The sequence below is a fragment of the Falco biarmicus genome, chromosome 6, assembly GCF_023638135.1.
Source record: "Falco biarmicus isolate bFalBia1 chromosome 6, bFalBia1.pri, whole genome shotgun sequence".
Taxonomy (NCBI): Eukaryota; Metazoa; Chordata; class Aves; order Falconiformes; family Falconidae; genus Falco; species Falco biarmicus.
Genome location: NC_079293.1, coordinates 35,076,838 through 35,148,926, shown reverse-complemented (window position 1 = coordinate 35,148,926; position 72,089 = coordinate 35,076,838). Strand labels below are relative to the sequence as shown.

Genomic DNA, 72,089 nt, shown 5'->3' with positions numbered 1-72,089 from the left:
AGAATCTCTTGCAATTTCTTGCAAGTGGTAGATTAAGTCATGGTTGGATGAAAAGGTACTTGCTTTCCTTGGCAGCTACAGACCACTACAGTAACATCTCTACTCCTTAACCTCTTTCCTAATTTGAAACTGCCCTAGGATCAGTTGTGAGATGGTAACACTGCACAACCAGAAAAAGGGCTATGGAAAAATGGCTCTGCAGTTTTCCTTCTCGAGCAGCACAGATACCTCTTGCTTTAATATTGAGCTGTATTTCTAACTCCATCAGGAGTTTTAAACCATCGTCATGATCACCAATTCTGTTGCACTGAGCACTGCAGAATACATTTAGCATATGCAAGGCTAATTAAAACAACATTCTAATTAGTACCTTTCTGGTTTTGAATCCATACAGCATCATATATTGAAAATTAATTAAAAAATATAACTAATTATGCATTGGTATTTGTCTTGGGTTATCATCAGAAAATCTGTGTAAAATATGATATCTGGTTAAAGATAGGTCACTTATTAATTAAGAACATTGTGACCAAACTAATGGACAGAGGTCTTAGTAATTCATAATAATGGCATTAATGGGAGCCATGACTTGCATTTAAAAGATATTAATGTGTACTTTGAAGAAATAATGGTAGCAGAGCAGATCCATTTACTCTCATCAAGCCCAAGCCTTGTCATAAACACAGGTCATTCTCTTTTGAAGACAACACATTATCAGCTACATTATCTTCTTGATGCATGAAGATCTACACGGTCAACCTGGCACCTTCTGAGGCAAGACCATGCTCTATTTTGTTTCTCAGGGTCTATTAATTATGTTTGTTTGTAAAAGACGGGACAAAAGTATTTAAAAAGCAGTGAGTGCACTCCTGTCCACATTCTTCAGTGTTGAGAATGATGTCAATGTAATAGCTTTCCTAATTATGTCCTTGAAATGAGAGAAGTTTGCAAATCACTTAGATGTTAAAAACAGAAGAAAAAGAGGCAAGAGGTCATTTGAAATAAGAATCTGTTCCTTAGAAAGAAGCCCTATTTTACAGAAGGTCTGGATTACTGTTGCTTTACCAAGACCTTGCTGAAACACAGAAATGATTTCTCTGTGCCATGACCTTGATAAAGCTACTCCCTTGTGCCAGGAGAAAATTGAAAAGGAATAGCTGGCAATGACACATTAGCACTGAAACTCAAATCTGTGTATTCAGATTCCTGTCATTTTTTATTTGTTCTGTTGTTCTGGAGCAGGAAGAAAATGTTTCTTGAATTTCATTCTCTTAAGATTCAAACCTCTCAGGTACAGAGTAGTGATGGAAGATGCTGAGTACAATGAATTTTTCCCACCATCACCACTACCATCCCCTTTGGGACGTGAAGAAGCACTGCCCCAGCTTCCTGCAGGATCACATTTAGTAATTAGTTACTTGATCCAGCTCTCTATGAAGTCAATGGGAATCTTTGTCTTGATTTCAGTGGAACTGTACTGAGCTCGCAGTGTGAGTTTCCTCTGCATAAAGACTGCGGGGTTTGCCATTAGATTAATTGCTATCTTTTGAGGGGCCAGATTTTGCAAATTGAAGAATTCTCTCAGCTCTTGCTGAAATCAATGGGATTCACAGGAGGTGCTAAGCTGTAAGTTCAACACCCCATCTGTACCCTGCCTTTTGCAGCAGTCATAAAATTATGCTAGGAGACTGGATTATGACAGTCTTGTGCAAGCAGATATGATTAATGACTCTTTTAGCTAATCTGCACAATTGCCTCAGTACATAGGACATGGTTCTTAAAAATACTTGCCAGTGCACACAGCAAATGCTTTAGAAGTTAAAAATCTCTAATTAAATACATGAAACAGGGCTTTGGGGGAAACAAAAAGCCCAGCATACAATTAACATCCTCTAAAAGTCTGAGGTAGAGCAAGATCATCATATTCTGCCCCAAGGTAGCTCACATATTTCTACCATTTTACACATTTCATATTAATAGGCCAACTGAGTGAGAAATAGAGTAACTAGCCAAATCACAGATAAAACTCCAGGAGAATTTCTGACAGATTGCAATATAATTCCACCCTTTTCATTTATTTGTTTGTTTGTATTTCAGTTGCCAGACACTTTCACAGAACCATTTTTAATGCAGAAATTTATTATTTGTTCCTTTAATGGTTTCATAAAATATTTACCATGGTCTGTTTAAATAAAGGAATGACATCATGCATAAAAAATGAAAAATAATGTGTCTGTAATAAGCTGGAGGTTACATTTAATGAAACAATGCCCATAAATGAAATTTCATTGAGAGCGCTGATGATGCTCATTTCAGATGAATGCACTTTGTATTTATTAGTTTTAAGCGTGTTCATCCTCAGCTTCTGTAATCAGAATTACAATATCCACTCAGATGAGAAAAGTAATTAAATCATTAAGACATGCTTTCTTAGGGCTGGGTGATTCTATGGATACGCAACAGTTGGCTGGCTTCTGCCCTAAGCCCCTAGTGCAATAGATTAATTGTTTTCTCATTATTTTCCAAGGGGTACCTATCCTCAAAACAATATGCATGTGCAGTCTAACCTCATTCACACTCCAGCAACATGTATATATCTTTGGGCTACTGGCACAAAAGGCAGCAGTTTCCTTGTATGAATAGCTATGGAGAATTCCTTGAGGCAAGACTCAGGAATGGCACAGGGATGGCTATTGGACATACGGGGCTGGAAACTGTTTTCCTGCCCCACAGAATATTTCCACATTTCTAAATATTCCAACTCCATATGAGGACAAGATAAAATTATGTGAGAAAGACAGAGAAGGAAAGGACAAGTAGACATCCACTCAAGCAAGACAGTAAGACCAATGATTAGGCCTTTACCTTAAATGAACTGCTCCCATCCACATCAGTAGCTTGAAACCAAGCACGGCGAAAGCTTGAAAGTGCATATTCTTCAGTTAACCAGGTGTCCTGGTTTCAGCTGGGACACAATTTTCTTCCTAGTAGCTGGTGCAGTGCCATGTTGGATTTACTATGAGAATAATGCTGATAGCACACTTATGTTTGTAGTTGTTGCTAAGTAATATTTACACAAAGTCAAGGACTTCTCAGATTCTCACACCCTGCCAGCGAGAAGGTTAGAAGAGCACTAGAAGTTGGGAGGGGATACAGCCAGGACAGCTGACCCAAACCCGGCAAAGGAATATTCCTTACCATAGAATGTCATGCTGAGTATATAGACTGGGGGGAGCTGGCTGGGAGGGGCCAGTCACTGCTTGGAGACTGGCTGGGCGTCGGTCTACAGGTGGTGAGCAACTTTACTGTGCATCACCTGGGTTGGTTATTTTTTTAGTTTTGTTTTTCTGTCTTTGCTATCGCCCTTTTCATTACAATTATTATTGTTACTGTTAGTACTACATTCTACTTTATGTCAATTATTAATTGTTCTTAGCTCAACCCATGGGTTTTACCTTCTTCAAATTCTCCTTCCCATCCCACCGGAGGGGGCTCAGAGTGAGTGAGCGGCCGCGTGGTACTTAGTTGCCAGATGGGGTTAAACCACAACACCAGGGTATTGGCTATTCTGTGCAGTCAGGCTCTCCTTTTGATGACAGAGTCCCTTCTGAGCCTAAAAAAACATTTTCCAATAAAATATTAATCAAAATTTTATTTTAATCCCACAACAGCTCTACTTGCTACATTTTACAACCTAAAGCAGTAATAATCTACGTACACCACTAGAAAAAAAACCCACGGAAGTTAGAACAGTTATTAGAAACTTTCTTTTGCATTGTATTTTGACATTTCAGTGATGAGGAACTTAAAAGTTAATAGCAGCAGATTACCAAGTATTTTGTTCCTCTGTAAGAAAAAGAAAGGAGAGGGGGAAAAGCCCTTGCATAATAAGTTGATTTTAAAATGTTCCAGTTAGACTTTGAAGTTCTTCATTCACTGAGTTGAATGTTAGTAAATTTACATTTTCTGTGAGCTTTTTGTTAAGCTAGGCAAGTAAAAAATACTTTTTCAATCATGTATGACTCTCTCTATTTTTCCCTCAAACTAAGAAAGGCACTGATTCCTTATATACAGGGATCTACATGTGCAGATCTGAGTTTCAAGCTTCAAACATTTTGCTGCAGTTCTGTTCCAAATAAAAAAAAAAAAAAGTAGTTGTATTTATTTTTAAACAATAGAAAAAGTGTTCCTTCAACACAAACCTGTAACTCAAAAATAGCTGAAGGAATTGTATCTCAACAATTGTATCAACTTCTCAAGTATACTATTTTCTCAGATACAGACAAGCATGAAAAATGTCAAGCTCCTAAATGAGTGTTTCAGAAAGACATTCAGTTTGTTAGGTCCTCAGTTACTACATATATGACCAGTGCCAGCTATTAAAGAGGAAAAGTAAGCTGTTGGACAAAATAATTGCATTATAGAATACACCATACTCTTAGTCATCATTGACAGATACAAGGCATTGATTTGACAGTGAAACTATAAATTCAGACCATTAGAACTTCATTTCTGACATTAAAACAAGAAACTCACATTCTTATGAGGACAGAATAAGCAAAATAAAGTGATCAATATGCACCTGAAAGATGTTCTTCCAGAGATGAAAAATAATTTAAAAGGAATTTTGCTACGATAAGTGTATGATAACTTTGTCTTTATTAACTGGCATTTAAATCTCTTCATATGGAGATTAATGTTAAGCATTTTGTAACTTGCAAGCAGTTTGCCTCTGAGTTTTTAAAAACTGCTAACTAAACAGTATCACCTTTTGTGAGGCATAGATAACTGACTTTTTTGATAATTTTTAAATTTGACAAGAATATTTTTTACATTTTGGGAGAGTATTAATATCTTATATTGTGTGGAAAACCAGTTTTAAGATTCGCTACTATTTTAAATGCTATGAAATTCTTCATAATTCATGACACTGAAAATTCTTCATGAACTTTTGCAATATTTTTCAGCTGCTGTGGTGAAGCTGTTACCCTTGCAAGGTAAGAAGAGCTGCAGCAGGAAAAAGGAACATACAGAAATTGAAATGTATACAATTTATATAATTGTAAATAATAAGAACTTAATACAGAAAAAAAATCAAATTGTTATTAGGAAAACAAACCCACACCCATCCTTTAGCATAACAGAGGAATTCTGAGAGTGGACAGCAGTGACTGCAAGAATAATAAATAAAGCAGGTTTGGAACTTGTAATTGGAAAAATTGTAACACTTTTCCTTTAGGAAAAATCAAAATGACGGCTCCCCAGATGCTGCTCTGGAAGGTTCCCATCCATTTCCCTTTCTCCCAACTGACAAACTGTTTCCATGGCCATAGCTGGAAAACTGAAAAATTCCACTGCAGTCTTCTCCAATGGCATTTTCCATCAATTCTTAACCACAAAAATTTTGGGGACTTGCCTTCTCATCTTAATTAAGGGTTATTTTTTAACAATTTTTTCAAAGGAAATAATTTCCATTTTCTCATCAGTCTTACTAATAAACATCCTGTCGCTTAACATTTCTCATTAATTTCTACAACATGAAAGTGAGCTTTTTCAATAATTCTTGGCTCTTTCTACTAATATGAGTCCAGACAGAAACAGGGGAAAACTGAAAATACTGAGACATTAAGTGAAGAATAAACTGCTGTGTTCAGTGTGAAAATACCATTTTACATAATAGTGGTAGGAGTTTCTCCAGGGTTTGTGGGAATTGTTTTCTGACAGTCCTGTATAAGGCTATACTTTATAGAGCTATGCCAAGATTCCAATTACAGGTAATCTGAATTACATCCAGATATACATGACAGGCAACACAACACTTACATTTCTTTTTAATTTTTAAAGAGAAACATCACATTCATGTTGAAGTAGTATTAATTGAAATAATTGCCCAACGATTTATTAATTCAATAATTTTGCATGTATGCTTACTTATGAAGTGGTCAGAAAGATTACAGATTACTTTATTCATACTTACCCAATACAACAGCTAAATGAGACCAAGCTCTAATAACTCTATTTTAATTATTTTATTTATAATTCCATAACATTTTGGTACAGGAAAAATGGAAAGTGTTCTCCAGAATTTAAGAAGTCATTTACCTGAAAATTTAGAGAAATCACTTCCAAAAGGTGTTTGAGCTTTATCTATTTGCAATTGTTGGCTACATCAGATCAAAATCTAAGACTTCACTACTGCAGCTTCATGAATAGTTATCCAAATCATGCAATAAATAGCATTACTGTTTCCTGACTATGTGACCTAATTGTGCTAAACCACTTTCCACATTGGCACAAATACAGCATTGATTAAATAAACCTTTTGTGAAGGTTTACAATTCACCAGCTCCAAAGAAAGTTTTACTTGTACAAATGTTCACATACAATAATGGGAGAACATGCTGAACTGAAATCTATTTGGACAATTTTTCAGCAGCAGATTTCCATACTACCCAGTCATCCCTGTCAGTTTGTGGCGCACAGTGTCTGACAACTGAAAAATATGTAAATTGCTCTATACTTGTTATGAACACTCCTCCAGATTTTGTTCAAAAGCTGTAACAGACTGGGCTGCTCAGCATAATTTTTTGAAGCATTTGCAAAGCTGGTACCAGATCCTGCCCTCTTTCCATATGTATACCCCTCATTTGATTTCCATGGCAGAAACGCCCATTTAGCTACATGAAGAAAGTCATTTAACCTCAACTCCATTTCCCTCAACTCTATTTTCCTCCCATTATACACACACACTACACAGAAATTTTCAGTCTTGGTTATTATTTATGGAGAGCTTTCAGGATTACCTTTTACAGCTGATTTATAAAAGTAATCACCTGCCTCGGACCAAAATGTAGCACTTGAACCTAAAATGCTGCTTCTGATTTGAAAGATGTCATCTGCTTGAATAAAATCCTTCGTCTGAAGCGCAGAGAATCTTTTTGTGATAGAAAAAAAATTCCCATATTAATTTAGAATTCAGAATAATCTTTTAACTGAAACCACTTGAATATGTATGCAGCATGCATTGGATAAATATTGTATTTTTAATTAATTGTATAATGAGATGTGTGCATTGTGAAAACATATATGCACATATTATTTCATTAACAGCCATCTCAACCAGTAATACTCAGGGTTCAAAGCAGATTCTGTTCTTTATGTGCATCCTTATGAGAAGCCTAGATACCATTTTAAAGAGAAACATTACACTAAACAAAATTAATTCAAGCAATGTCAAAAACACTCTCAAAATCTGTCAGATATACAGGACAGCTTTCATGTCTTGCACAGAGTTCTGCTCTAATGCTCTCTGCTCTATACAAGACCCTCTACAGCCCCCATCAGCAGTATAAACTGCCTGTTAGAAGGCAGAAAGAACTCCTGGTAGAGGGAATAAAAAATGCCACCTCTGAAACAGGCAACTTTTGATGTTCACTCCCAGCTTTTCAGTTGGTACCTTGACCCGCTAAAACCTCTGGGAATGTTCCAGTGGCCACACTGTAACTTTTACTTGATTGCTGTCCAGTGCTCCGGGATCTGAAGAACTATCCAAATGGTAGAATAGATCCTTTTGTCTTAAATTAAATATCCAGTTCAACTGTATGAATTTTACATGTGGTTGATTTTTCTTCTCTATAGAAAAGCCTACGTTTATTATATAACAGAAGGTGGCATTCCAGATTGTTTGCATGATGTAGACACAAGGGTTTCATTTTTAGCACAGTTCGTAAAGTACTTTGCATAGACAGATGAAGATGCACAACACACTGTAAGCAAAAGCAACATTTCATGCCTTCATTTCATAATTAGGCTTAGCTCTTAACAAGTCACATTCTAATTCCCACCAAGCAAGTATAAAGAGGGCATCTGATCTCAAATACCTTATTCATGCAAAGAATAGGTTCAGCTAAAGTGCAACAATGAATAAAATATGGGAAACGTATTTCTGAAAGGTTATTTTACTGTGTCACCAAGTTAATTCTGGCACAAGATGACTCAAACCATCTGCAGCTTGAACAAGAAGAATTAAACATTTTGACAGGCCTGAAACCTCATACTTTGATTTTCCATTTTTTAAAATCCCAGTTTAGTTCCACCTCACTCCTCCCTTTTTCTAATGCACTCCTTGCCATTATCTCTCCATTAAATCTAAGTACTGAAAACCCCCCACTGTTTGACACTCTTAACCATAGGTTGCTAAGGTTGAAATGAAGTACATGTTAGTTGTTCGAAAACAGTCACCTTGCTCAGAATGCAGACTCCAGAACTTTTTGCAAGGCTGACTTAGAGCAACCTTAACATCTTACCCACAGTTTGTGTGGGTTTGAAATGCAAATGTTTACTTTCTACTGTAACATAAACATGATTTGTTATGCAGGGCACTGACACTTCTTATCATACCTCTAAGAAATGGTATAACTGTCACTCTTAAACACATTTCTTAACACCAGGATGCTTGAAATTTATACTTTGGATAACAACAATGTATAACAGTGAATGCATAAACCAACATACACTGACCCTCATTTGAAAATATAGGCTCTAATTCAGGAAAAAATCTGTGGCATATTCTTCTGTTTAAGAAAGCATTCAAATATTTTTCTCTATGAGGATGGAATGCTTAATGTACTTATAATGTTAGAGAGTATCCCTACATCCCATCCTTGTGTATTTTTTTGTTCCGCTGTCCCTTTTCCTTGCCATCTGCCTTTCAGTGTTAATTACATTTATCTGTCTAAAATTTTGCCACATGCCGCATTTTTTATTGTGCCAAATTATACAGTGCACATGCATTTTACTGGCGAATTTTATGGCTAGAGGGCCCTCTTTTTTCTGTCCTTTATGGAGAAGAACAGTTCTAGTTTTAATGCTTTGGCACATAAGCTTTAATAGCATCCATGCATCTGCTCCTAAGATCCTCACTTAAGCTCCCTGTGTGTCATCCAAGAAGGAAGCGATAATGCAGAGAGAACATTTCTCATCACTCCTTCTTCACACTTGCTTCTCAATACTTTTTATTACTGCTGAGCATCTAGGCCTAAAACCTAAAAGATAAGCTAAGATACACAAAAGAAGACTTCTCCCTCAATAAAAAGCCTCAAGCTTTCAAACAATGAGATGAAGCTAGGCCCACAGAGACTGTCACACCCAAACTTCTTGACTGCTTTAGGAGTCTTAGCCTTTCCTACTGCTGAGTTTCTGGACTTTGCATGTGTGAAACAATTTCTTTCTGCTGCTCAACTTCCAAATTTTAAATGGCAAAATTATACATATGAAGGCAAAATAGGAATAGTCTCAGCCAAACAATTATGGGCAAATAATTTCGATTTTCCATTAAAATCTGAATTACATTCTTCTAGGATGTATTTTGGGTTTTAGTATTTTTGCAATTGTTGCTTAATTTGTAGTTGATAGATCCAAAATGCTTTTCTAGATTGGACACAATTTCTACACTAAATAAAAGGCAGTCCACAGTTTTAAGAACATTCCTTAAACGTATAATTTTTAAGGAATAAAGCCATTAACATTTTGTAACGTCAACCAATTTTTTTTTGTAAACACATTATACACTTCTGTTTGAATTCAATCACTCACTAAGCAGCTAAATAATTATTTCAAGCTAATGAGAATTAGTTTTGAAGTTGTTAGTATTAATGAGAAATCACCATATCCATATTAGTGTTGCATAGTACTAAATAATTGATACCTTAGTTCACATTACTGCTTGGAGGATACTAGCAGCAAACAAAATTATTAGTTTCATTTTGTCAGATAATGCACAATTTTTTTATGGTTTCTAAAAGCATGTATTTTGAAATGAAAATAAAACTATACTTCATTACGACAAAAAAAACCCCAAAAATAAACAAACCAAACAACCAGCCTCCATATTTAGAAGCATAATGTTGTACACTTGTTTTAAAGATATAAGAGAAAGGACAGCGTCATAAGATTCAGTGAGAATCCAGAGCACTCAACACTTCCTAGGAGATTTTCAGCTCCTTTTAGTAATAAGCCCTAGAGAAACAGTTTGTTTCTTTCTCTACTGGTTTTGACCAGGATAGAGTTAATTTTCTTTTTAGTAGCTAGTATGGGGCTGTTTTGGATTTCTGCTGGAAACAGTGTGGATAATACAGAAATGGTTTTGGTATTACCACGCAGTGCTTACACAAAGTCAAGGTCTTTTCTGCTTCTCACCCCACCCCACCAGCAAGTAGGTTGGGGGTGCATGAGAAACTGGGAAGGGACACAGCTGGCACAGGTGACCCCAAATGACCAAAGGGACATTCCATGCCATATGACATCATGCTCAGCATATAAAGGTGTGGGAAGAAGAAGGAAGGGGAGTGGGACATTCAGAGTGATGGCGCTTCTCCACCCAAGTAACCATGACACACGATGGAGCCCAGCTTTCCTGGAGGTGGCTGAACACCAGCCTGCCCATGGGAAGTGATGAATTAGTTTCTCGTTTTGCTTTGCCTGTGTGCACGGCTTTTGCTTTACTTAACAAACTGTCTCAGCCCACGAGTTTTCTCACTTTTATTCTTCCAGTTCTCTTCTCCACCCTGATGCAGGGGAAGTGAGTGAGTGGTTGTGTGGGGCTTGGATGGTGGCTGGGGTTAAACCACTTCCATTCAAAATCTGCCCTATTCTCTTCCAATGAAAGCAATGCATGTTTTGCACCTCTCAATATTGGGCTTATTGTTCCCTATTCATTGGAATTTTAAATCGGTTTCTATTTTGTTGCTTTTGTGAAGTATTCTATGTGGTCAAACAGCTTTTCAATTAAGCTAACAGGAGTGATAGATGGCACTTCCCATGCTGCCAACTATTTCACAATCCATAGTATCTTAAAATTCAGGAAAACATGAGTATGAGTGTTTCCAGTCCAAACAGTGTTACAAGGACAGCATAGGAACACAAACAGCAAGCTAAGTTCTCCTCTGTTTATAAATCACCAGAATTCTCACTGCAAAAGAAATCTGCTGATTTACACCAGATAAGAATGTCTATAGAAGGAATATAATTATCTACTGATAATATACTATCATTTTTTCTTTTAATGTTCTATGACTTAATAATGAATACACTCTCATCTCTTAATCTGTCTAAGCAATCTACAGTAGTTTATTCCTCAATATTAAATGTCTCTCTATACACAACCTAATGATACTCATAATTTTTCACCTTGTGATCCGGACAACCAACATACTTGTGAGTGCTACTCCTCTACATTTTATAACTTTCTGAGTTTCAGCTTATTCACCTCTACATTTCTCACATCTTACTAAGAATGTACCATACTTACTATCTCTGGCATTTCTACACAAGATTCTAAGGGCAGAATTTTTCAGGCAGTATAGATTCTAGCCCTTTTTTCAGTTTAGTAGTTGTTGTGGGCTAACCCTGGCCAGCAGCTAAACACCACACTGCTGCTCCCTCACTCCCCCACAGTGGGATGGGGGAGAGATACAGTAAAAGTGAGAAAAACTGTGGGTTGAGATGAAGACAGTTTAATAAGAAAAGGGGAGGGGAAAAGGCAAAAAGCAGCAAAGAAAAACAAAACCAAGAAAAACAAGTGCTGCAAAGCAATCGCTCACCACCAGCAGACAGATGCCCAGCCATTTCCCAAGCAATGGCAGCCCTGACAAATTCACCCCTCTCTGGTTTTGTTGCTGAGCACAATGTCATATGATAAGGAATATCCCTTTGGTCAGCTGGGGTCAGCTGTCCTGGGTGTGTGCCCTCCCAGCTTCTTGTAGCACCTCCAACATACCTGCTGGAGGAGCACAGTGAGAAGCAGAAAACGCCGTGTAAGTACTGTTCGCTATACCTAAAACAACCCTGTGTTATCAGCACTGTTTTCATCAGAAATCGAAAATGCGGCATCATACGAGCTACCATGAAGAAAATTAACTCAATCCCAGCCAAAATCAGTAAGTTGTACAATCTGTAGTTGGCATAGTTTTCTCCACTTTGCCTAAAAAACTATTTCATGGTCTATTAAAACACCTTGTAAGGAAGACTTTCTTTACTGTATTTTCCCTTTAGTAATTCTATTGCCTTTGGAAAAAAGTTTATTCTTTAAAATTCTTGATGTCTTTCTATCCATGGGTCTACCACTCCTACTCCCACATAACCAAAACTTTACATGGTTGGCACTGCTGTCTGCAATCACATGTCCTGCAGCTCCAGAACTATTTTGTTCTTTTGACAGAAATGCTTTCTACTCTGATATTCTTGGCAAACGAGCTCCTCAGTCTACCTGACCTGGTCATGTTTTCTACACCACCCTTAGCTACCCAGTCATTTTACACCTATTTGTTTCTATGGGTAGGCACGTAATGATTTATCTGAGAATCTCCGTCTTCTAGCTTTCTAGCACAGGATACTATGGCTCTTTCTGAATTAATGAACTAACCCATGACAATCCTCTCCATGCCTACACTAGAAACCCCTCTTACTCTCCAGCCCAAGGGCCACATTTAAACTGACAATGAGGAATGCTCCCTGGCACAAATTTACTCCTGGACCATGCCTAGGAAAAGCCTGGAAGAGCACTAGTTAGCTCAGGTCAGAGGCATGCCAAGAATCCGTTTAACCATACAATGGTACAGACACTCAAGTTACAATACCTGGGCCCTTGACAATGGTGTGTTCAAGTACTTGGATAGATTTACCATAAATCCCACAGCCTCAAATAATTTCTTCAGAGTTAAAAGGTCTCTCCTCTTTTCTACTTTCAGGGTTCTCAAAAATTACAGGCTTTCACAAAGAAAAAAATACATTAGGAAATGTTTATTCACACTAGATGTACCTGAACAAGAAATACTGATCATGGGAATCAGAGTTAGCAGGTATTGGTTTTCTTCACGTAAAATTAGAGAGGAGCACATACAGAATCATAGCACTAGATTAGAGCCTGGAAACAATGTTTTTTAGAAAATATTTGCAACACAATGTGACACTAAACTCCCAAAATCCTGAATCACCTGTCTTCCTCAGACCATGGTGAATTTATTACTTCTATGCTTAAAAAGGTCTTTCAGAAACACTCAGTTGTGATCATAAGAGTTGCTGAATTAGATGAAGGAAATAGTCCCTGTGGTTCAATAACCACATGCCAGAACTTAATAGCTTTAAAAATATATAAGAAAAAACAAAAGAAGGCAATCATGATATACTTTCTCTTTTGAAATAGTGTAACCATCTTGGGCTATGCTTTGAAATGCATCTTCTAGTTCACCGTAATCACTGGTGTATTGAATGCTCTCATTACCCATTTCCACGTCCAGCCTGTGTCGGAATCAAAAAAAAATAAATAAAATTGAGAGTTTTCTATTACTAAATAAAGATAATTACAGGCTGTCAAAAAAATCTCAGTGAAAAACATGTTTCTTTAGAAACATTTTTCAATAGTAAATTTTCAGTTCTTTCAAAATATTGTTTTTTAAACAAAACTAAAATGCTTCCTTTATTTTGAACAGTAATATTTCATTCTGTCCTTTTAATCATTTCTGCTTTTTTATTTCTCATTCAGTCTTTTTATAATAAAAATATATATTAAGAAAAATTTTGGTGGAGATTTTGAAAAAAGAAGTGATTTATTGCTATCTGATAAAAGAAGTGGAAAATTTTCAATTCCTATCTCTTCATGCCTTCCTTTATCATTAGGTTTCTTAACCATTATTTGAGATGTGTCTGGCTGGTAAAATTTTTAGAGACCATGTAGAGTATTGACACAATGTTATTTCTTTTATGGGAATGGATTGCTGTTTAGGGAAAAGACATGCCTGTGAGAGCAGGGAGCCTTCATAGATGAAGAAATATTACAGGGAATTAAAATTTCAGCACAGTTCTGTGAAGAGTTTTGCCTGATTAAAGCTTTCATGTTTCAACCAATTTTTAACAGGAACACAGGACTGGAAGGGATCACCTGTGCTACTGAAGATAGCTTCTGCAATGGGGCACTAGATGAAAGGTCCACTGCACATTTACTGGAGTTGTCCCCACACAAAGGGTCACCAGTGCCTTTCCTACAACCTAAAATAACCTCATGACTTGCAGCAGAAACCTGAAGGCTACAGTTACAGCATATTCCTCTGAAGGGAATTTGAAGAGACTGAGGGTGCTACCAATGTCCTACAGCACTATTGTTATTTAGTAATTATTAAATAAAGAATTACTGGGTCTCAAGCTTAATGCCTGCTGTCTACCTGCTCTCATATTAATTCATCTTGCATAAGCACAGATGAACCATATGAATTGAGAAAGCAGACTACATCCTACAATGCAGAAGAGCAGGTCAAAACTAGTACCTGCCAGTCTGAGCTGCAGATTTGGGTTGCGGTCTCTTGAGCAAGTAATGGCTCCAGGAAAACTGACCAGCTATTTCTTCTTTTGCACAGAGGTTAAGGGAAGACAACTCCCCTCACACAATCTCCAGTAGTGTCTATGCATCAGCATGGAAAAATCCATCCTCCCTCCCACAAGCAACCACAAGCTCAGAAATAAGTGATTAATACAGAGTGTGCTTAAGTTACTTACTCTTGTTTCAAAGACATCAAACATCCAAGGAATCCTATCACAAACTTAATTTCCAGCCTCCTTAAATTCCCCTATTTTGATATGCAACCCCTTTCAGTAGTTTACCAAGCATCACCTTAAAATCATTTTGATTCCTTCTCCGGTTGGCTATTTGAAAGACCATTGCAGTAATTCACTCTTTCTTTCTTTTTTCCCCCCTAAACTTGCTGAAGACCGATTTTGATCTCTTCACTTCAGAACTTTTTCTCCTGTTTGATATTTTTTCTCCAAAAGTATTTGCAGAAAGTTATCCCTTTTGACACTCAGTTGGTTAGGTTAAAAAGACAAAATCTTTTAATCTGCCAAATAAGGTTTAACCGATGTCTTTCACAATGGAAAATACCTGAAGCCAAGTCAAGTCCTTGGCAGTTCATAGCCATTTTGCTAAGGCACGATCTCTTTTTTTCTTCCAATTGAGAAATCCTGGATTTATAGAAAAAAAAAAAAAAAATACTGGTTTCTGAGTGCCCAGTATTGTAATTTGAAACTCTCAATTTTCATCTCATACTTTGCATTTCAGTTGTCAGAATCATCTGATCCCCCTCGCCTTCTTTAAATGAATGGTTCCCTCTCCAACCCCCGTTTCGGCATTACATCCCAGCTTTATGCCCAGTTCTGAATCTCAGAATCACATATTTAGTTCTCTACATATGGGTCATTAATGAATACATTAAACAGTATCTGTCACAGATTGATCCCTTAAGGATACTAGCAGTAGCCTTTCTCCATCCCAGTATCCCCTTCTACACACTTCCAGCAGCTGTTCAATCCACCCCACATCCTCTATTAATTGCCATCACCTCCACCTACAGTACCAAATTCCTATGCTGCATTGCAAAAAGTGCTTTTCTGAAATCTAAAGCAATAAATCCACTGTATTACCTTATACAAGAACAAATAAAATAAAATAAAGATTATGAGCTATTCTGACCAGAAAAATTACCTTTGATAAACCTGTCCAGTAATTTATCCAATTTTCCATTTCCCTTCATTCCTTAATTATATTTTCCTTCAATATCTCTCCTAATCTTTGTCTAGTAACAGGGCTGGGTTTAGGTATAGACTTGGGAGGCAGATGCCAAGGGTAGCCACTCTTTTGATGCCTGCTCACCTTGCCCCCACTTTATCTGTGTCTTGATTCTGCTTCCCTGACAACACTGGAAGCAGGAGCCAAGAGAATGGAGAAGAAATATGCATCATCTCCAGCCCTTTCCTTCACCATCTAACCAGCTCCTGCTCTCAGTGCCATTTGAGGGGTGGAGGTAGAGGGAAGACAGGAGAATAGGAAGACTGGGAACAGGGTGAAACCTGTGAGGGTTGCTGGGTGCCTGGTGTGCAGACTGGAGCAGATCCTCCTCCTGCCATGAGGGAAAGATCAAGAAGGTTCTCAGGAACTTCTCAGAAGAAGAGCAGGAGACTGTCCTGTGCTATTAGGGCCTGGAGAATAAGAAGCTGAGCCAGAAGAAGGGCATTATAGAAATAAATCTCACCCTAGGAAAAGGGATACATGAAGGAAGGAAGGGATGCATGAAAGGGTAGAGATACAGGAGTATGATTTTTTATGAATAGGCTCTGTGGAAAAAAAGAAGCAGCTCTGGGGAGCTGAGAAGCTTGGGAACTATACTCCTTACCTCTCACACGCAGCAAGGTAGGCTCTCTATGTCCTGAGCACATGGTCCATGCAGAGCCTGGGCCAGCATCCTTTCCGTGGGGTGAAGGCTCTCTCTGGATGAGACCAGAGATTTAATTGGCAGCGTAGGGACAGAGGGGAAAGCATCTCAGTCCAGTCTCTTCCAGTTGTCCATATTTCATCAGGGCTTTAAAAATTTCTTCAAGCTCCTTATTGCCCACTCCGTCCTCCCAAAATCATTCTCTGCTCCATCACAAAACTGAAATGTCACCTCAGACAATGAAGACAAAATAAATATCCCTGATGCTTACCCATGCAGGGGCAAAACTCAGTTTTCCTCACACAGATAAGGAGTCCTGAGCTGGCCCTGGTGAAAAGTAAGAGAGCAGAACACTGAGGGGGAGGAGGAGGAGGACTAGCTATTTTTTAAAGTATGTTACTGGTTTTGGTATTCTCTAATCATATAATCGTACTGTAACAAAAACGTCTGTTAAAAATCCTTGCTGCTGTACTTGGTATTTCCTGCAATAGTTCCTACAGTAATCTAGAACAGAGATTATCTGGATTTTGTCATGTTTAGCAATCTAAGCTTTGCTTCTTAGAGCTATGTTTTGCTGCTTCTGCTTTGCTTAGAGCTACTGCATGTAGTGCAGTTACAATGACTGATTTATAATTGTGCCAGAGATAGCGTACAATATACAAAATGAAGGGTTAACATGCTAATCTTCTTGCATTCAAACAGAAACACCCCAGCAGAGCCAGTCACTGCGATAATGAAATTATAGCTCAACAGGAAGACCCTGAGAAAGGAGTGTAATGGTTTTCATAAACAAGGGCTGCTGATGTTGGGGAGGGAGGCTTTCTAGAGTCTTAATTAATCAAGACGGCTAGGGAACACCTAAGCAACCACTGTAAATAGTGCAAGTAATTGTTCTTTATGTGAGTACTTTACCAAGCCAGGATGTAACCTCCTAATTTAGCTGTGGAATGATATAGAGAGTGCAGACTGTATACAACATCCATACATTCATAAAATCATAGGTAAGTTTTAAATCATTTAACAGAATTATTACTCTGTTGATTGGCTAGAAAATGCATCTAGGAAAGCAGAGTCTATCATCTAAATTGAGATGTCTGTTGTATCATTTCCCTGTAAGGGACTTTACAGTAAGAAACTGTTATCTGGAGGTAGCATCCAAGGCACTTTGTAATAGCTTGGACAGTGTCTGGTATGGTGTCTTTTCTTTCAAGTTTAATAATATGTGATTGTTATATCCTACAGGAGGAAGGAGTCATTCAGGCGAATACCTGGTTCAGAGCAGCATTTCTTCCATGTAGCCATGCACTCTCCATGAGAAATGCATCACTCTAACAACGCTTTTTATGACATCCCAGCATCAGCGGAACCAGCTGTCGAGGCTAATGGAAGTACACAATCTTCCTGATGATTTCTGGAATAATCCAAAGGAGAAGATGATGACAATTACCTTTGAGACACCTGCCTCTAAAATGGCACATGCTCATTTTAAGCAGCCTGTAATCTCACCTTGAGTGACTGCCAGGCTTCATTTGGATCCTTCATGTTTAATATATTATTTAGATTGCAGGGTTTTAGGCCTGAAAGGAAGCAATTTAGATTGAAATTAGCAATAGAGTGTGGAATTATACTGACAGGCTGTGGAAGTTTAGATAGTTATTTCAAAAATATCACTCTCCACTCTACATGTGCCTCTATGGCACTAAAAATGTTTAGAGAATGTTAAGACATCATAGTTAAATGCTCAGAAATAACAATTCTTAAATTAACGTGTCAGGCTCTGGGTTTGCTTCTTTCTTTGTTTCCCCGTGCATTACCAGCACTGGAATATCCCACACACCTCTGGCTGTTGCCCATGATCAAACTGGGAGAAACGCAAGGAAGGCCTGTAAGGCTGATCAAGGGGAAGGAGAACATGCTTTGTGAGAGGTAAGGGAAGGAGGGCTTGTTGGCTCGTTTGGTCTAGTCAAACGAAACTTCAGTGGGAAGAGAAAGCTGATTAGAAATATATGTTAGAGATGAGACAAAAAAAAAAAGAAAGGAAGAACTGTTTAAATCTAAAGAGTAATGTTGGTATGAGAACAAAATAATATAAATCTGCCACAAATAATTTGAGACTGGAGAATGGAAGAAATGTCCTTGTAGAACAACCTCTTGATGACAGATGTAACAGCAAAAAACTTGCTAAATTTTAACTTTCTAATTGCAGTAGTCTTAACTGTAATGGTGTGAAACACTGACTGGCTTCTCATCTTAGATCACGTGAAGTGCAGCCCTAAGTTGTTTAAACTCTTCTTGATATCAGAAGAGTTGTGATGATTATCTCCTTTTAATTTTTTTTCCTTCAGACAAATGGGTCAGGAAACTTTCAGCCAAACTGGTGAAAGTTTCTGAAAGTAGAAGGTAATATCAGGAGCACTTTGACATCCAGAAATATATCTGCTAATGGTGTTCGCTATGTGTCATGATATATGGAATTGCCATTCATCTTAAACAGCAGGCAGTTATTCAAGGAAACTACAATTTGCAGACACTGACAAGCTCTCATGCATGAGTTCCAGCTTCATTTCTTTTGCTTGCTGGGGACCACATACCAAAACTAGACCCCTATAAATCAGTTACATTAGTCTAATCTTGAGGTGACACTGGCATGGGCATGCGTAGTGAGACTTGTGTAGAAAAGAAGCAGGCAGACTTGCTAGTCAACACTGGTTTTAGCTGCTTGTCTTACTCTAGCAACCTTATGTTTGTTTTATCAAAATGCTGCCAAATGGCATTTATCATTTAACCATCCATCCATGCTTTTTAGAATGGGGCTCACATTATTATCCATGCACCAGTCTTAGTTATACCTCCCATATGTACCTTCATATTGTATAGTTAACCTCTCCATAGATTGGAGAAAAAAATTTCACTGACCAACACCTTTTTTTTTTTTTTTTTTAACATACAGCAGCTTCTACAGCTTTTTCATTTTAGACAATATGTATTTTCTTTTCAATCCAGCCAGCTTTCAGTGGCAGTGTATATTTTTAGGAAGCTGTACAGCCATCTGGAAAGGTTTTGTTTTTTTGTTATGTTTATCCTTTGCACTTTTCAGATTTCTGTCAATGTCCGTGGTAACAGCTGCTATAATACTCTCCATTCTTGTGTGGTTTGAGAGCTGCACAATCCAATGTGGTTTGCAGTCTAGACTATAAGCAGCCAGCAATTTGTAAGACCAATAGTTGGGGGCTTTTTTTGCCTTTGGAGACTATTATATAGTCATTATATAGGTGTCATAGGTGTCATTTCTGTGCCCTTTTTGCTCATGGTTTATTTCAAGGGTAGTTGATCAGAAGATTATGCATTAGTCTTTCATACACATATATGCGTACATTTAATATTTTTTTTAAAATCCTGAAAATGTTGATGCACAGACAAAACATTATTCAGCCCACAGAATAAAAAAAATAAAAAGTGTTGGTATCACCTCCAAATACAGACATGGCAACTGCCCCCAAAGGTAACAGCAGTAAATAAAGCAAAATTTTAAAAACTGCTGAACCTGAGGGAGATGTTTGTGAAGGTGAATTGTATTAATCTAAGCTGAAATTCCAAGATACCTTGACTGTTAAAAGTAACAAGTGCCAAAAATTACCTAAAGATTGCAAAATATTTTGAAACAAGGTCCGTAAACATCTATGGTAATTACTGGAAGGAAAAATATTCTGATAATTTGCTAGGCTAGATTCAGGAGTTTCATGGTATGTGATCTATATTCACAGATGAACTTACTTGCCTAACTTTTCAAAGCCTGCATCCCAGACAGCATCAGTAGCACTGAGAAGGTGTCTGCAGCAGCCAGCAAGCTGAGCAAAGACCTACCTGCATAACCAACAGCAAATACTGAGGTGGGATTTGTGCCTGAAAACATGTCTCCGGGGGCTTAGGTATTTATACCTAAATTTCTCTCATGCATCTTTAGAGGCATGCAAGGCAGATGTCTAGTCTAACCTGGAAGTTAGGCTAGAGAGTACGCAATGGAGAGTATGCTGAGTGATTCACCCTACCCCAGGACCTGAAAAGCATTTAAGAAAACTTCACTGGCAAAAAGATGTATACTTGTGGTATTATACAGAGTTCTTAATCAGACTGTCTACTTGGAATTCAGTGTTTGATTTCGATCTCCTAAAATTCAACTTTTGCACAAAGGTCTGTGGACTGGGACATTAGTCTCAGAGCTCTATCTGTCCAGCAAGGATATCAATATGTCCCTTTCTTTCACACAGCAAGTTTACGAGGAAAAATCTACTTCTGTGAGTTATTCAGATTTTGCAGCAATGGACCATGTATGTACCTAACAGAGATACTTTATACCAAAGACAAATGGAGATTCATACTTTGAACCTGCCTTCCAGCTAACCAGCTCTTCAGTTCAGCAGTGAGTACTATACCCTTCCTTTACACAAACTAAACAGAAAAGCCAAATTGCAGCTAGCACATTTTCATGTCCCTGTTCTACCTCCATATCACAAAATCATGACAGTGCCTCTGAAAAATAGCATGGATCTACTAAGCCAGATCCTCCTTAAAACATGTAACTTTCTGCAAAGTTTGACCAGCCTTAAGGAATAACAGAGGGAGAAAAAAAGCCTGTGAATTGCTACCCAGTACAGTGTGTTGAACTGTAGGCCCAGAAACGTCAGCATATCAAGGAAAACAGCTCTAGGGAACTCTAAACATCATCCAGCAGAGAGAAATTTTGTATACAATGTAAATATTGGACTGCCTGTCTTTCCATATTGTTATTGCTAAGCTCTTTACTGTTTAACCTGTGTGGTACAGTACCTGTCAGTCTCTGTTGTACCTGAAAGTTCCTGTAAACAAACAGCATTATGATAAATCTCTTGAGTTTCCCTGAGGCATTTTTGCTGCTGCTGGAAGCTTGAGGTCACTGTGCAGTCAGTCCTGCAAATATCCCCCTTGACTATCAAGTAAGAGGGCACAAGTCTGGATGCTGTGACGCTGGAATGCTTTAATAAAAAACTCGTAATACAGAGCTTTGGGAATCAGCATCTTTAGCAAATTTGAGAGATCTTTTCATTTCTTCTAAGGATCATGGGAAAAAATCATGTCTGTCAAACTGTCAATGTGCAGAAGGAATTGTCCCTGAGCATATGCTGTTAGTGAGCAGACAGATCTAGCAGTAAGAGCCCTGCTACTTTATCGCGATCCACTGACAATTCACATGAAGGTGCTTGCTTCCTCCAAGGCTCAAGCTACAAGGAAACTAATTACCAGTTTGATTTAAACAGATAAATGAATAAAATTGGACATCATTTTTTCACTGATAGAGGCTGGAGGTCAGACTCAACCAACCTAAGGCATGCTAACACCTAAAAATGAGATGCTTAGATTTAGTGTGATGATTCAGAAAATCTGAGTTAATCATCTTAGGCTCTTGACATAAAGCTACTTCTGAAGAGCAGCCTTTATAGCCTGCACGCTGACTATGGAGCCTTCTAGGGCTGGACAGTGACTAACTAATTGTCCTGTCTAAGAGTTATATGCTAGAGATAAGATACAACTACTGTAACTTTAGACGTCTAAAAGTCAGTTTTCTGTCTCTAGGCTACCTCTGTAGTCTACACAGAAAAGCAGGAGGGTTAAAACACTTTTCAGGAGACCTGCTCCATGAGATGAAGTAATTCCTTAGATATGCCTACTTGTCTTCACTGGCTTAGGCTTACGCAGATAGTATCTGAATGTGCATATTTCAGAGATGAAAGTCATTATAGCTGGCTTACCCCATTTCCCATCAAGTTACATAAGTGCATACATACACGTAGTACTGCGAGAAAGATGTTACTTATTTGCACTGAGTGGACCATTAATAGGTATTACTAGTGTTACCTATATTTATTTACTTATCTGTGTCTGATTATCTTTTTTTTTTTTACATGAACAAAAAAGAAACAACCCGTGGTTTGCTCAGTTGCCAATGAAGTTCTTGTTTCTCAAAGTCACCCTAAGAGAAATCTTGATATTCCTGAGATCACAACTCATGACAGATTTCAGACTTGAGCAGGCAAAAAATAAGTATTTGCTTATGTGAAGCACATGAATTTATCCCAGTGACACATTCAAACCAACGCTTGAATGGCTACGCTGTGTCTCTGTTTCCTTCTTCCTCTCCAAGTCACCCAAATCAAGAACTCTACTGGAAGTCAGAACACTGACTTGAAGCTTAGTTTTCAAAACTATCTTATGTCACAGAATGACTCACTTTTCCTATTTTAAATTTATGGTTATCACAAGTAATATTATGTCATACATCACTACACATATGAAAATGTGGCATGTTCTACTTACAAATCTTAACCATGAAACGTGAAACCACCATTATCCCAGTTTTCACTTCTGAGACAAGCAATAGAGAAAACCTTATTTCATATGGCCTACTTAGACCTGTATGTAAAGAAAATAATACTGTTTTATTTGCAGAAAAAATGTGAAAAGCTCCCAAGAACCTTAAGAAAAATCTTGCTTCTAGTTGCATTACATCTTATGGGAACAGGAAGACTTTGCTTATGCCATTATGAGGACATCTGCAGGATCAGTGTAAAAATGTTCCCATTTCTTTGGATGACTTAAATCAGCCAGAATACAAATTTGATGATAAGGAAGACTCATTCAGACCATGTTTGCAGGCTAGCCTGGCATAGAATGAGATACGGAATCTGCTCTGGAACTTTGAAATCTCCCAGCGTAAATCTGGGAGGATTTGCAATACTCCGTTGTCTGTCTGTCTCTGTGTCCTTGCCCCATCAGTGCAGCCTCCTCAGGCAACCACCTGGGAAGTGATGTAGAGACCTATATAAACCGGTTATATAGCCAATATTTTTTATTATGTCTGCTAATAAAAATTAACACAGACAAAGCCCTTCTCCTGTCCTCACATTTTTCCACACCTGCACGTTGCAGACCATATGGGATGCAGTTAAGCTGAATGCTATCACAAGCTGTATGATATGCGGAAAACCTTGAGATCTGTCCCAAAACATCCACAGTGTCCTTATAAACAGTATACATTTGCAGTCACTCAGGAAGTCCAAATAGGCATCTGAAGATGTCCTAGGTGCTTGCAAGAACCCCTGGCCATCTTTGCAGCCACAAGATGGAACAACCAAAAGTTTTGTAACACACTGTAGCTACCCATGACACAGACATTTGCACAATGCAAGCATCCACCATTGTTCCCCTGCCTGCAACTACATTACCCAATGGCACTTCTATCAACAGCTGACGTGGATGGGCAACTCTTACCACCCCGAAGATGCCTGCCCAGCCAAATAGCATGCAACCAAGCACCTCTCTTCAGCCATGCTCTTTGGGGTGGTCAAGTGTTTTGCATCCTCTAAGGAAGAATGAACTCACATACAAAACACTCCCTGCATGCAGAGATGCTGCTGTTCACATCTCATGCCCTAAAAACAGGTGTATCTTGTTCTTTATGATCCAAGGAGAAAAAAAAAATGCACACAAATGAAGAATATATGTATATCTCCGCAAACATAGATCAGAATATCCCTTATGTGTGAGTCAAGTTTTGCCCTGTGACATAGGAAGTAAGAGCCTTCTCAGAAAATGGTGTCATGCAGATTTCTAATATTTATTATCTCAAGTGAGATGATGAAGTTATTTTTGTTTTCCACAAAGTGGGTGCAGTGAAAATTGTGTGTGAGCTGCCAGCACATTTGTGTTTTGAAGGGTTATTGATGTGAATAGCAGGTGAAGTGTAAAGAAAGGGCTCCAGCTGTTTCTTGTTTTGAATTCTTCCTTGGTGCAAGCACCAAGAGTAAATAGTGGAATGGGAAAAGTTAAACTCGTAAGTGTCCCAGTTACACTCAAAGAGAAAAAAATTAAAACGCTTTTTTGTTAGTGTGCTATGCGGTTCTGCAACATTGATTTTATCCACACATAGTGCACAGCTGTTTATTGAGTCTGACCCTTGAGGGGACACCGAAGAAACACTGGAAATGAAACCAGTCAGAAAAAGACAGTTTTCCTTTCCTGTTTACTTGATAGATGTTTCATATTAAAAAAAAAAAAAAAAATCAGAACAAGAAGGAAGCATTTCTTATATAAGTGACTTGCAAATCACTGTTTGAAATATTAGCATAATTGTTTCAATACTTCTGATGTGTTCCCCATCTTATTCTCCAGAACAGTTGCTTTCACTAAAAATGAAAATAGTGGAAAAGCAACTGTTGTTATTGTTCAGGAGCCTGTAAAATAAAAGTAAGCAATGCTGTCCTTTATTAGAATGATTTAGTAACCAGACCATCTCACTGTTTTATACCGCCTTAAACGCTACTATAACCAGCCTTAAATATGTCATTCCTATTCTGTTTGATTGTTTTGTCAGAATAAGAAATATAAAATACATAATGGATTCAAATAAAGAGAGATTGAAATGCAGTGAGCACATTCAAATCCCTGCAGATCCAATTTTGTGGGTAGGGAGGATGACTGCAAAGTTGTTGCCTGAGTACTTTTAGCTAGACTCCTGCAGAACCTCCCTTACTTAATACAATTCTTCTTGAATTGAGCAGTACCATTATTGGAATATAAAAAATTAAATAAAAATATGAGCCATCATTTTGCAACTGAAACTTTTCTTTAAATTAATAATGCTGAAGACAATAAATGTACAAAAAAAATGATGCCTTCAACCCCCTTTTCTCCTTAGGTGCCTCTAACCTGCCAGTGGCAAGGCCTGCACAGCTGAAAGCAATTTCCACAGCCACCAACTATGTATTCAGCGCTGGGAATTCATCACAACGAGAGAAAGGTAAATTCCAGCAACTTAAAATGGCAGATGTCTATACTTTGAGACTTGGGGGGGGGGGGGGGGCTGTCAGATTTAAGAATTCCTTTTCCTTTAGTTTACTTTAAATTGCTATAGACTCAGTTCTAGTACATATGTCAAAAATCAAAATTCTAAGCCTTTGAGTAAAGAGACATGACTAGGCTAGTGAATGGAAAAAAGACAAATGTTCTGAAGGACAGCATGCTAAAATCATAAACTACTGTGAGGATGCTACCAGCAAAACTGGTGTTTGAACCTCTGGCAGGTTTAAAGAGCCAGGTCAAGAGGACTTGAGAAAACACAGAATCCAAGATACAACCACATACAGAGCTGCCAAGAGCTCTGAAGGCAGTTCTCAGTGTTGCTTCAAGGAAGAGCCAGTGGAAGATCTGAATGATGAAATGACTGACCTATCAAAAAAGCAATTTCTAGATCTTTGGATTAAGAATGAATAAATGCAAAGCATTATTACACTCCAACAGGATGGCCAGTTGGCCATCACAGGAGTGGTATAAGAAACATAGATATAATTGGCACATCCAGTTCAGAGTTAGTGAGAAATGTTTCCCAGTGTGTTAACTTTCAGATTATTGCACCAAGACAAACGGGTACAGGTTTTTCTACCTTCTTTTTAAGCCATCTAGGCTGAAGGTCAAATGTTTGGATAAAAGTAAGTCTATGCAAATCTGCCTTTTGTTGTATGTAGACTATCTTTTCCTATTATATTATTCCTGAGTTTTATGTTAAAGTTATAATGCTCTTAATCTTCTCTTCTGTGATATCTACAGGAGCAAGGACAATGGTGGAAACCTTCAGCCTGAATAGTTCAGCAGCTTAGGCCAGCACATGCATTGATCAAATGCAAATAATGTCCATGACAGTCTATGTTATTCTGATTTATTTCAACAAATCTCAAAAGCTGTATTTTAAAAAATAATCTCAATAAGGGGCTTAATATTTTGCTGCAATTAATGCTCTTTGGCTTAAGCGTACTGTCCAATCATTAAATAAGCTCTAGGAACCTCACTGCCCTTTAAAGAATCTGTTGAAAGTCTTTTACTCTGAAATACACAGAAGAAAATAGTGTAAATTAAAGAAGAAAGGTAAAGAGTAAGCTACCCATTTAAACCTGCAGATTATGTAACAGTCCCCTTTTATAAATCAAATCTCAGTATTGTAGTCAAAACCTCACCCTGACGAACCATGAATTACATCATCATAGAAGGTCTAATGTAGATAAGAGGATGAACCCTACAGATGTGAGCACAAGCTTTCCCCCACTTTGTATTTCACACTAACACCAGCACCAAATGAACCACTTTTCACATACAATAGTATGAGCCACATCAAGCAATTCTGAGATCTTATTTTAAGGGCTAGATTCTCCTCCTCCTAACCATGTTGAACTATGTTTTACTGCACAAGTGGTTCACTGTAAGATATAAGATATGGTCCACTCTAAGATATATAAGAGGTTTAGACTGGATATTAGGAAAAATGCCTTCACCAAAGGGGCTGAGTCACCATCCCTGGAGGTATTTAAAAGACGTGTAGATGTGGCACTTAGAGACATGGTTTAGTGGTGGACTTGGCAGCGCTAGGTTAACAGCTGGACTTGATCTTAAAGGTCTTTTCCAACTTAAGTGATTCTATGATTCTATGATTCCATGAGTGACAAAAAATAATAAAAGCAGGAAAACTTGCCTTTAGAGTGTTACACATCACCCATGTACAAACAGCACTAAAGCACATGGTTTTATCATTAACTATGTAGCTCTGTTTTTATTTCAAAAGTCTTTTGTTATTTTTATAATGATTCATAACTAACCCCTTAGAAAGCCAAATGGCCAAACACCAAAGATCACCAACGGCTGGAAGTTAAAAGAAGAGAGAGATTCATAATAATACTAAAGATGCACAGTTCTAATGACAAATGGTCAATTAGCCATACCGAATGATGTCATGTGATAACTTCAAATTAAGATGGAATACCTTTCCAAAATTCGCTCTGTCTCTTAAGCAAAAATCAGAAGATTGATGTCAGTAATGGAGAAAAAAGTCCTTAGCCCTGTACTGAAAACTGAAAGCCCATCCAGGCATAGCTGGCCTAAGGCACTCCAGTTCTTTTTAAGAGCATGCAACAGATGAACGTGACCTAGCATCATATTTAGATGCAATAGTAACCCCAGAAGAACTCACTGGGTACCTACTAACAGCTTTATAAGTAACTGCAATTTTCATACCAAATCTAGAGCAAATCAAAATCTGTAGCAAATTCCTTAACTGCTCAGCTACCATGCACTAGAAATCTAAGTACTTGTATAAAAGTCATTTGGGATCTCTAAAACTGATTTACTGATGTTTGTTTATTTAACTTTCATTTTCCTTCTTTTGAAACAGTGCCATTTACCATTTTTCTACCTCCCATTCTACAACCCCCTCTCACTGCTACAGACAAAGATTGTGTTTGCCCCCAGGCCCAAAGCAGATTTCACTGGCCCTGGTGTGAGCCTTAACTCCATTTATTCTTTCTTTCAAATGAACGGTTTTAAAATGTGTCTGCTGATGGGATATGCCAGAAGAAGCAATAGGGTTGGCATCCCTTCTTTTGCCCAAAGCCCTTCAAAATGAACATCAGGGAATAAACTAAGCACATTAAAGTGCAGAATACTGCTGCAATCCCCATGAGACGCCCCTGATCCCCATTCCTACCACAGCCTCATTCCTCACCTGCCTGCAGCTTTCATTGCTCTGTCACCCAATACTCTCACATGCACCCTTTTAAACTATGTCTATATGGGTATTTTTTACCTATCCAAGATTACCTCATCCTCATTTTTTCGGTTAAGCTTCTGCACAAACTAAATAATCGGATTGACAGTTTCAGCCTTTCTTTCCCTTCATTCACTTATAACTCTGCACCCACATTTAGCCACTCATCATCCCTTTCCAACTAGTCTGTAACTGAAAAGTGGTATTATTGCTGATCAGAGAGGAATGAGCATGTTTATGTTTCTATCCCATTGCTGAAATCCTGTGGCCAGATCAGTTACAGGGTAATTGGTCCTCACCTGTGTCCTCTTCATTGCATAAAAATGGAAAGACACATGGTGGAGCTCCAATTTAATATTGTCCTCCCTCATATTAATAAATAGCTAGCCTGGAAAACTAATTTCCTCCATAAATTTCCAGATTGTTATAGATGATGCTACCTATTAGTATTTGCATTTAGGGACTTCCACTTACAGAAAAGCATGCAATTATGTCTTTGCTATTAACTATGCTACACAGAGATAAATGTTATTTAAACCTGCTGCAAAATCTAAACGCCAAAGCATTTTTGTAACTAGGTTATTTTTAATGACAATAATTCAAGATTGGTCAATTTCCTGCCACTTAAAAAGAAGAATCAGGCACATAGAACATACTTAACTTTAGCAAATTCCATCATTTCATGATACAATTCAGCATGATGTTGCTAAATCTTACACTGTATGCTTCCCTTTTTTTCAAAGAATTAAGACCTAGCCTCCTCAGATCATCTTGGGAAACTTTTCATTGCAAGAATTATCTACAAGACGACCTGAAAAATAAATGGGATTATTTTATTTTTGTGCAAATGGCTTCTTATGCTGATACCTTCTTTTTTGTCTTTTGTAGCTTCGGTTTAGGAAAAGTTAATGCAAAGTCTCCACCTGGTGGCAAATCCTATTTTGGTGAAATCGAAACATTTTGCTACCTGGTCAACATATTTTAATCTCTCTCCTACTTAGTCAAGCCGTTGCTTCAAATTGGTTGTTATTGTTAATTAGGGAGAGAAATAGGTTGCAGAAACAAGGTTTGTAATTTTGCACATATTAGCACACTATTTCTGTCAGCGTCTGGTTATTCAGTTTTGTTACACACCATCCTCAAGGATCCCAAGCAAGTGGAGAATGTGGGGAAGGGTTTGCCAGGATGGCATGTAATACAAACTGGCAAACTCTACAAATATCTCCAGTCAGAAATGGAAAATTTCATAGTAGATTTGAAAATAAGGAATGGAACGCCCTCTCAGCTAAAAGCAAGCGGGGGGGGGGGGGGGGGGGGGGGGGGGGGGATGTGTGGAGTAATTAGAGGAAGACGACAGTTTGGTGAAGAACAAAGTTCATTGTGGTGGGCTGACACTGTCTGGAAACCAGGTGCCCCCCGAGGCCGCTCTGTCACTGCCCCCCTAAGCCGCCCGGGAGAGAAACAGCGACCGGCCGGTAGAGCGATCGCTCAGCAATGGCTGTCACGGGCAAAACAGACTCGACATGGGGGAATCAATTTCATTTATTACCAATCAAATCACAGTAGCATAACGAGAAATAAAAACTAAACTTTAAAACACTTCCCCCCCCCCTCCCCGGCCGCTGTCCCTGCCGCTCCTGCCCCTCCGGGGGAGGCTCCTCACACCCTGCCCTGCCCCAGCGCGGGGCCCTGCCAGGGCAGGGGGCCCTCCACGGGCTGCCCCAGCCTGGGGCCCTGCCGGGCTGCAGTTCCCCACGCCCGGCCCCGCCGTGGGTCCCCCCGCGGGGCGCAGCCCCTCAGGCCCGGCCGGCCCCGGCGCGGGTCCCCGCGGGGGCACCGGCCCTGCCCGCAGCCCGGCCCCGGCCCGGGCTCCTCTCCCCGCGGGGCCACGGGCCCTGCCCGGAGCTGCTCCAGCGCGGGCTGCCCGCGGGTCACAGCCTCCCTCGGGCACCCCCTGCCCCGGCGTGGGGCCCTGCCGGGCTGCGGGGGGGGAGCTGCCCCCCGGGGGCTCCGTGGGCTGGGGGCACAGCCTGCCCCGCCGGGGGCTGCGCCGCGGGCTGGGGGGAGCCTCTGCCGCGGCGCCGGGAGCCCCCCGGCCCTGTCCTGCCCTGGCCTGGGGGCTGCAGGGCTGCGGCTCTCACATGCTCTTACGCTCCTGTCTTATGACTACTGCTGGTGTTGCAGAGGTTTGGGGGGTTTTCCCCTTCTTAAATGTTACCCAGAGGTGCTACCACTGTTGCTGCTGGGCGGCCTTGGCCAGCAGCGGGTCCATCTTGTAGCCGGCTGGCATTGTCTCTGTTGGACATGGTGGAAGCTTCTAGCAGCTTCTCACAGAAGCCACCTCTGTAGCCCCCCTGCTACCCAAACCTTGCCATGCAAACTCAATACACTCAGAAAATTTGCCTAGCAGTATCACTGGAAGTGGCAAAATTTAATCACAATTCTAAAGAAAGCTGTTTGTGCACTTGCCATGCGCAATGGTTGAATGGTCACTTAGCAGTGTTACAGTGGATGACAATATACCATCTGGTGATGAAGATATTTTTCTATTACAGTATTGAACTTGCATAATTACTGGCCAAAAAAAAAAACCAACCCACAAACCATTCAAAGTAAAAATCTAAAAAAAATAAGAGTAGTTGTTTAAATGTACTATAAACTACAGTTTTCTTGATGTATTGCAACTATATTCTAAGGTTAATGCAAATGCTACATAAATATATTTCAAACAACTTAATTTCCCCTCTCTCTAAATCTTCCTTGAAACATTCTAGTGCATGATCCAGCTCTTCATCATTAATCTGTTTTGAGCATCTCTGGTCAGCTAAGCTCATCACTAGTACAACTGTTTATTGGTTTTGACAGGGACAAAAATAATAGCCTGCCATAATCACCAGGACAGCTTTGGATCTAATGATCCAAAATTAAATAAATGTCTACATTCCCTTTGGCATCAGCTATCAAATCATAACTTGTTGGAGCAGATACTGTGGATTCATATTACAGAATTGTGAATTTATAGGCCATTGGTTCTTTAGTAATTGTGAGAGTTTGCATCCTGATGAATACTTCCAAAAAAATCAAATAGAATACTATAAAGACTTGCAAGATTTTTTGTTTAATACTAAATCCTTTCTAAAGACACTGTAGAAGAAACTGTCTCCTCTCATGGAAGCAAACATTACAGATAAGGAAAGCTCAGTTCATATATGCCTTATGAGTTTATAATGGAGACTAATCTAGGAAAAAAAAAAAAAAGTGTGGAAGTTTCCATGTGCATAGGACGGAGAATCAGAGAATTTCAGTGGAACTGTACAGTGCTGCTCTGTCCAGAATAGCAAGTGAGAAAACCAAACAGCCATCTCAGATACGCAGTCACTAATGTAGATGCAACCCATTCTACACCCTTTTCTTTTGGAGCTATTCCTCTTTGTATGAAGGAGCTATACAGTCACTGAGGCACAGAATAACAAAGTTTCAAGGAATATATCTGGACTTCTACACAGCACTTTCAAAGATAACCTCCAGCTCCCTTGTGTACCCATCAAAACTGTGGCTCAGCCCCAAAACCAGAAAGAAAAATGAAGGCATCTGAGGGGATGCTTCTACCTTTGTCAAGTTATTCCTGATGCTGTACTAAAAAAAGCTATTATTTTTACTCACACTGTGTGATATGCATCAATGCAAAAACCTATAAACTCCTGTTACAGGAAAAAAAAAAAGTTCATTTTAAAAATCACACAGAAGCATTGTAGAAAGAGGAGCACCTACAAAACATTCTCATATAAGAATGAACAACTTTCCCAGATGCACCACATCACAGAACAAAATAATTCAGAAGCAAAAAAAATACCTTTGAGGTCACCTCCTTCAGCCTTACAGGAAACAGCCCAAGTTTGCTCCCTTCAGGCACTTCATCTAATCTAGTTTTAAATAAGCCACATAATGAGGCTTCTACAGCTTCCCCTGGGAACTTATTCTACAGTCTAATAGAACTCATTTTCAGGAAGTTTAAATTATTTTTAATTTCCTCCCATTACTTCTAGTTATATATATCATATTATACTTCATACAGTAAAACTTTTTTGAAATACAGTAAATAGTAATTTTTATTTGTAAAAAAGTAACCCTTACCATCATTAATAAACTTACTAATTTCAACAAGGTTTTCTTGAATAAAGACACAGAAGACATGTAAATCTGAAAGAAATAAACTAGAAAAAGGGCTTTTGCATACTGTAGTATATTGTCTGCCATTGTTAAATCACATAATGATGGTGTCCTGTTATTGCTCGTTCTGGTAAAGAATATTTATTCCTGGAGAGTGGCATGGAGGTAATCAGGTATGCCTTCATCTACGCTATATTACTGTGTATGTATGCGTGTTGCTATAAAGTAGCTAGCCTGAATATTCATATATAACATGAATAACAGTCTGGTAGCAGTCACCTAGCTGGGACCACGCTCTTAAGTTACAGAGAAACCATCTATTTCCAAAGTGAATCATCTAAAACTAGTTCGGGTACCCGTACATAATCCAAGAAAATAACAGTTATCAGAGAGTAACTAAGGTTGGAATGGACCCTTCAAGGCCAGTTGGTCCAACACCTGCTCAAAGTCTAGGGGTAACCTGTGAGGGGCAAACTGTGCTCAAAGCAGGGGTAACAACTTCAAAGCTAGGGCAGGTTGTCAAGGGTCTTGTTCCGTCAAGGCTTGGTATCTCCAAGGAATGGAAAATCCCCAGCCTCTCCAGGCAAACTGCCAGTGCTTAGCTAGTCTTACTGGGATTATTATTTTTGTTCTTGTATCTGACTGGAATTTCCCTTGTTGCAACTTGTGTCCATTAATCTTCTACTTTCTATTGAAACCCCCCCCGAGAAGACTGGCTCTGTTTTCTCTGTACCTCCAGTTTAGGTAGTTGAAGACAATGCTTAAATACAGCCCAATATGTGGGTAGACTTACTCATCACACAGGCATACTGCTCCGTCATGTTCAACCAGCTGTCCATCAGAAGCACAAATGTGGTATCGGATACACACCTTTTTCTGTAGAGCTGCCTTCTAGCCAGCCAGTTCCTGGTTTGTACTGTGGTATGGGGTTGTTCCACTCCAGGTTCCTCCCTCGGACTCGCATGTGTCCAGTTTGCCCAAAAGTGGTCCCTAGCTCAATCTTCCTAACCCATCCTCAAATATGAAAAAGTGTCAAATTTTGGTGGAAACAAAACAAAGCATCAGCAATAAGTTTATTTAAAAAAAAATAAATTAAAATATTTCTGAAGAAAACTAACAGCATGAATTAAAGGGCATGGACTAAATTTAACAAAACTTTACAGCAAACATTAAGCAGAATTATACCATCCAGGTTCAAACTTGTTATTTAAAACAGCTTGTTCAGCAGCTGCAGTGACCTGCAGTTACTAGCTGCCTCCCTGATTTCCTGATTCCCCAGGCACTGGGAACTGTGCTTCCGAGCATGCCTAGAAATACTTCAGTCTCAGCACCTCAGTGCTCATCTCCCACAGATTCCCAGTTGGAATCCAAGTGTGGCCTCTTTTCAATGAACATTCTTTAAGGTCTAAATATCCAAAAAGCAGATGTTCTTACTTTCAAGCCCCTAGGGGTCCCCAATTATGAAAAGGCTACTCTGAGAGACCACTTTATATAAATCACGGGGCAGTGCTCTCAGCCTTTTTTTTTTTTTTTTTTTTTTTAAAGAGTTGCCATAGAAGACAGTAGAAAACACTCTACTAATCAACAGCTTAATGGTTAAATCATTCACCTAGAAAATGAAAGATGGTGTCAGCTTAAGACTGTCCAAAACCATTCCTTCCATCACCAAACTATAATGGCATAAGGAACCTTTTCATTCCCTCCGCTTGAAACTGTTCTACTGTGGACAAAACACTGATGAGTTCACAGAAGCAAGGCTTTAGAACACATTATCTTAATCCCTCTAGTTCCATGACCGAGCAGCTAGGCTACAAAATTGTAATACCCTTTCCTCTTTTGCACAAGGAATCCCAAATGCCTTGCTGCATGGCTTTAGAAAGAAGGGAACCTGTTATTTCTCGAAACACCATACAGTCTGTAGGCACTTTCCCTGGGTTGCGGCTCTGGGTTTAGTGCAAACTTGTTCTTGGAACTCCTAATAGCTGACCAAGTGATGTAAACAGTGCACATTGTATGGAAAATTAGCATTATCTTCTTAAACAGTAGAGGTGTTTTATGAATGACTGCTCACTGCATTGTATGAGCTATTTGTAGACATATAACTCCGGAAAAGACTGCACAGACAAAAGTTCCCTACTTACACTCCACATAAAGCACCTCGTTCTAGAAAGGAGTAAAATTTAGAATATATTTTCAACCTCACGGTTTTCTACATCCAAGATGTGATTTTTAATCCTACATGGAGAAGTCAGACTTTTTCCCCCCACACAGTCTACAGGAAGCCCTGGCATTCCCCAAAGGTTTCTGTGCCTGGGACAGGAAACCCTAAGATTAGATGTTGCCCAAGTCCTTTACTGGATCTTGTGCTGTACACATTTTTTAAGGCATTACTTCTCATTAAGCACAAAATAAGGCATACTAAGTTTCAGTCAACGTTTTAGTCTGGCTATCAGAGCAGACTCCATAGGCCACACCACAGCACAAGGCAGATTTTTCAGGGTATGTTCCAAATAACTCATGAGCCCAAAGGGAGAAATGCCTAAACCAGCCCACCAGAAACACTGAGCGTAGGCACCTGAGATGTCCTCCTCCTTTAGCCAACTTATGCTGCATGTAGGTTCTTCCATCTGCTCACTCACAGCCCTGTAGCTCCTCATAAAATTAGAAGCCTAATTTGTCTCATACTCTTATGTACTTTATCCTTTAAAACACAAGAGGAGGATACACCCTATTATGAAGTAGACTGGTGCATTCAATCCAAGTGAAAAAAATGCAAAGCTAATTACTTCAGATCAAAGTTGTTGGTGTTCTTTTTCCTTTTTTTTTTTTTTTTTTTTTGCATTTCTTCAAGGTGTGTGCCTTAATCCCAGAGCTATTAGTCATTTAATCTCTCTTGCTGAAGGTGTCCTGCTTTGCAGAAAAGGAGCCAAGATTAATCAGGGGAAATAAAGGGTGCAAAATGCAGGGAAGTCCTAGTGCCTGCTCCCAGTTGTTTCATCAATGAGTGTTTCATATAAAAATGCCTAAGAATTCCTTTGAGGAGAAATTGGAGCACAGGTTTCCCCCTGCCCAAGAAATTGTCTAGCTCCTAGACTTGACTCCTGTGGCTACAGAAAAAGAGACATATCACAGCTCTTTAATACTTTTTGTACAGTAAAACAGCTTCAAGGGGGTGAGTAGCAAGCTTATAGCTTGAAGGTGGGAAATGAGAGATGAAGGTTTGAACCCTTGGAGGCAGAAGGGGGAAAACTGGCTTAATGCAAAAGTAAGTGAAATTCCACATTATATGGAATGTCAGATTAGAGGAGATCAATGGCTCCGTGGCTTAAAAGAAAATGAACATAATTAAAGAGCTTGATCATATATTATGTGTTAAGTTCAAACTCCTATGAAATCAGGGTGATTAAACACTAAAGAATTAATCAGAATCAAAGTCTGTCAAATAGTGTTTTCTCTCTTAACACCTTGATATTCCTTTAAAGTACAAAAAAAGAATATTAAACCCATTTAAACCCTACTTTTACTCCATTTCTTTTTATTTGCAGCAAAATAATTTCACAGAAATAGGTCTAGTTACATTTCAGGGTCACCCAGCTGGATCCCTAATGTTTACTGCTCACTAAAAATTATGCTGCAATCACAGTTTTAATTCCTTCATTATGCAGATCTAGACACGGTAGTCCTAGAAATTTTCTTATTAAATCTGCAGGAATCAAGATAGCTGTCCCTAAAGTCAGTTCAGAGCTGAACAAATATATTCATGATTTTGTTTTCACTGTGTTTATTATTATGGGGAAAAAAAAAAGATTATTGAAGAGAAAGAAATAAAAAATGAGATTTTCAAATGTGTCTAAATAATAAAGAAATAGAATGCTACTGGGCATTAATGGGAATGTGCATTTTTAAGTGCTTTTGAATATCCAGTCTGCAAATATAATACCTATGTATCTACAGAAGTCAGGAATTTGCCATCAAACGTTTTCTTACATCAAGCCTTCCCTAAAATAGCATCTCCAACCTTGTCCTCCTGCTCTTTATTCTGAGGTTTCGGCTTTTCTCAGAACAAAAGCAGAGGGAACATCACTTAAAAGGAAATTTAAGAAAGGGGTAAATACCCTGCAAACGCCTGCCAGTGCCATGCCCATATGTAACTCCTTCGGTGCAACTCACACGGGTCATCAGAAAGAGCAGCCTGCTGCACACTTACAGGAGCTCATGCCAGTGTGTCTGGCTACAAACACCTTCTGGATGAATCCTAAGAGGAGTTAAGGTAATATTGTCAACTCCTTTCACTTCAAGTGTCTCCTGCTGCCCCACACATGCTGAATGCTAAAAAGCATTCACAGCTGTAACTGGAGCAGCTTTCCCAGTCTGCTATTCCTGCTCTCAAATCAGACAGTAAGGCTTTTAACAAAGCAGAGCTGTTAATGTTTTGGGAATCCCTGCTCCCCCAGAGTACTCAAAGGGTACTTTGGCTGTGGCAGACAGCATCGGCCTCCACTTACAAACAACTCCTTGACTTCCTGAGAAGTATTTCCTCCCCTCGTCTCGTACATCCATGTATTTCTGCAGCATATACACTCTGCAATGTCTCCATTGAACCTCATATTTTATACCAGCATATAAATTGTAAAACATAGGTGACAGACCTTTAATACCTATAACATGTAGTGCAACATCAGATATAACAGTGATGGATCACATTGGGTGACAAAATATTTAAGATCACTGACCCACAGCAAACTCATTAGTAAGCATTTCTGTAAGAGCCATATAAGCAAGTATCTTAAAAATTCACTAATTACCTTATGTACATAAACTGGGATATTTGCACTCCTCTAATTGAAGTCAAAGTATTTCTTATAGAAAGTCTGCAAGTCTGGGACAATGACTAGGTGAGCATACGTATTCTCAAGAATAATCATCCATTCAGATTTATACAATTAGCCACCATATAAGCACTCTATACTGTTACAAATAGTTGGTGAAAGAGCTAAATACACTGATGAGTCTACAGCAGAGGAACGTATGAAGATGCTTTTAAACGCTTTGGAGAGGGAAGGAGGGGCAGGGAATGGAAGACATGAGACAAAATGAGGCAGTTTAAGCTTCTATTCCCTAAGTCACCCCTCAAGTATCTAAAGGGACATAAACCACCTGGCAGGCTGACAGGCTTTCTGTGTACCTCAAACTGTTAGGGGCACCTCTGTCCTAACTGTCTCTTTCTATAAACACAAGCTATTTTGCAAAGGTGGCTTTTTCCTCCGTGGAAGTTTCCTACCATGGCTGGAGAAAGCCACACAAAACACCTATGTAGTCCTCATTCATTTACCATTTACACTTAAACTGGTAGTGGAGATGGCCTGAATGAAACTGGCTAAACACGTGCTAAAATGAGATTTAGGGACTTTCATGTGCTTCATTCCAGAAGCAAGGCTTTGGAAGCTACTAAGGTATGGAAAGTAGCTGCAGCAGTAACAGGATAATTCAAGTGAAAAGGGACCTCAGAGACAACTTAGTCAACCTCCTGCTTCTGAAAGGAACCTTCTGCAGGGTCAGCTATGCGGTCAGACCAGGTTTGTTGGAACTTTTATCCAGTTGGATGTTGAAAACTACCAAGGATGGAGACTGCACAATCTCTCTGAGCAACCTTCTGCAATGCTTGACCATTCCCACTCTGAAAAGGTTTTACTTTCCAGCCTGAACCTCATTTCAATTTGTGGCTACTTGTCCCTGCCACATTTCATCACACTTCTGCTGACCTGTTCTTCCAGCCTCTCGTCTAGATTGCAGCCCATGGCCCTCAAGGCGTATTAGCTGGTCCTCCCAACTCGGTATAATGTGCAAACTTGATGAGCAATGATCCATTGCCCCTTCCAGGTCATTGATAAAGATGTTTAACAGGACAGGACCCAGGATGACCTCTGCAGTACTCCATTTAACAGCCTCCAGAGAGAGAATGTCCCATTAACCACTACTGAACCAAACTATCCAAACAGCTTTTTACCCATCTGGTTCTTGACGCATCCAGAGAGTTAACATCCTACCCCAGATACAAGAATATTGTGGTAGACTGTTCAAAACCTTGTGGAAGTCAAGGTACCTGATGTCCACTGTTCTCCCCTCAGGTCAGCCAAGACTTGACTTACCCTTGGTAAATCTGTGCCAACTATTACCGATGACCTAGTTCTCCCTCATTTGCCCAGAAACATGTCCTAAGAAGATTTGCTCCATGCTTTTCCCACGTACTGAAGTGGGACTGACCAACCTGTCATTTCCCAATTAATTTTCAGATATCTTTTGAAGATGGGCACAACGTTAATTGTTTTCCAAACATGCAGAATCTCCCCTCATCTCTATGAAAGGACATCAGCCAAGTCTCTCAGTACCTTTGGATTTAGTGTGTCAGGTCCCACGGACTTCCACAGATTGAGTTCTCTTCTTGCAGGCTTTGACATCCCTTGCAAATCTGAACTCCAGCTCTAGTTCCTCCTGATTATACCCTAGGCTGCATACATTTGTATACACATATTTGAACTAGCCTCCCTTCCACTGTTTTAGTATTCCCAAATCTCTGTTGTCATGTGTGACGCGTCCAGTCCCTCCCCCCCACACCCTCTTATTTCCACTATTTCTTCAATTAACCGTAAGTCACATTCCCTACCCTCAGTTGTTCCTGTTTTAAGGCTTTCTGTACCACAGTGGCTAGTGTGCTGGCATAGATGCTCTTTCCTCGCTTTGTCAGGTGAAAATTGTCTCTGCGCAGCAGTTTGCAATTCTCAGAGGGTCCTGCTTTCATAAAAGCAAAATTCTCATCAATACCATCAGCTGCATAACCAGGTATTAATCCACAGGACGAACTTCCTCCTCCCCAAGCCTCTTCTCTCCACCATGAGCACCAACAGTTATCACCCAGATCGCCAGGTATGATCAGAAGGTCCTGCCAGAGCACTAAGCCTCTTAATTAGCTACGGCCTTTGATGGGAACTGGGAGGGTGGTTGTATTGGGTCTGGCTGAGCCCCATAGCAGCCTCCACAGCGCTGTGCTTGTAGCAGTAGCTAGAAAGGTGTTGATAACACACTGGTGTGTGGCTACTGCCCAGCAGCGCTTGCACAGCACCAAGGCTGTCTCTCCAGCCTTCCCCCACCCTCACCCATAGGCTGGGGGTGGGCAAGGTCTTGGGAGGGGACAGAGCCAGGGCAGCTGACCCAAAGTGAATGAAGGGATATTCCATACCATACACCAGCTCAGATATAAAAGTTAAGAGGGAAGAGGCATGGGTGTGTGTATGTGCGGCACACAACATTTGTTATTCACATTTCTCTTCCAGAGCAACTGCTATGCATACCGAAGCCCTGCTTCCCGTGAAGTGGCCAAACATCACCTGCTGACGGGAAGTAGAGAATAACATATTTTGTTTTCCTTTACTTCCACATGCATGACTTCTGCTGCTGCTCATTAAACTGCCTTCATCTTGACCCACAAGGTTTTTTGCATCTTATTTTCTCCCACCCTGTTCTGCTGAGGAGGAGAGTGATAAGAGTGGCTTGGTGAACACCTGGTGTCCAGCCAAGGTCAACCCACCACAGTGGTAAAAACTATTCAGGGATGGAGATACCATATGAGCACAAACCAGATTACTCTATTGCTCTGCTGATGAAAAAAATGCACGTAAGAAACTGTGCTTAGTTACATCGAAGAGCACAGACCACATCAGTTAATTTTATCTAGTAAGCATATAAAATAAATGAAATTTAATCAGCATGAAGCAAATAATCAGAAGGCAGTCTTGGGGTAGCTGTATAGTAATACCACATAGGTTCCAAACTGCTTGGGTAACACGTGACAGAAATACCAAATCCATGTAAGGATGTAAGACCAATGAAGAAAAAAAACATTTGGTAAAGGTTGTTTGTTTGGGAGAAGTATAGGTAAAGACAAGGCGGCACAGGGGCAGCAAAAAGGTAGACTGGGGGGCAGGAAAGTATATTATACCTTGTTCAAGCACCATTCCTACTGTGAAAGTGTGTCTGTCTATGGACAGTGGTGAAGCTGAACTCCAGATATTGGTCTGCCCCTAACAAAGCACACCCAAGCACACACATACAATCCTCTGTGGACACTAAAGGTAATTAAAAGCAACATCAGAGGCTCTTTTGATCCTTAAGTTTGCTTTTATGGAATAGATGATAATTTTTTAATTTCTTCATGTTCTGCATTCACGTTTAATTTCCTGTCTTTTTATGGCAAACTTTAAAAATCTTCACACATTAGGTTAGCACTGAAACCTGAACTTCTGCCTGAATGCCTAAACTTCTATGCTTCCTGGCCAACAAAAACATTCAATAACGAGTCAAGTTAGTTCAAAACTCCTGATTCACCCATCTTGTATCTCCAGGCAAACCTTTTCTTTCTCTACCTCTCTTCCTACATGAATCCTTAAGGATCTCAAATCTGCTTTTCTCAGGCCCACTCTGTCTGCTGGCTGAGCTCTGAACACCTTCTGGAGGTAGTACAAGGTAATTCCTAAGCCAGCCAGAATGGATCAGCAACATCAGCAAGAGGTATTCTTCTAGCAAGTAACATTGTGTGGTAAGCTACTAGAACTCAGGCATCTTATTGTACAGTTACACTACTTAAAGCTCCCTTGGGAAAACAAAATAGAAAAAAAGTTACACACACACACACATCCTTCCCTCCCTCCAAGTTATCATGTAAACTTTATGGAACATTATAGAACACTTAGAAACATAAAAACACCTACATAATCTTTTCCACACAGTTTAAATATTCAACAATGCACATCTTTAAATAACAGAACATGTTTCTCAAAGTAACTGCATACCAATCCAAAAAAAAATTTTAAGTAATGGCATTGCCTATCTGGCATGTAAGGCCTGGCTACCTATAGAGAGCACGCCAGTTAACTACCTCTGACCAGCACAAGGCATGTGAAGGTCAAGCACACCATGCATCTCATCAAGAAAGCTGTGCGGGCAGAAAGGTGGTGCTGTTTGTACAACATTCAAAAACCGACCTGGATTCGGTGCAGGAAAGATAGAACCTACTCCACAGCTGCTGGCCTAGAAGGCAAGGGTGACACCATCCCACTGAGGAACATGATTATTTAGCTTCAGATTTTTTCCAAAGCATTCACTAACCACAAAGGTCACAGAAAGGTTCAAAATTTTCGGAGTGACTTAGGCAAGAGAAGTTACACACAGAAGATAAGCATTTTATTATTCATAACAAAAAGGCAGAATACTGAATACATGAGTATACATGGGAACACTTTTAATTCCAAACAAATGCAACCAGTTCTCTTATCACTTTCATGGATTAAAAAATAAATAATCAAATAATCAATGGCACAGTATAAACAAATACAGAAATACAACCAAATGACAAACAGTAGTTCTCAATTGAATTGTACCAAATTAAAGTATGTTTTGCTCACAATTATCCTTGCCCAAAACCGCACACCTAAACTTTCAAATCCTAAATAGATGACAATTTCTTTCCACTACATTACAAGAAAAATATAATTACAGCCAAGGCTGGGCACAGTGGAAGTACACCAAAGACTACTAGGAATAAAATCCATAACCAGGCATCCCAGCAGCTTAAATCTAACAATCATAACATAACCTTGTAATGCACTTCTAAAAATCCGTATCAACAGTGCAACAAAAGACATTCTCTATACTTACAGGTGCAGCATAATCCTGAAAACACTTTCCATTATCTTGTTTTTACCTTAAGCACTTTGGGTATCAAACCATCAGAAAAGGAATTACTATCAGAAGCTAGGCTCATAATGAGTTGAAAATAAAACACACATTCATGCAAATAAGTCTAACATTTGCAATTTGCAGAACATAAAAAAGTACACACACAGCTGTTTATCTTTTCTTAATCATCTGTCATTTCTAGGCTCCATTTTGTAACATTAGGTAAGCAGTGCTCTACCACTACACACAAGTTAAAGCACAATATACCTTCAGTAGCAAAAAAAATAATTAAAATACGCAACTTCTGTATTAATATTACACCAACAGGACTAGCATTTAGGGTAGCCAGAGGATCTTTAAAAAGACAGACACCCAAGCACCGGCTGATCCAACTGAATGACAGCCAAAAGTCTGAGTCCGAGTTAGTTAACCCTTAAATGTCAGTGCCTCTACATAAAAATTAAGTATTACTTCGCACTACAATGAATGCAGCCCAGTCTTAAAGTTACCACTCAACATGAGTAATGTTGCACAGTAACAACCACTGCATGTTATCGTAACAGCAAGCAGTATGTCAAACTATTGACAAAGAACATGCCAGGTAAGCTTGTAATTTTAACTAGGAAAAACTTCAAATTCTGCAAAATAAAATGGTGCAATAAACTGTTAACATTCACAAATGTTTACAAGAAAAACTCCATTTATTCATTAATGTGTTAAGAAATTTTTATCTTCTGCATTTTCTGATTTGTTACTAATGGGCAACTTTCACTTGTACATAGAAAATATTTGCATGCTTTATGAATAATTCACTAGCAGAACTAACCTTGTACAGAACAGCTTGCATTGTCTTATCTCTTCTTTATTCAGATTTCCCGGACACGTGTGTCTCATTTACGAAAAAATAAATTCTGTTTTCCAGATAAAGCTTTCAGGTTTTCAAAGGAATTAAATATGATATGTGGGGGTGGGGGGGTGGGGGGTGGTGTTCTTAGACCTTATTTGAATACAGAGATGCATTAGATGTATTATCTATCATTAGAGTTGTATTTATTTTTTCATTTAAATTCAATCACAGGACACATAGAGAAACCCCCCCACTCACTTCAGGCTTCATCATGCTTTATCTTATGTCCAAACAACTGAGGAAGGAGGCAGGGGGGAAAGTCAGTCAGAAAAACATCTGAATGTTTCCCTTCAAGATACAAAATGCATGGAGAAAAGTTCCTTTCTTCATTTTGACAGATGGGTGGGGCGGACAGAAGAGAGAAATCATGTACACTCAACAGAGAAAAACCCCCAATTGTGATGCAACTTGGATACAAGGATAACCTTGAGACAGGTCGCTAGCAATTTTACACCATGAGCTAACTGCAAACAACTTAGTGGCTGTCTCTCCCATAAATGCAAATTCAAGTTTTTGGCTTATTGTTAGCCAACTTCTTCCTAACAAGAGAAAAGATACACAAGAACTTTGGAATTTGAAGCACAGAGAATATGCTTGGTATCTTTGTTTTCTTAGCATCCAAACCAAGGAGGAGGCAACACCACCGTAAACCAAATGCTACTGCAAATGAAGTTTTATATAAATACATACATAAGTTATACAAGCACCCTGACAAAAAGATTTGCCAAAAACACGATTGTCTAAATAAATACAACAAGCAGTCCTGGAGGGAAAAACACTGAGAGCAGTATCTGTATGTTTGGGGGTTTTTTAATGCATTGAAGTACCTTCCTAACTGCAGTCTACTTATTACTCAAATAATTCTTCTGATAGTATCTTCATGCTGTTTAGACTATGAAACCGCAGAATCACAAGCCTGAACCAGTGCTTCTGGTAGCAGATTTACTCTGTACTAAGTAAATTTTACTTTTCTTATCATCACAATGCTGAGAAAAACGAACTTTTTCACAGAATTGTCCACCTTTTGCAGTTTTTCTTTTCTGTCGCTGTTATATGAATTCAGATCCTTTGGTCAACAATATTCCAGCACCCACTTCGATAAGTCTACCCACTGGTAGACTTCCTTATTTGAAACTTTTATCACAGACAGTCCTACACTTTGGATACTTTCTTTGTTTCACTTCTGTCACCAAAATAACAAGTTTTTGTCATAATCTGGTTCACAAAAGGAACAACAGTAACTACAATTTGGACACTGAGGCTACAAATGTTTTTTCTGATTTAATTCTGTCAACTGGGATGAGGCAGAGTACTTCTAGAGTAGACTGTATGGCCAGCAGCAATTAAGGCATGAGCTAGATTGTTCTCCTTGCACAGAACATTCACGTCTAATTTCATTTCAGGGCCATAGCATCTAAAAATGGAAGATCAGATCTGGTTTACTAAGAAGCTTCTGAAACAGAAGTTCAGCTTCATCACTCCAGTATTCCCCCTTGGCAGGAACTATTATCATGTAAAAAGCAAGAGTGTGCCAAGTGCGGTAAAACAGTCACACTTTCTGGAGTAAGTTTAAGTTTATGAATATCAGAGTAAGGGATGCTCTTAAGAAAGTCATAATCAATAAATGCAAGAACAACAGACTGACTTGTTAATTCATTAATTTCTGCCCTGTTCCACTGTGCTTCCAGTCCAAACCTGATCAAGCAGATAGCACCAGGAGCCACAAGTTCTTTTGGCAAAGCTGCCAAGTTGTCAGGAAGGTCAGACAGCAGCAAGGACAAGTTTTGCATGCAATCAAATAAGACTTCAAACTGCATGCAGAAGTTTGAAGGATCAGTAACTGCAGTTGCAAACCCAGGATAACCTTCTGCCACTCTGCAGTGCCCATGTGATTGAATTTACCTTGAATGATATATCAGACTCCTTACAGTCTTTATTACTGCATTTTTCTGGTCCAACAACAGTCCAACAATGACTTAAGAGGTGGTTAGAATACTCCTAAAGCAGAACTTTTCCTATTAAAATATCTAATTCCCAGATTTGGGAGGATTCCAAATACCTTAAAAACAAGATCCTTATTTCATGATTCAGGAGTGCATTTACTACATGGGCAAATAGAGTTTTCTTCACTTTTTTAAACCAAACACAGTTACAAAACACAGCTTGTTTAGGAATACTTTTAATCTTGTCACTGAGCACCTTTGCTTTGTTTAAGGGCACCATCTCACACCTGCCATAATACATGAAAAAAACGAGCATTAACTTCTCCCTGACTAACTTCTTTATCACTTTTGATCGATACCACCTAAAAGTTCTTTTCGGATTTTGTCATGCAGTCCAATCCTTCTTCAATGTCATCCACTCCAAGCAAATCACTTCTTTGTGCTTCTTTGGCAAGCATTACATTTAACTCATGTAATATTTGCAAATTTCTAAGTAACTGCACGTGACATTCTCCACTCTCTGAAATATTAATTACTTCTACTCCTTCTACCTGTCCAGAAATTAGATCTTGAGAAAGGACATTTAAGGATGTTTTGGAAGTATTTTTCATCCTAACAGACTTAGTTTGACTTAAACCATTCCTAGCCTTTCTATCTCAAGGATTACCATTATTAACCAGAACATGTTTTGGCCTATTTTCCTGACTACGCATTCTGTTTTGCCACCTTGTACTGTCTTTTCTCTGCAGAAGGCCATTAGACAACTTCCCATCACAATTTACTTCTATTTCCCATTGCTCTCCATGTTGCTTTAAGAACTTGCAAGCAACTGGCTTGTTAGCTCTTTTCTTTACAAAATTGGTTAGTCCAGCTTTCACCAGGAACACTTTTTACTCTAAGGAAACAATGAACACTGAGCCTTGGCAAAGTTAAGAACTTTTTTCTGAATCCTGTAGATTTCTGAAGGACCTACAACTGCCACATTACCATAGTCAATAAGGTCTACCTCAAAGGAGTTTCCTGATTTCAGAGTTTTAATAACTGCTCTATAGTAAAAACAATCGGTGTCATGCTCTCCAACAATGAGATCTCCTACCATGAGCTCATCTAAGCAATTTTCATGACCTATATTCACCATGCTTTCACTTAATTCTTTTGCTAGTTGTATTATTAAGTTTTCATCCTCTGCAAGCTGAACATAGAAACCTGATGAACTATTCACATGAGAAATATACCCTGCTACTTCAGAATTCACCTGAATATCACGTTGAGGAAGACTGATTAATTTAGGTGTATTTTCATTACGCCTTTCCTGCTGACCCATATAATTTAGACTTTCATTATGAGATTCAGGGAGAGCATTTACAGTTACTTCCTTTGAATCTAAAGCAGGATGACAGAGTTAGTGAGAAGCAGACTCTCCACCCAGAGGTTCCTCCCTGTACTCCAGAACAGCACTGACAGCATTTCTAAAACCTGGTCCTTCACTGTCCTGTAAAGTTTCAGTGTTTCAATTAAGCTGACAATAGAATTCTGAAGGACTATATGCGAGTTATACAAACCTCCTCCTCACTTCCAATTTTAATATTAAAAGATGAGTAGCAAAAGCTGTACAGAGAACCCAAAGATGCAAGGCTTCTCAGACCAATACATTCAGACTGGGTGACACCATGTTCTCTGAGGAATTCCTCTGCGCTAATCAATGGAGTCTGTCTGTAAGTCAACTATATTGCATAAACAGTTGGGGCTTACAAGAACAAGAGCATAAATTATGCAAGTCAGTGGTCCTCCAGAAGCAGAATTGAAGTCTTTAAAATGCCTACACATTTCTTCAGACCAATTAAGCGAGTCAAATCGTAAAGGTACATTTTTAAGTCTACACCTAAATGCTTGACTTTCCAGAGTTAGAAAATCTGGGAGTACAGCCTGAAGGTCTTTAAGTAAAACTCTTTCCCAATAACCACAGTCTACAAAAATCACATCAACTTCGTCTGTGGATACCTGCTGCACAACCATTTCTCTGTACCACTTCCCATCTTTGGGGCATTTAACAATCTGTCCTGTTTTGTAAGGACTGGTATGTTCTTTATAGCAAGTCTGAATTTGTTCCATTAAGTTATTTAGCTTTGGTAGTTTGCTTTGCAACTGACATGAAAAGTCTGCTGGGGAAACCATGCAAGAACACACTACTTCAAAAACAGCTCCTGATTTAAACACAAGTTCTTTATAAAATAAATTCTCCTCACATACCAATTTACATGTTTTAGAGAGAGCACCTTTTCCAAAACATGGCAGCACAACAGATTTTCTCAGCGATAAAGGCACACTTAATGATTTTTTCTTCTGAAATCCTTCTCCATTTCCAGATACCTTACTTCTACCAAAATTACAGATGCTCTGTGCATTTACTTTTTTTTTTTTTTCTTATATTTGCAGATATTTAGGTCTTTACCTTTTTTTGCCACATTTAGAACAGAATCTTGCATCTTTTCCCAGTACTCGGCATATCCAGCTTGAACCATACATGTGGCCACATTCCTTTGCCTCAAACCATCCTTATACTGTGCCTGAACAATATATGTGTTGTTTTGCCTTCCAATGACATGAAGCAGCAGTAATTTGTTAAATACAATTTCTCTGAAGAAATCAATTTCCTTTTTAACCCACACCTCATCCACAGGAAACGTGCAAGCAAGTTTACAACACATAGCTAAAGCTGGTAAATCAGAGAACTGAGGAAGCAATGTTTTCACATCGTAACAGGGTACTGTATCTGTATTTCCAAAATCCAGAAAATAAATAGTAATGTTTACACGAAGCACTTCAGTGACAACACCCCGATAATACTGCATATCTTTGCTATACCGGGCACAGCACAGCAGTCCAGGTTCTGGGTTTTTAAGGACCATTTCATCAACTCCACACTGGTTATATGTGTCTGCAATATCTTTCATCAAGGCTTGAAATTCATTCTGATATTCACATGTTTGAATCCAGAAGTCAGATGGATTTATGACATATACCACAAAAGCAGTATGAAAAGAATTCATTTGCATTTCTACTCTTCTGCAGTGGCTTGACAAAGAAATATTCCTTTCAGGTAAGCAGCTTTTTGTATGTTTATTTCCCGTACAATTCTTAAATGAATTGTACCTCTCATGACATGGTTTGTCGTTTACAGCAATACTTGTGATGTTTGTTTCCGGAAGTGAGACACACGATGCAGCTGCCTCATTCTTTTTTTCTGGATGCTTAGTATTGATTCCCTGATTTAGATTTTGCAGCGTAATATAATACAAGCCTTTAATGTTATCGAATAAATCAACAAGGGCACACACAGAAGTCTGTCCTATCAAGGCCTGTGTAAGTTCTTTCAGCTGAATTTTTTTAACTGTTTCATCCTGACTACCAAAACAAGACAGCGCACATGGAAATGAAATCATTGGTAATGCCATGAACTCTACTTTAAGTTTCTGAACACAACTAGATGGCACAGCTTCAATATTGCCAAAATCCATAAACCAGACTTCCACGCAGCCAGAGAGAACCTCTTTTATCACTCCCCTATGCCACTGTCCATTTTGCCTTTTGGCAGCACAGAGCAGCCCTAAACTTTCAGAAGAGTTATTTTCTCTACTGATAGCTTCATAGTACAAATGCATAGCTCCTGTCAAACCTTCCAGTTCTTTCTGCCATTTCTGCATCTGACAGTAAAATTTATTCGGGCTTACTGCAACAGTTATTTTTACAATTTCTTTACTGCCGACAGGTAGATGTGGAAAGAGATCACCTGGAACTGGCCAAAAAACTGTTGGTTTCTCAGAATCACTCATAGTAAGCGACTCCTTAACTGGATACTTCTGTTGCAACAATTGTGGCACTCTCTTACAAAGCATTACTTGGGGAAATGCTCTTAACATTTCTACAATAAAACAAAATGAATCTCCATCAATAAATTTTCCTAACTGCAGTTCAAGAACATCACTAATGATCTTTGGCACTTCTAGAATAAACAGCTGGCATGGCGTAACAGCTTTCACATGACCTGTAATCTGTACTCCTACCAGAGATGAAAAATAGTTAACAGCTTTTGGACCCCATTTTTCTCCAAAAGGAAGTATGTTTGCAAAAACACCTGAAACCACCTTTGGAGGCAGCTCAAACAATTCATCACAAGCACATGCAAGATGTGTTTCTCCAACAACTAGCACCTGCCCAGTGTCTATAAGAAAAGCCTTGCAGTTATTCTCTCTCTTTTCCAGAACTCTTCCCCTATGCCATCTTCCTTCTGTGTCTTCCACCAAACAAGACCCACCAACATAAACATTATCTCTTACTTTGAATACACGCTGTATTTCATTTTGAAGTATGTAATAGTCAAGCTCACATCCTGCCTTGTATTGTTGACCCTGGAACACTATAACCAAGCATTCGGAGTGGCATTCTACTTGAGTGATTGTCAGATTCACATCTTCTATGTTTGTTGAAGGCGTCAGAGAGACCATCCTGTCTGCAAAGAGAAGGCATAAGATCAGCCTAGCCTGGTAATTTTCCTTTTTATTTTTGTCAAGTAATTATTTACATGAAAGTTGTTTTCAAAATGCTTTAATACATTGTTACACTTCTGGTTAAAACACATACTAAACATTTAACAACCTCATGTTCTTGCGCAACTGCGATACCCTTGACACAATTTTCTTTAGAAGGACTTTTTCAGATAACACCTGAACATTAGAATTCCTCTTGTGGCTACAGACAAATTTTACCACTTGAGAATAATTTGTAATCAGAAACTTGTCCTCAGAGTAAGACAGAGTTAAAGATTATAGAGAAAATGGGGGGGGGGGGGGGGGGGGCGCAGTGGCGGCAGACAGACACACAGGGATGTGGAAAAGGACAGGACAGATGACCAAGATAACTATTTCTCAAAGAAAACAAAAGAGCAGAAAGCCATTAACGCCATTTATACAATCTCAGTTCATCTCACAAATGTTACTTACATGCAGTAAATTTAACTGCAGATCTCTCCAAAGGAGATCCAACTCAGTGTTTCATTGCACTGAACTTGCAGTTACAAGGAGAGTTTTACCTGCAAAAGTACTTTCAGCCTGGTTTTCTCTTTCTTTTTAATATGCAAATGACAAAGGTCTCCTCCCCTACCACCCTGCTTTTTCTGCATAAATCACTTCTTCAAATCAGTAACATCTTGTAGCTGTTGTGCTTTACTGTTTACCTAATCTGGCTATCTACACACTACCAAGTATAGCTGTAGCATATTTTAAGTTTTCATAATTGCAAGGACATACAGAACACATTATTTATGTCCAACACTTCTGCACTGGTGCGTTTTGTACTGTCTCAACACTCCCAGCTCTGACAGTTTAAGTATCCTTGAACCCTTCAGATATTTCTCTGACCTTCATCTCTAATCTAGTCTTCAAGATCAGCTTCCAGTTCCATTTAAATTTGTCAATGGATCTGTTACCGCACATTGTTTGAAAAGGCTATGCATGCCATAATTTAACCAAATAATTCCATGAAATGAACTGCTGTCCTAACAAAGTAATTAGGCTAGACAACACCTATCAAATGTGCAGACAGTAGATAAATACACAAGGCTAAACTCGACAAAGCATATGCTTGATTTATGATTTTTTTTTTTTAAAGCTGAAAGTGAATATTTCAGTTTCAACTACAAGTTATTATGGCAAGCCCTTCCTCAGCCTGCAAAAAATCTTCAACAGAACCGCCAGGATAGTTTTTTCACAAGCATACATGAACTAGCTGGGGATCATACAATCTGTCTTCAGAATAAATATTGATCCCTATCATTTCAGTTCCACAGAAAATAAAAATGAATAAGTAAATAAGTACTCCTACTGTAAATCTTACCAGAACATCTTAGGCGGGAAGAGGAAGGATACAGGACTTCTCTAAAACAAACAAACAAAAAACCACCCACAAAACCAGAAACGACAACTGAAACTACTAAACACTCAAAAACCTCCCAGTAAAAGCAGTACCAAATCTAGATCTGCAAACACCTGCTTAAAACAAGCCCCTCTGTTTTTCACTTTTCCCTGGAATAAAATAGAAGCCTAAATTCTGGGGTTTTTTTAATAGAAGAAAACAGCTTTCAGGGAAGGCTTCTGTCTGCCTGGAAGAAGCATCTGATCATCACTTTTAAAGGTGCACCACTAATGCTATGGGCACCTTTTCTTTTTTTCCTCTTTTTAATTGAAACAAAGCCCTAGTTACAGGAGGAACACATAACAAATCAACTTGTGCATCAACATCTGCCTGCCCATTGTCACAGCCTACAGCATCACACAAATAGCCACATATCTACAGTTTACAAAATAGCCTTTTTTTACTCACCTATACACGGTTCAGACTTTTCATTCAAAACACACCTTCAGAAACCTCAGCCCTCTTGTTAAGAGCTCTGCAACTCTACAAGGAAAGCTGACAGAAAAAAATCATTAGAAAAAAGTAAACTAAGTTATTGTACTGTTACAGATTTGCTAATAAGTTAATTGACTTGATTTTATAAAATCATTTTTTAATACAAATATAGAAAGATAAGAAATATATTTTAATGAAACTTGTAGCTGCATAGTAAAAGCTGCTATGAAATCCTTTGTACAGTCCTGTACCAAGGCCAGAAGAATGGGCTAGACAGAATCATTGTTTATAACTTCGGTAACAAATTTGGGTTTTACAGATTTCTTTGTATTTGACTAGTCTTCTGTCTATAGAAAGTGTATTGAAATGTCAGAATATAGAATTAATGGGAACTGGGGAGAGTTGACTGGAACAACTTGTAGTTACCTGCCAAGAAACCGTGAACTTTAGTAAAAGGTAATTCTGGCAGGGGGAGTTCGCGACCACCGACTCATATACCACCTACCCAAATCGTACCCCAGACCCATTTCTAGACTTTTCCAACCTTTACTGCTCAGAATCGGATATGGGAGGAGTGTATGTTAATGATTTTCAGGAAATATTATTATGCATACATGTTTAATGAATATGTATGAATAAGTTCTATATATGGTGTATGACTCTGAAGCTCGGTGTGCGTTGATCGTGAGAGGACTCACTCACGCACCCGGCCGTCAATAAAGAAGTATCTGCTCATCTACGTCACATTGGTGTCGATAAGTTCTTCATTCCGAGATTTCAGTGCCAGTACTACTTTTAAATCATCCTCCTGCCCATCGAATGCACCCTGGAAGTTTTCCACATGCCGTTTAATTATGTTCAAGATTTAAAAAAAAATCATTACAAAACTGAATCCACCTTCCTAAAACCATGATAAGGCCATTCTTCTTTCACTGCAGCTCAAAAAAGCCATCAGTCAGAACACTACACAGATAACCTACCACCTACTTTCTAGGCAAGAACAGCAATACATTTATCTTTGTTTGCAATGCTTCAACTATCAAAATCTATACTCTCTCACTCTACTATACAAACTTACAGCACAACAACAGAGCTTTTAAATACAATCAAATGCAAGACACAAGCGACAGCTTAAGGTACCTTTACCACCCCCCCAAAGCAGCAGCTCTGACCGGGGCTGTTTGACACCCCAAGCCGCGATCGCCTGCGAGGAGCTGGGCTCCACCCGGCAGCGCTCGGATCACCGGATGGAGGCTGCCACCGCCAGGCGAGACCCCAAAGCGAAGGCAGCCATCCTTCGGCGGCAGCAGCAGCTTCCTCACCACTCACAAGCGCGAAAGCGACATGCGAGAGCCACAAACACCACAGCAGACTACTTCACACCACCGCAACACCGAGCCCAACAGCCTACCAGCGCTACCAATGCTCACCCATCGCTGGCAAAATGGCGGCGCGAAAGCACGCTCTCGCACGCCGTGCAGCAGCACGCCTGCGCTCTGGCGCCACTGGAGGCGTAGAGGCCCTCAGTGTGGGGGCGGGGCTTAAGGTTGATTGGCGGGAGCGCGCGGGCCGCACCCAGCCAATCGGCACGGCTCAGGGGTGGAGGTGCCGCCCACACCGGGGGCTGAGGGCGGGAGGGCGATGTGGTTGGGCTGGGGCCGCGGCCGCGGTCCTGCCCGTCGGGGTGCGGGCGGCCTGGGCGGGCCAGGGCTGGCCCGGGGCGGGTTTCTTTCGTGCTGTGATTTCTTTCATTTGACTGTTTGGGGGTGGGGGCGTGTGTTCCTTTGTGTTTGTATTTTGTAGCCGTCTGTTATTTATAAGGTAGCCTCTAACCTTTGTATAAACTGTGGGTCACTGAATCTTTGGAGCTACTTAAAGGTGGTTTGAGAACTCGTACTCTTTCCCGTTATTAGGAAGAAATTATCCGTGCTGGGAGGATTACATCTTTACAGGGTGCAAAATGCTGCCCTAATTGCTTTTGTTTTTTTTTTTTTTTTTGTGGGGTTTTTTGTTTGGTTTATTTTTTGTATGATGGGTGTGCAGGGAGCAGGGTTGGTTGGTTTTGAGTTTTTTTGTGTTTTTTTTGCTAAGAATATAATCTTGGTGAGGTGGTCACAATCAGAAAACTTGGTATAAAGTATAGTTCTACAAATATCAGCATATTCTGGTATATCTATAACTGATTTTGCTCTTTAGCATGAGTTCAGGTGTGTATAATAATTTATAAGGGCTCACTTCGAATTTTTACTTTTTTTTTTCCCCTCTGGTCAGGATTGCCATATCATAGTTACGCTTTGCAAAGTTGGGAGTGATAAAAACTGCTTTTGCAATTCTTGGAGATAGTAGTAATCTATTATGTTGAAGTCTGCATAATACACATTTAAAGGGGTATTATAGCTACTTGAATTAACTCTAAAATTTACAAGAGCTCATTTGATTTTGTAGGTAAGCAGTCATGTTTGTCACAGTCAAGATTTTTGTAAGAGCTACTCAGAACAAAGGTTGTGCTGATATACCTTTACCTTTGTATTTCTGGACAAAATGCCTGGTTTATTCTTGCATTCATCTGTTGGCCAACATAATTCCAGTATTGGCAGATTACCTCGGAAAACTGAGTTTTGCCTGGTCCGTTTACTTCTTTAATGGAAAATAACAGTGTACCTATTCATTCTGAACTGTAAAGTTGTTTACTTTCTTCCATAATGTAATGCAGTAATGTCCTGTGTACTCCCTCTATACCCTTGCCTTTCCTTTTTGGACTCGGACCTTCTCAGCTTTTTTGGTTTTTTCCCTCCTCCCTAGGTAACAGTAGTATGCATAAGGCTCTAGACATACATACTTCTCTTTAAACAACTCCTCCAGCAGGCCTTTTCACAGAAAGCATCTCACCCTCAACAAGTACCTCTTACAGAAGGTACAAACTTCAGGAAACTTCTCAAGTCTTAGTCTGTAACATAAGAAGTCTGGGATGGCAAGTGATTGATCAGCTTAGTATATGCCACACTTTTTTTCTTTTTATATGAATTTTTACCTGAGATGCTGTATCTTCTGTTGGCATACCGCCTGGGCTTAAATGGGCTCTCTTTTATTAAAAGAGTATTTTCTAAATTTACATTTCCTTGAGCATGATCGTATTACGAGAGAGCTGTTCTAAAGAGATGGACATCTAGTGTATCTAAACATTTTGGAGAACCCTACAAAACACCTGAGCATACTTGTGTCACTTCTAATAAAAAGATAGGATACTGCTATATTTAGCATTAGTAATAGATGGATGAAAACCTCGTTATACTGAAATTTTCCCTTCCCCAAGCTGTTTTGAAGCTCTGACTAATTTTGTATTTGTAGTTTTACTTTGTGGTGGGTGATCAGATTTCACATTCATAGAAACTCCATTAGTCTAATTAGGTAGAGTTATGTAAGAATGGACTTCATCAGTGCCGTATTTATAGCAAGGAAAGATAATATCAAATATTCTAAAGAACTTGCATTCTTGCAAGATTAAAAACCGCAGACAAATCTAGAACCCAAGGTAGGTGTCTTGGCATCCTTTACAGTGTGAAGGGAGAGGGCTGCCTCAGAATGGCAATTCAGAAGACTCAGGTACTACATAAGGGGCACTCTTTAATAGGAGTACTAGATACTACAAAGGGATGTGGGGTGTGGCAATGTTTTTCCCTGTAATTTAGGCTGAACTCAATCCTGTTCTGACTACAACCCAAAACTTATTCCTGAACTGCTTTTTTAAAGGCAGCAAGACCTACATTTTTTCCTACTGAAATTGCAGCGGTGATGGCAGCTGCAATATAATAATCTTATGGTTAGAGCAGTCAGATTCTTGCAGCGTGAGTGAGTTTAAAATGTGTACCACTTCTCTGCACTGTGCATTAACCTTGGGCAGTGACGTGTGGTGGAATACAGTATGTCCCTCTTGGTTTAAGTTGTGCTACAGTGGGGTAGGGGAAAGGAAAAAAGAAGGCATGACCAGGCAATCTGTCAGGGCCCATCGGATGCTCAAGCTTTCTCACCTTTTTCTGGAAGGAAAGAAGAGGGTTTTTTGCTGGTTATGCCTTTGTAACAGAATTTCTTTGCAATGTATATCACTTCAGCCAGTGAAGATATGTCTTTTCTGACATTTTGTGGGGGGTTTGGTACATCTTTGGTTTACTCCAGAGCTGTACGATTTTGGGGTTTTTTTATTCCCCACCCCCTACTCCCCAGGGTTAATACCTAACTGGAAGGTACGCATAAAGCACTGCCAGATCTCAGAAGCAAGCTTCTCCAACAACATTTGAGATATGAGAAGTCACTATAGGTCATTGTAAGTATTCAGGAAGCACATAACAGCCGAAAGGAGAAATAGCAGTGTTGTGATATCCCAGAACATCCCTTTAATGTACTTCAGCAAACTTGTAAAACCTGTTCAGTATTTATATTTGAATTGCAAATGTTTTAAAATATTGGTGAAACTACATGTTGCACATTGATTAATACTAAATCTCAAGAGATTTTCCTAGCTTTGTTTACTGTGAGTTTTCATCTTTTCCACTTTATTGATCCTTACCAATTTTGTTTTGCTGTTATTCCCACAAAAAGCTATGTTTTCCTTCCTTGTCATTACTGTGAGGAAGCCATTAAATATTTTTGCCATTTTATCCAGTATGGAAGATTAACAAACTCTAGTAAGTTTATTTATATTCCATTGACAGACATAAAATACAATTGAAAAAGTGTTTTGATGTGTGAGGCTTTATTCTCTTCACGCATCTAGCTCCTAAATGAGCCTCAAGTTGTTCTTTGTCTGTATCAAGATTATGAACAAGGTGGTACTTCATCTGTTCCAAAATATGTCTCTCTATGTCCACTCAGGATTTTTTTTTCATCAGGAAGATTTTGCTATGACTCTTTTATAGGCCTTAAAAATAGTTAATGAAAACTTAAAACTTTTCACTAAACAAGGCTTCTGTGCCCATGGGATGAAGTAGCTGTTTATCTCCTTTTTTATTCTGTAAGAGGTGATGGTCTGTTTCCAAGTTTGACTGCTTTCAGTACACTTCCATGTCAAATTTATTGTGAAGGAATGGGTACTAGTTTTCCATATAGATTCCAGTGTAGTATAAAGAAAGTGAAAGTATTCTCCTGCTACAGTTTATCAGAACACCATAAATGAAGCTCTACTGCCAGCTGCCTGCCAGGAGGTAGAATATAGCACTGTGTGAGTGAGCACCTGTGTTGAAACCAGATAATGAGGAAATAATCACAGTTCTAACTAACTTCCAACACTTATGAAAATTGATTTTGAGGGAGGGAGCATAAGACAACACTATCCTTTGTTGTAAAAATTAAGGGGGATACTGAAACATATTTCCCAAAGGATGGCTTTTGGATAACATGGTTGTTCATCTCCCTGTCTAGACACTAACAGTAGTCTGAAGCCTTCTTAAAGTATTCTTGGCAGGTGGTAAATGTGTATTTGCTTGGATTTGAGCAGTGGAAGAAAAAAAAATTTGCAAAACATTGTAATCGGTAAGATACCATGTGAAAAAAAGGAGAGGAATTATCAGCATCTTGTCTTCGGTTTTGGTTTTAAAAGAGAAGTGGGACTCAGTAAATTCCTTGGGCGGGAAAAAAAAATAATTGGGTAACCACGTACCTCCAAGGAAGGCTCAGATTACAAGAGGATGGAAGTATCTCCCCAGTGGAAGAACAGTGAAGGGTTTAAGACTTAATCTTCTCCTTAATGTTTCCTTCCTGGGTGACTAGATAGCAGAATGCTCATGATACCAATAAGCACTGTATGCTGACTGGAATGAATCCCATTCTGAAGCGCCTGACTTTCACGAAGAATTATGTAGAGATCATAAATGCTTTGATTCCACATGGGGAGAGAATGACGATTCAACAAAGCGTATCCTACTTTTAATCCCCAACACTGTTATGGGATCTGCCCTTAGCATTGCTAAGATTGTTTCTGAATACTGATATAAAACTGTTACTAATATAGGTAAGTCTTACACTTTTTCATTTCTAAGAAGGTCACACTGTCATAACGAAGTACTTTGAAATTGTCTCCTATGGGGTTTGATTAGTCATGGCATGCTGAAGTGTAACGGGCATAGGAATTTATGCTCTGTGGCTTAGTTCCACCCCTCTCCAGTTTGTCTTGGGCAAACCTGAAAATACATGATTAAAAATGTATGATTTTTGATTGCCAGAAATGTTTTTATTGCATGTAATGAAATTGTTTTTCTAAAAGATAGCGCAGCATTCCTTCTAAGAGCATTTGTTTGTCTTTTAAATAAATAGCTTTGAAAGGAAAGATGCGTGTAACACAGAAGTACAAGTGAGTGGCAACAGCAGAAACACAGGATTTCTCAAAGTTCTAAAAATGAAGAGTGAAAGCACCTCTACCTAAGATAAAACTTACAATAAATGGCTTATCTTTTCCAGCTGAGGTGAGCCTAGATCTATTGTTTGAATGAAAACAATTACATTAGAGATAGTAGAATGATGTGATTATTTTCATATCCACTACCTTTTCCTGGAAAAAAAATCAGTCTCTTCAGAACCTTCCACACTGCAAAGATCTGTATGACACTTATAATGCTTTTTTTTTTTTCTCCTGAAGTCAGTCCAAAAGGTTTGTTGGCTTTTGTAGTAGTCGGCAAACTTGAAAAACAACGAGACTCAAAATAGTCATCTCAAAACCAAAGATAGTGCACTTTTTCCTACTTTGTCTGTCGAAGTGTGTTCCGAACGTCGCCTTAGTGTTTCTGTGAAGGCGAGCGGCAGCCGCTAGGTGGCAGGAACAACCACAAGTTCAGCTGGGTGCTGGGAAATGCGCCCGTGTTACTTCAGTAGAAGGAAGGAGCGCAGGAGTGATTAATTCACAGGAGTGATTAATGCAGTCTGACCTGTAATGAAATATGAGGGTGGGTATGCTGTGGAGTTTCACTAGAAGGGTCGTCACATTTATCACACTGTCTGAAACCACTGTAATTGGCTGACCTGAATTAAGTCTTGAAATATTTTCAGTCTATTTACACTACCTATTTACTCAATATGCGGTCAAAATTTCATTTCAAATGTTTTACTAGATCCTCTTCAATCTTACCACAACTATATTTTAATTGTGTTAATATCATCACTTATATGAAATTAGTCATTAACTTGGCAGCTTACATATAAAAAAGAAGAGGGTAGAAACAGCTTTTACAAAATACTTTCAACAGTAGACAATAGTTATTATTGCTTCTTAAAATACACATTGCCCATTTCAGTGGCAATAGGTGTTAGAGCAGAGAGAAGATATGCCCCTTGCATCAGAAGATATGCCCATTTTATAGGTGAAAGAACAAACTGATACTTGTTATTAAACAGTGGGACAAAGCAGAAGGTAGAATTTCTGTTAATAGGGGCCTCCCAAAATACGTGAGTTTTACTATGTGGACTACACCATGCCAGTAGAGCTGGGGAGAAAGAGACCCGATATTAGCGGTGAGGTTATTTCTCTGCTCTGCAGTTTGTATGGTGCTGTGTGGTAAGGTCACACCACTATGTCATCTTCGACATCAATTAGGCCCATAATGCAGAGCTGTGCATAAGAAGATCCTGCACTGCAGTTTTAACCTGGATGCCTGCATCTGCTGTGTGGGACGAGAGAAAGTCAGGGTCCATCTACATTAGCAGTTCCTGTGGCACAATCAGAGTACGTCTGTAAATTTGAATGGCTGTTGCTGGTGACCCTATATCCAAGTCACAGAACCACAGAGTCACGGAATGGTCAGGGTTGGAAGGCACCTCTGGAAATTACCTAGTCCAACCCCCTGCTAAAGCAGGTTCACCTACAGCAAGTTGCATAGAGTCATGCCCAGGAAAGTTTTCTCCAAAAAAGGTCTCCAGAGAAGGAGACTCCACAGCCTCTCTGGGCAGCCTGTCCCAGAGCTCTGTCACCCTCAAGGGAAAGAAGTTCTTCCTCACATTCAGGTGGAGCTGCATGTGCTGCAGTCTGTGCCCATTGCCCGTTGTCCTGTCACTGGGCACCACTGAAAAGAGCCTGACCCCGTCCTCTTGGCACTTACCCTTAGGATATTGGTAGACATTGATAAGGTCCCCTCTCAGTCTTTTCTCCAGGCTAAACAGGCCCGGCACTCAGCCTTTCCTCATCAGGGACGTGCTCCAGCCCCCTCATCAACTTTGTAGCCCTCTGCTGGACCATTTCCAGCAGTTCCCTGTCTCTCTTGAACAAGGCAGCCCAGCACTGGACACAGCACTCCAGATGCAGCCTCACCAGGGCAGAGCAGAGGGGGAGGATCACCTCCCTGGACCCGCTGGCCACACTCCTCCTCATGCCCCCCAGGATGCCATTTGCCTTGCTGGCCCCCAGGGCACACTGCTGGCTCATGGGCAACTTGCTGTGCACAAGGGCTCCCAGGTCCTTCTCCACAGAGCTGCCTCCCAGCAGGTCAGCCCCAGCCTGTGCTGGTGCGTGGGGCTGTTCTTCCTCCATCGCAGGACCCTACACTTGCCTTTGTTGAAATTCATTATGTTCCTCTCCACCCTGCCCAGCTCTCACTGAACGGCAGTGATGTCTTCTGATGTATCAAACAGGTCAAAAGGTTTTTGAGGGAGGGAGGATTATTTAAGACTAGCTCTAGTGTCGTTACATGGAATGAATGTCTGCTAGCATTTGAAAAGCATTTTTTGAGTTAGGTTCATTCCAAAGAATTCATTTACGCACTGTGGAATAGGTCTGCAGTGCTGATCAAAGCAGGGTAAGTGGTAATAGTAGGGAGAGTCACCTCCCGTTCTGAACTAAAACTAACGTGAAAGCACACAGAGAGTAGCTAGACTTAGGCACTCTGTGGGTAAATTCTCAATTCTTCAGCATAGCGCTGGAAGAGTAGGGCTAATGGAGAGGTTGAATGACCATACAGGAAAAGGAGTTAACTATCTTCAGAACAGAATTTTAATAATTTCAATTCTTTAGATTCAAATAGTTCCATTTTTTATAGCAAATACCATATGTTTAAAGATCTATAAAAAAAGTTTGGTTTTTTTGGTTTTGAGATTAGTTTATTCTGACAGGGAAAAGGAAGTTGCATATGCAGTGGCAATTCTGTCATTAGAAATATTGTATAGTGTTTCCAATGAGTGGTAGAATGAACTATTGCATGTAGTGATAGTGAGTGAGCTAACTGAATTGTGAGTCATGAAATCACAGGAACTGAGAGGTGGAAAAAGACCTTTTAAGTCATCTAGTTCTCTCTGAAGAGGCAAACTGAATGATCTAATAGGTTTTTAACATTATTCGTTTCTATGGCTCATATCGATTAATTAAGTTCTGGACCCAACAGTAGAAGGTTGTATGTGAAGAAAGAGCGACAGCCCCTTCCAGAGTTTAATGAACACTGTGGATGTGTACTGCAGAGGTACACGTTTTTGATTATGCAGATCTGATGACACTTGTGTGATCTTAATTCATACTCACATGAAATATTAGCAAACCTGTTTGTGAATTTTACACATTCAAGTAAAAATCAGACTTCCTACACTCTGAACAAAAGACTGTTTTTGGTTCAGACACTGTCTATGCATGTGTCCACTGGATAGATACATAGTGTTAAGGAACATAGTCTTACCTTGAATGTCTAGGCACAGTTTTCATTTAAATGTAAGAACATCAGAAAAGGAAAAGGGGTTTGGTTGCTAAAGTTTCCCCATCTCATAGTTCAGGTTTATAATCTGTAAAAGGACTTTTTATTTAGGAATGTTGAACATCTTAATTTCCCACTGTAGCAGTGCTCAGCATCTTATTGAAGCTGATGTCTGTGGTGTGAAGCTAGTCCCATGTTTGTTTGGTTTTTTATTAAAAGCCTTACAATGTTAGACTTCAGTGTTAATCATTATATCCATCTTGTTAAATATTTTACATCTTGTCTCTGTTTACAAACAGAATGACTTCTCTAAAAATCTTTTCTGGCACTTGTCGTTGACCATTTGTATGAAATTTGAAATAACAGTGCGAACAATAGCAATGTTCCTTACAACATATGCTTGCTTTTCATACTTTCAGCACAACTTGTTCGTTCATGCTAGCACTCTCAGATGTTCATGTGTATGTGTGTGGCCTTTAGCACTAGTTCTCTTTTTAATGAATGACCAAATCCTACCCTCAGATAGGTAGAGGAAGTTTGCTGTGTACTGAGATATCTGCATACATAATTTCATCCATTTAGAGATTAGTTTAGAAATAGGTTTTCAGTTAAAATACCTTAAAACTACTTTTTCTGGTAAATTGTAGCTATACAGCACAAAGCAAAAATATTTCTGTGCTATGGTCTTTCAGACAATATACTGGAAAAGTATGATATACTACAGCAATTTTAATTGCTGCAGGGTGCTGATCCATCCTTGCAATTGAAGTACAGGGTTTTGTCATCACATGTATTAAAGGGGCAAAGACATGCTGAAAATCACACCAGCACTGGGATAAAATTTTGTACTTCTTGAAGTTAATGGCAAAACTCCCATTGAATTCATTGGAGCAAGGATTTCACTCCATATATTTCAGCAGGAAAAGTATTACACATCTTATTAATACTGTGTGGAAAGTAAAAAACAGAAAGATTTTCAGTATCCATTTGACTTTTCATTGTTTGTGCTGCAGATTGGTTTTGATTCTCAAGTCCCCTACAGCAAAAATGATATATAGGTAGTTTTCACTTTAAAGACCTGCTTTCACAGACTTGCACAAGTGCCTCTATGTGCCTGTCAGTGTTTCATTGATTTTTTTATCCATGAATTTGATTGTAGGATCAAGACTCCAAAGATGACAGTACCACAAATGAAGGAGAGAATGTACTCAGTAGCACGATTTTTCATCTGAAATTCACTCCCGCTTGACCCAGAGCTTGGCCACATTCAGGAAATTATGTAAGTCACACCTCCCGATCCAGACTTCGTGCTAAGCTCTTTTCCCAGCATTTAGTCTACTCTTAAGTTTTCCCTTTTCTGTCATCTAAAGTGGTATTTCTGGGCAGGTGGAGATTTCTGCTTCATATACTTTGCTTTTACTTGCAGCCTAAGCCATATAAAACACATTCAGACCTTGTACATAGTAGGTTTTTGGTACCCCCTCAACTGCCTTAGTGCAAAACCTAGTCCCCTTACACTCTACACAGATGTGCTGTGAGGTTTACCAGTGTGCATTGTACCTTGGTTTCAAAACACCAACATCTAAACCAGTGGCTAAAAAGGCTGAAAAAACACAGTTCCAAATACTGCCCTATGGGTTTCCATATAAATTGTTATAACAATACTTTTTTTCTGTATAATTTCTTTATATGGTAACAGGGAGTGTTCTAAACTAAGTCATAAGCCATTACTGGGTGTTTTTAACTGTTTCACTTGTATCTCAAGAATAGATGCCAAATACTGAGACAGCTAGTCATCTTCAAAATGAGTGCATTTCCAAGGGGCAGTTATGCACAGCTCATGTACAACCCATGTGTGCACAAAATAAAATTAACTCTCTAATTCCCACATACTGCTGAACATATATATCACCAAAGTGCTTGTACTCATGTTTTGTGTGCTTGAAATACTTAATGTGGTGAGACCAGCATTTAAGATAACCAGTATACTCTTGAGTAATACATAATGGTGACTTGCTGAGATTGCTACTGGTCTGTCTACAACATACAGAGGTAAATATACAGTCAATAAAAGAAACCTCACATACAAATTACATTTATACTCTGTAGAGAGGGTTTTTTTTTTTATTTCTTCTTGTATTAAGATAATACAGTACTGATAATTAGTGTTAAAACTGAATGCTTTCAAAAACAGGTGCATGTCATAGAAAGGGATCTCCTGATCTGTGAAATCTAGTCTGTTTGCCAGCTGTCTTACCTGTGACTCAGTTTACAGGCTTCATGTTTAATTTTTTTGGCATGAGGACTTGGTTTTCCTTCTGCTGTCCTTGTTGAAATGTTCAGATGCAAAGTTTTTTGGTGAGAAATAAAATATCTTTACCCTACTTGATATTTGCATGAATCAAACAATGAAATTCTTTGTTTAAAACATAGCAAATAATGTCAACTTAAAAATATAGTTACAATTACTTATCAATTAAAGGAAACCCACTTTCATAACACCATTACAAACCATACCTCTATCACAGAGAAAATATGATAGTATTTAGAATTCTAGTATACCTTATTTGTCTGGATTTTAGGTGAGGTTTGTGAGAAGGAAATTGTCCTTTCCTGTTTGATTGCAATCAACTTTATTAAGAACTAATAGTGAACAGAAGCTACATGATGTTGTTCTTTTGGTCAATGCATTTGTAAATTAGCACACAACTTAATGATATTTAATCTGTGTAGGAAAATCTGGACTGTTTTATTACAAGTGCAGATTTTCACATCTAACTCCTTCAAATTATCCTTGGTGTGACATTTTCCATTTTTGAGGGTGAATGTCACATTACAATGTTCATACAGAAACTTTGTTAACGTCACAAATTACAAATATTTTAATGAGAACCTTCTTAATAACTAAGTACAATAATCTTGAGTCTTTCCTGTATATCTTATTTACCAAAGAATGCTACTGTGAAACTGAAGTTCATGCTTCAGACAGTTCTTGTAGGTGAAAAAGTTAATGAATGATTTAACTAAGATAAAATAAAAATAAAAATTAAGTTGAGCTCTAAAGCTCTTTTTCTATTTGAGTTTAACCAAATGTTAGTGTTTGTGGAGGAGGTTGTTAAATTCTTAGTAGATTTGCAATATGTGAGTCACAATTGAATCCTGACGGTCTCCATAGAATGATACCTGTTAATTCATGCATCAAGCTCCATAATCTATGGATAGAATTTTGTCAGTTAAAAATAAGATGTCAACAGAAGGAATACCTCATTACCTCTACCATGTTTTAATATTAAGTAGTTATCTCAAGGCTAAATTTAGATAATATTTTATGATATTTGCACATATGTTATCTTCAATATAAAGAGGAAAGTCAGTGACAGGAGTCAGTGACAGATTTACCATTGATTTTGGAAAAGTGTAGATTTTTTTTTAGTGGCAGGTCTGACTATTTTAGGTAAGACTCGAGCAAAAGGGAGACAAATCATATGTATAGAGTACTTCCTGACATGGTTTTGTCATGAGCCAACACTCTTTCAAAAAATTCCTGGCATGATTATAGACTCAGCTTGGGACAGGGACTATTTTACAGTAAGTTTGGATGCTAACAAGTTTTACCTTGTTTTGGAGAGTAAGGAAGATTAGTGATGAGGGTGGAAATGGTTTACACCAGTTCAGTGAAAGGGCAGAGAATCCTGTTTGGCACACCTGGGGCACAGATATAACCTCTATGTGTGGATTTCTAAGAACCTGACTTCATTCCCCCTGGAAAGGGTACACAGTGACTTTTCTAGATATTTCATTGGGAAAACTACATTGTCACTTCCCTAATGTAAAATAAGGAGTTTTAAAAGTAGAAATTACTCAGTCGCCTCTGCTTCTGCAGAGAGCACATTCCTGTTAGAAGAAAGCAAGCAATTTCCATTTTGTCGAAACAAAATTGATTTGAATTTTAGCTGACAGGTTGTGACTGCAATTTTCTTTGTTACATGGGATAATGCAGGGGACTGGAAAAGGTAGGAGGAGCTTGAGAGTTGCCTCCATTCAAATGGTCATAGTGGTTCATGGAAGTGATTCCTTTTCATGTGTTCTATGTCAGGGCGATCTTTCAGCTGAACAGGTCAATGTGGTCTGAATTGAGGATTATCGGTTGATCTGAGCCCTAAAGCATTTGCTTTGCATAATTCTTATCATCCCCCCACCCCCCCGCTGAAGAATTGCACAATGTGCAATACCTCTAAAAGGTCTTATCAGGAATATTTTGTACAAGAATAGTCAAGCTTTAAAAGGTAAAAATATAAGTAATTGACAACTATAAAATTATTCAAGAACTATATATCACTGGGAGTACACATCCAGCAAAATAAAAAGCAGAATGTAAATATGTATTGAATACAAGCAAGTTTATAAACAGTAGCTTTGAACTGGCTACCATGGGCAAACAGCAGGAAAGAGGTGATTGCACAGACTTTGCTATGGATTGTGCAATGTCATTAGGGACCTTAGGAATATACTTTAGTTGCTGTCCTGCTCTGACATCCAGAGTCTTCTGATAATGTATTTGTGGCTTCTTAAACCATTCTCCACTGCAGTCACACCTTCAGCTGCAGTGTCATCATACATCAAAGGAAAGTTGCTGTGAATTCTCACAAAATAGCTAGACAAAGTCAAACTATGTACTAGGTTCTTTGAGTGTCAATATTCACAAATGTGTAAAAAAACCCTAAAATTTTTTTTTTTTTTACAAAAGATGGATCCAAAGATTATTTCAGTGAGAAATATTTTTTTGAAGATCTATTTTTTTCTTAACAGTCTTGGCATATTTGGGACTCCCTACCTGCCCTGCCCCTCCCTCCCCCCCCCCCCCCCAAAAAAAAAAAACAACAACCCAAAAAACAAAACAAAAAAAACAAACCCAGAAATATGAAAAATAACTCTTCATTAAAATCCAGAAACTTGCTAAGAGCTTTAACTGGTGGGGATATTTTTCTGTTAAACATAAGAAAAAAGCCTTAGTAGGATTTTTGTTCCAGTTTTAAATTTTCCATGAATACCAGTTAATATGTTTCTATCATATTAGTGATGAACTTCTGAGACTCATTCAGATCTCTGTCTTGATCTGCCTTTGACCTTGGCTTTGATGCTGACAGTGAGACCAGGAAACTGCAGAACCAAAATATATGTAATGCACTGATACAGATTTTGAAGTTGCATAAAACTTCATAACTTAATGGGTGTTGAGATTGTTTAGACTTTCTAGATTTCTCTCTTAAGCAAATAAATCCTTCCTATTTTTCATTTTAAATGCCAAACTGTCTTCATGGTATCTTAGTTATTTTTAAGCAGACTAATGTATTGTCTCTTTACCAGTGCCACATCAAACTTCTACCACATTTCTTGCCTTAGAATAAGAGCCTTCACATGGATGCCTTTGAAATCACAGGTGTGGAGGCAGCCCGGTCCTGATAAATTTATTTTCATTTAGAGTTTTAATAAATATCAAAACTTCTAATCATACCTGGAGTTGAATTGGGAAGCTGACTTAATTGCTAAATGGGGGGTAAGGCAGTGCTGTGTTATGGTAACGGTTCTCTTAAAATCAGTTCTCAACAAGGCTTCCACCTTTATAATCTGAGTTGAAACTGTGTATCATGTTTCACCTTGGATAGGAAAAAATCCTGTAGAATTAACCACCAGCAATACTTAGTGGTACCATGTAAAGCGGTGACTGTCATTTTCTATTAAATTAAAAGCAATCTTGGCATGAGCAGATCAAACTCTTCATCTTTGTTTCCAGCTACTTCAGAATTGAAGATAACTTGAAAATTTACATTTCTTATGTCTGTTCTAGAAAAGTCTCAGTGCATAAGAAGTTCGTAGCTGCTTCTGAAGTGAGTATTTATTTGATTCTTTTATTTTTCCCTCATAGGAGATGGTAAAACTTACTGTGAGCTAATTAAGTCTGTTTGCCCAGATGGACTAAGGCCACACTTCAAGAATGATCTAACACCTGATAAAACAGTGGCTTGAGGAAAGAGTCCTTGCAAACAAAACTGAAAGGTAAGGATGTATTGATAATTTTCAAGAAAAAAAAAAATTTGCAGACAACCTTCACAAACAATTCTACAGAAAATAGGCTGAAGGGTAATGGTGCAATTGTATGTGACTTCTCACATGAACCGTTTCTTGGCATCCATAAATTAGGTCAGAGTCATGGTAATTTCAGAGAGTAAAGCACTGAAGATAAACAGTATGCCTGACCTAATGATAAAGCAGAATAAATGAAGATTGTTTAATCTGCAGAACAGCACCTTAAAATCTGGAAGACTGTCCCTTGAATTTGGTAAGCACGTACACTGTTACTGTGTGAGCTAACTCACACTAGAAATTGTGCGTATGTAGAAATTGCAAATCATCAGTTTATCTTGAAGATTACTGTGTTGCTATTGTTTGTAGATTATTGCCATGTAATTACTGATGCATTCATTACCTTCCTTGGCCTTGATAACCACTAATTTGCATTTCTCTTTTTGCAGGTCAGATATAGATACTGCCTTTTTGTTACTCATTTAATTTGATTTTTTGCTCTTTGCTTACCAAGAGCACCGGTCCAAGTCTCAGACTACTAAATTCTATTAAGTACGATACAGTGTTTCTGTTTTGTCACAGCTGGGTATCATAGAGCTAAAAATCAGACGTTGCCTTAAAAAATTTACACTCTGATATCATGACCTGGTCTTTACATATGTGGGTACTCTTTGTTCATGCAGTTTATCCTACTGATGCCAGGTTTCTTGGCCTAAATATATTTAGTTGCCAGTATTAATTGCAGGAGAGAGTCAGCATCAGGGAAGGTACTGAACTTAATCAGTTGATGTTACAGAAACTTCGGAAGGTTAGTGTTAGTGGGTTGTTATTCTTTGGACCATGGACAACATTAGACAACAAAAAAAGGGAGCAGCATTTTGTATATAAAGTAATAACTATCTCTGTAATAACTAACTCTGTCGCAAGTGACAATGAATGCTTGCAGATGTCTCTTCTGGTTGTGTAGTAACTAAATGTCATGATCAGATACTTCTTCCACCAATGTCCCCAGCTATATGGGGGGTGGGGGGGTGGTGTTCTGTCACATGATCAGAGGTACTGCAAACACAGAAGACCAATGCATGTCCAGTGTATTTCTGCGTGCTTGTCTGAAGCAACAGATTTTTGATGAATTGCATAGCATTGTATAGCACAGGCACATACTCATTGTCCATAATCTACTCCTGGCTATGCCAGAAGAGCAACTTAGAATGATGGTAACTTGGGAGTAGAAGGCTTCCCTCAGCTTAGTTGAAAATCTGGGTAAAGACAGGCAGAAGTCTGCATGACCTGTTCAGATGACAGCATTTTTGTCCCTCACTTTCAGTTGCTAGTGTCAGTACCTCACTAATCATCAGAATACCTACATGCCAATTCCATGACTAGAAAGAGAACTTCAACCATTTCCAATAAACAGGAGACAAAAGCTGGCCAATACTACAGACACATCTAGCCTACTGCCTCTGTGAGACCTTCAAGAAGCTGAGACAGTAGAAGCAGACCAGATAAATAGTCACATAAGGATGTTACAGCCCTTTGTCCTCAACATAAACTGTCTTCATGTAACCATGACGGTGACTATAGCTGCCATCTACAAAATTTCTACCGTCAGTGGAGCTTAAAAGAATAGCCCATCTATTTCTCTTCTTTACATTGCTTAAGGAGAAGAAAGCAAGCTGTCCTTTTATGGGACTTCAATATGAGCAAAATACTGCAGACATCATTCCACCAGTATTAAAGCATCCTCATAACATCATAAAATTAGGGAACAATCATGAACCAATTAATTATAAATTTAGATAGAGGGGTGTTAGTGGTAACCGACATTATTTCGCTAGCATACTAGGTCCTGGAGAACCAAAATACAGCCATACGGGACTGAAAATATAAGGGGGAAAAATACAGTGGGATCAAATATGCAGAAATGGCAAACTCACAGGAATGGATTTAACTGAGAGGTTAGACAGTGAAGAAAAGTTGTAAGGAAAGTAAAAAGACATGAAGAGAAAACCATGTTTGGAAGATTTAAATGGAAGTTTAGAAGTTTTAACAGTATCAGGAATAAAAGGATTCCTATTAATGATTTTTTGTCTGTTTCTATGAATGCAAATATATGCTGCCAATAATCATGCAGAATAGGAAGAAGTCTTCTAGATATACTGTTATTTTCATTTTTGGAAAACATACTGGGTGACTTTATAGTAAGGTCATGCCCAAACATTTTCCACTCCAACAATAACTAATGAAAATATCAGATGTCATCCATTATAATGCATACTTTAAAATAAGCATATAGGGATAACTTGCATCCAAAAGTGTTTTGGTTGGTTGTTTTTTTTTTTAAAGCTGCCATAGGTGGCTTCTGTACTTTTAATATTAATTTTAGTAAGTCTTCAGATGCTTCTTAAGAACTGGAAGAAAACTAGCATTTTTGTCAAGGTGCCTAGTGCTTATGTAGACTGTTGCAAGGCTTCAAAATAGTGTTTCATAGCATATGGAAAGCAAACTGAGGAGGTGTGTACCAGGTAAAGTGGGACTAGACTGGCCTAGAAGACAGGCAGACTGCAGTGCTTCAGAGAGTAACAGTCACTGGTTAGAAGTCTAACTGATAGTTGGTGACTAGGGACTTTCCTTGGGGTCAATACCCGGCCTGAAACTGTTCAGCATCTTTATTAACCTGGATAACTGGAGAGAAGGCACTCTTATCAAGAACATGGGTGACAACAAATAGAGGGGAGGTGATAGATATGCTGAGGGCAGGGATGCTACTGAGAAGGACTTTGACAGGCTAGTGAAGTAGACTGACAGGAACCTTTTGAAGTTCTGTAAGCTAAGTACAAGGGTTTGTATCTCGAGTAGAGTAAGACCACAGAACAGGCTGGAGACCGACTTGATAAAAAAGAGCCTTGCAGAATGGGAACTAGTAGGCAAGCTGAATACAAGTCTGCAGTATGCCCCTGCAGATATGAAGGCCTACCTCTATATAAGAAGCTGTGTTAGCAAAAAAGTAGCTAGAAGGGCTAGAGAAGTGATTACTCCTTTATATTGAGCACTCTTAAAACTGCATCTGGGATAAGGTGTCCAACAAACGTTCCGAAAAGGAACATTAAAAACTCAACCTCACAATTAATACAGAATCCCTCAAAAATATGAAGGAAATGTAAAGTTAATGGCACAAATTCACATGACATTTAATCTAAGTTTAAATCAAATATAAGAAAGAAGTATCATGTATTTGGGTGGTCCAAATATGAAAGATGCAGCTTTTGAAAACATTCTTCATCTGTCTCAATTGAATGCTTTGAAATTCCTGTAATGTCACGGAATTGCCTCTGTATTATGAAAACATTTTAAAAATGTTTTGTTTCAGAACAAAAGGATATAGTTCAGTCTTGAAAATACCTTCTCACCTTAAGTAGCAGTAATTCCAGTACTGCTAACAGTATTGTCATTAACATTGGTGTTTTTTAACAAGAATATTGTATGTAACATTTATAGTGTATCTTTATTAAAACTCCTAAGTGCTTCAGGCATCATTTGTTCTTAACTTCCATTTCTACTTAGAAATGATAAATATCTGCTTGTCATAGGAACAGGTTCTTAAAGAGAAGGTAATTTGCTTTTGGCCCTTTTCGATAGCAGACTATTGCCCGATCCTTTGGTAAGGTGGAGCCAAGGTTTTGTTACTGTTTTTTTTCTTATTTCCTTCCCACCGGAGTAGGAAAGAAATGAACATGCACTGAGCCTGTCTTTGTGTAATGCTAGCAAACTGGTAGTGGGGCAGAAACAAAACTGAAATTCAGTTAGGCTTTGTCATAGTCATACATCAGCACATATCTAAGCCATGAAACAGTGCTGGGCAGAACCACCACTGTGTCACCAGCTGTCATAAAAAATGAAAAGAAACCTATTCATTGGAAGTAGAAAGACTTCAGTACCAGTTACATGTAGTGTACGGTGGTCTTGCAGGTAATTAACTAGCCTCACAGTGACAGGTCTGAAAATTAATAAATGGACACAAAAATAATGAAATTTCTAATTAATTTGTACTTTTTCCTGGTAACACTAAGACCATTATCTGGAAGTGGAACATAAGTCAGTTGTTTTCTGTACTTAGTCAGGAGTGTGTGTGTTTAAACAGTTGTCGATGAGTGTATACTTGCTCACTTGTTTATCTCGCTTTTCTGGCTAGTTTTTATAATCCCTTCTGTGAAATTTTTTCCTCTTCATAGTTTTGTCATCAAGTGGAGAATGAGGTGAGAGGAGTATGTATGATTTCTTGTTAATGGTAGAATGATGTAACTGTTCTAGGCATAATGATTCAGATTCAGTTTCACTGAAAAGACTACCACACTATCTCCTGTCTACTCTATGGACTTGGAGGAGCTCAGATAGGTTAGATTCTGTATCTGTAGATGCAAGTACAGTATGGTACGTTCTTATCCAAAACAACTTTGACAGGCACCCTTGTGAATTTTTTCAGCTACGAGATCTATGCAGTATTTGTGCAGGGAGAAGGAGTCTTATCAATAGTGCTGACTCTACCACTGTTATCAGTATTGTGCATGTAGGTTAAAACTGGTGTCACTGAGTGAATGAACTCAAGCCTGAAACCAGTGTCTGCCGTACCTCCTGTTTACCCCGGTCCTTATCAGAGAAGTTATAAAGAAGCTGCTCTATCTGAACCCATTTGGATTATAGAGAAGCAACAAGAAATACCATGCTTTAATTACTAAGATCCCAGATACCTGGACTTTGCACATAAATAATCTCTGTTGGCTGCAACCTTTGCACAGCACAATAAATATGTCGGCTGCGTGGCAGTGAGCTCATTGAGTTAGTAACAGAAAAACAAAGGAATGGTTTGAAGGTAGTCATGTAAAAATAAATGCAGGAGGAACCACTGCTTTACAGCAAATGTATGCTCTAATTTATTTGAATGAAGAAATTACCTTAATAGAGGAAAAAAGTCTTTGTTTTTCAGTACTTCTAATTAGTCATAGTTTTATAGCAATATTTGAATTTTACTCAGACACAGAAGTCAGATATAAACAAACAAAACAAAGGTACCTTTCAGCTAGAAAAACAATTTAGTATGTGCCAACTGTAATGCCAGTTGTACTCTGATACCCTTTTCAGAAAACTAAAACCAGATAAATAATTCAACTTGTATTGTATTTGTTTTCACGTAAACTTCCCCCCACACTCCCTCCCCCCGAGAAAAGCACAGAAAATACACGTGATAATTTGATAAATTTCCCCTTTTAATTTTTCAGCCAAGTAAATAGACCTATAGTTATAGTGATAAGAGTT

At 38.9% G+C, this 72,089-nt stretch overlaps 1 protein-coding gene across 1 annotated transcript; it reads right to left on the bottom strand.

The window, feature by feature from the left end:
- Nucleotides 1-42,869: 42,869 nt before the first annotated feature.
- On the bottom strand, nt 42,870-52,552 carry TDRD15 (tudor domain containing 15). Its single transcript, XM_056343622.1, is given in 13 exon segments — nt 42,870-44,107; nt 44,109-44,195; nt 44,197-44,550; nt 44,552-45,007; nt 45,009-45,489; nt 45,491-45,573; nt 45,575-46,031; nt 46,152-46,178; nt 46,180-46,337; nt 46,339-47,046; nt 47,049-49,141; nt 51,010-51,096; nt 52,467-52,552. Coding segments are annotated over 11 exon segments (5,028 nt in total). The 5' UTR covers nt 49,137-49,141; nt 51,010-51,096; nt 52,467-52,552; the 3' UTR covers nt 42,870-43,978.
- Nucleotides 52,553-72,089: the final 19,537 nt, after the last annotated feature.